The sequence below is a fragment of the Oncorhynchus gorbuscha genome, linkage group LG21 (genome assembly GCF_021184085.1).
Source record: "Oncorhynchus gorbuscha isolate QuinsamMale2020 ecotype Even-year linkage group LG21, OgorEven_v1.0, whole genome shotgun sequence".
Lineage (NCBI taxonomy): Eukaryota > Metazoa > Chordata > Actinopteri > Salmoniformes > Salmonidae > Oncorhynchus > Oncorhynchus gorbuscha.
The window spans coordinates 16,211,714-16,270,522 of NC_060193.1; the positions used below are offsets into that span (position 1 = coordinate 16,211,714).

Genomic DNA, 58,809 nt, shown 5'->3' on the forward strand with positions numbered 1-58,809 from the left:
TAAACTGTTAACCTTTGAGTTGTTTCTGTTTTAACGCTGTCAACACATGGAATTAACCCTGTAAACACATGGAATTAACCCTGTAAACACATGGAATTAACCCTGTAAACACATGGAATTAACCCTGTAACCACATGGAATTAACCCTGTAAACACATGGAATTAACCCTGTAACCACATGGAATTAACCCTGTAACCACATGGAATTAACCCTGTAACCACATGGAATTAACCCTGTAACCACATGGAATTAACCCTGTAACCACATGGAAATAACCCTGTAACCACATGGAATTAACCCTGTAACCACATGGAATTAACCCTGTAACCACATGGAAATAACCCTGTAACCACGTGGAATTAACCCTGTAACCACATGGAATTAACCCTGTAAACACATGGAATTAACCCTGTAAACACGTGGAATTAACCCTGTAAACACGTGGAATTAACCCTGTAACCACATGGAATTAACCCTGTAAACACGTGGAATTAACCCTGTAACCACATGGAATTAACCCTGTAAACACATGGAATTAACCCTGTAAACACGTGGAATTAACCCTGTAAACACGTGGAATTAACCCTGTAACCACATGGAATTAACCCTGTAAACACATGGAATTAACCCTGTAAACACATGGAATTAACCCTGTAAACACGTGGAATTAACCCTGTAAACACATGGAATTAACCCTGTAAACACATGGAATTAACCCTGTAAACACATGGAATTAACCCTGTAAACACATGGAATTAACCCTGTAAACACATGGAATTAACCCTGTAAACACATGGAATTAACCCTGTAAACACATGGAATTAACCCTGTAAACACATGGAATTAACCCTGTAACCACATGGAATTAACCCTGTAACCACATGGAATTAACCCTGTAACCACATGGAAATAACCCTGTAACCACATGGAATTAACCCTGTAACCACATGGAATTAACCCTGTAACCACATGGAAATAACCCTGTAACCACATGGAATTAACCCTGTAACCACATGGAATTAACCCTGTAACCACATGGAAATAACCCTGTAACCACATGGAAATAACCCTGTAACCACATGGAAATAACCCTGTAACCACATGGAAATAACCCTGTAACCACATGGAATTAACCCTGTAACCACATGGAATTAACCCTGTAACCACATGGAATTAACCCTGTAACCACATGGAAATAACCCTGTAACCACATGGAATTAACCCTGTAAACACGTGGAATTAACCCTGTAAACACGTGGAATTAACCCAATAAAACACATGGATTTAATGCCTCAAAAATAAATGTTAATCCATAGTACGTCGAATTTCAAGAGAACTATGAGATCTTCTTGCTATCTGTCAACTCCAGCTCACTAATTAATAACAGGGTTGCTGTGTTTGGTTCCCCAGCCGTTGTGTGTGTGTGTGTGTGTGTGTGTGAGCATCCGTGGGCGTGTCAAACATCAAGCTGGTTCTTTTTCCATTCAGTGGATATAAAGCCCAGAGTGATCTCATGGCAGTGAAGGGGAGGAGAGAAAGGGAGCGCGTCCCAATAATCTCTCCTTTCTCCTGAAGTGTGCACTTGTTCACTTCCCTACACTGACTTAAGACTGATATACAAATGATGGTGGGAACTTTTAACAGCCCATGCCTCCACCAATCCAATGCTTTTAGATTTGTGGGAAGTAGTGATTGAGAGTACACTTCAGGAGGAATGAGAGATAGTAATGAGATGCGACCCCAGGGCCTGGGTCTGTCCTATCATGGCACAAACCCAGGGAGTCTACTGTTGGACACAACATTATTTCTAACATCGGGTCTACCTGGAGGTTAATTTGTTTTGTTTTACAAAGATTAAAAAGAAACAATACAACTTCCTATCTTATCCATATGTTGTTACATGTGTACATGGCACCCTTATTGGTTTATAGAAACGTATTCAATACTCATCCACTTACAGGTAAAGGTAAGAATATCATAAAGCTGTTGAATTCACATAATGCTTTATATACTGTAGAGCAGAGGTGTTTAACTCCTACCCTACGAGGTTCGGAGCCTGCTGGTTTTCTGTTCTACCTGATAATTAATTGCACATACCTGGTGTCCTAGGTTGAAATTAGTCCCTGATTAGAGGGTAAAAATGGGAAAAAAATGCAATGGAACTGGCTTCGAGGTCCAGAGTTGAGTTTGAGGGCTGTAGAGTCTAGCCATTCCAATTACAATACCATGTGTCTTAAATGTGGCCTATGGTGACCTCCAGCGGATGGATGAGGAATGACAAGGTGTAATCTACCCATTACGCACGTCTCCAAAAGCGCAATGTGCGCAGTGCTCTAGTCTTGGTACAGTATCTGCTTCATACCTACTTCTAGTCTTTTCTCATAGGTAAAATACCGTCCTCCACCTTCTTTCCTCCGTTTGCTTTACTCTGTGACCCGGAAACCGTTAAGTGGTCGAGGAGATATCAATTCGTTAGTAGGCGAGTCCCCTCCTCGATAGCCACCTTTCATTGAGGATAGTTAGTTATGTGTATCCCACCTGAGTTCTTCCATGAAATACATTTTAATCTCCGACATCCCCTTTGAATCAGCTTTTGTTTTGGGGGAGGAGAAAAGCATGCACACGTAAAATCTAAATTATATGTAAAATGTCTTTGCCCTTTTTCAAAAGGCGGGAGAAGACGGTTAAGAGAGGACGAAGGAGTTGACCTTTCAATTGAGAAAAGGCCTCAGAGTACGACGCGACTTTTCCTTTCTCCCTGCAGTACTATGCATAATCAACTTCAGATGAGTGGACACATTTCTAAAGTAATGTATGCGTCCATAAATGAATCCAAACGCATGCATTATTTAAATGTGTATGTCCACAATTACTTGTCTTGTGTTACCTAATTTCTCAAAATCAACAACATAACAACCTAAACATGTCCATATTGCTCCAATCTGTTCTAGGAGACAAACGAGGTCCTGAAAGACATGATACTGTAATAATTGTTCTCTCTCCATTCTCTGCAACAGCCCAGGGTAGTCTACATATAGTTAGAATTCTAAGAGGAAAATAGTCATCATTTCTATCTTTACTGAAATAATGATGATATATATTGCCTCAATAGCCAACCACCTACAGTTAAACGTACAGGCATAATCATAAGTACAGGACATGGCAGATATTTTACTAGTATACTACTAAAGAGAGAGAATGAGGGGGTGACTAAATTATTTGAGCGGACCTTTGGGGGAACAGTCCGTCCGTGGGGGGAATACTGAATCACTCCAGGATGCTTTTGCAGAAGTCTTTGCGCTGTCATACCACGGCGCATTCCTGAAAAGGGAATTCACAGAATGTCACTGAAAGAGGGGCGTTCTCCCGAAGGGCATGTCACAGTTGTCTGCATCCCCAAATCCCGTGGATTTTTAACTGAACAAGAAAGGACGCACATCAAGTTAGCATCTTAAAGAAGAGGAAAAGAGGAAATAGGAAAGGGTAAGTAGACTAATTTAATTATGTGGGGGCGCTTTTGAACAGCTCGTTGGAAATCACCTGAAGTGGTAGATCTGTCATTTAGAAAGATAAATTGCGAGGAATTGGTAATTTGGCCACTCGAACTAAATCAGTCGGAGCTGCCACGCGAATCATTCGGGGGTGTAATGATATTGCTCTCTCTTTTTCTTCTTCGTGGTCAAGATCCGTTATTTTCCTTATCTTCATCCCCCGAGATTTCAAGTTGTGTTGGCGGTAATTGTTTTGGTGTAAACAGCGTTTCCGGTCACTTAGCCTACATTTCTGCCATCTAACTTTAGCTCCAGGCCACCATAATCATCTGTGAGTCATATCAAATAATTGATGTTGGTTGTTTTTTTTGCTATTGTCATCATTTGAGAAAATTCCGGAAATAACTGTCTGACAGCACACAGGTATGTAGATCCAGACCGGAGTCCCCTGAATGCTTCTTATAGATTAGGTATAAGAATATTTCAGAAGGTAGGAGTTATATTAATCAACAACTAAGTAGCTGTAAATAAATGACCAAATTAAAGCAATCTGTTGCTGGGTTGGTTACCAAATATTTTTATTTATTTTACTAGGCAAGTCAGTTAAGAACAAATTCTTATTTTCAATGACGACCTAGGAACAGTGGGTTAACTGCCTGTTCAGGGGCAGAACGACAGATTTGTACCTTGTCAGCTCGGGGATTCAAACTTGCAACCTTTCGGTTACTAGTCCAACGCTCTAACCACTAGGCTACCCTGCCGCCCCAGCAAGACAGATAGTTAAACAAAAAGATTGGTGCAAATCACTCCCAGGGTTACAAACTTTATTTCATTGAATACAAGCAATCAGTTTGGACGCTCAGTGACAGTCAGTTAGTATGGCTATTGACTGCCTTCTTATTGGCATCCTAAAGTGCACTACATTGCCATCCCAAATGGCACCATATTCCCTCTATTAGTGGACTACTTTCGACCAGAGCCCTATGGGTGGGTCCTGGTCCAAAGTAGTGCGCTATGTAGGGAATAGGGTGCCATTTCAGACTGCCTATTAGCTCTGTTCACAGAGTAGATCAGAGTGTAATCTCACATGATTGGATTGTTACATAAGTTTAGCAGAGTGCCTGCCATCCTCGTCTCCTCCAACCTGCCTGTCTGCGTGGGAGGGCCTCCTTCCACTGCTCTATCGTTGCTATACAAATCCATGGACATTTGATGTGGTTGAAAAGGTTTTACTCTGCATCATGGTGTGAAACATCACTATGTTGGCCAAAAAGTCATTTTGAAACCCATAGTTGTTGTACTATAAGTGAGCCATATTGGGCTTTTTTCAAATGGTGTATCTCACATGGAGAGTGAATGTGAATGTGACGGTTGATGTTATGTTAATTTAGGGGGAGGCATGTCATCCGCTGTGTGTGTGTGTGTGTGTGTGTGTGTGTGTGTGTGTGTGTGTGTGTGTGTGTGTGTGTGTGTGTGTGTGTGTGTGTGTGTGTGTGTGTGTGTGTGTGTGTGTGTGTGTGTGTGTGTGTGTGTGTGTGTGTGTGTGTGTGTGTGTGTGTGTAATGGTGGAGGATGGGGTTTCATCCCAGCCTGTTTAGTGGGAGTGGAGTGTGAGTGTGGTAGCAGAGTGAAAAGGCATGACGTTGATCACACACACACACACACAGACAGTAATGTGGTAATGAGCAGTCTGTTGTTTTTATACAAGTGGTGCCTCACACACAGTATGGCAACCCCACTGTCACCTACTGATGATGTCATCATAGCAATGGCTGGTGTCACACCCACCACTGTAGATGGAGAGCCAATTGCTATTGTAAGATTGTTGGATGCCTCTGCCGAGTCCCCAACAACCGGATGTTCCGGTTTTTAGGAGAAATGGAAAGAGAGCCTGTGATGCGACTTTCGCTTTTGGACGTTAACAAGGCAACACTGTCTTAACTCCTCCACATTTACTGGATTGGTTGAACAGTGCAGAAGAGAACCTCCCCTGGCAGTTTATTTTCTTCTCCTTAAGACTAGTATGTAGGGGGATCTAGTTTCAGGCCTTTTTTTTTACGCCTGCTATGTTAGGTTAGATTGTTGTTGGATGTTTTTTAAATCGAACCTTATTTAACCAGAAAGACCCACTTCCAAGGGAGACTTGCCCAAAAAGGGCAGCTCAATTAAAAATGCATTCCTCATTCAACAAGGTGGAGGTTACAAAAAGTTTGTACATTGACACTGTCTAGGGCTTTTCCATCTCGATTCCTCTGTACATTTATTTACCAAGTAACGGAATCACAACTGTTTCTGTGAGGGTTGATACCTTCTTCATAGACACTGGAAAACCAATATGATATTCCCTCTCACTCTAGTCAAAATCATCTGATATTATTTAGTAGTCCCTAAAAAAACACTTTGTTCAACGAGTGCTCTAAAGCCCAACCCTGTCCATCACAGTATTATTCATTGACTTAGTCATAAGATAGAGGCCTGAACATCCATTAACTGGAGGTTTGAGAACATTTCCACCCATCACTTTATCTCAAGAGGCCTGCTGGCTATTTTCTCCCTCTCTTACCAAAAGCGCCTGGCAGCCTGGTTGTTCTAACCGCTTAACAGTGAGAGGTGCTCAAATGTATTTGTAGAGACATTTTTACAACAGCAGTTGTCACAAAGTGCTTATACAGAAACCCAGCCTAAATCCCCAGAGAGCAAGCATGTAGAGGGATGGTGGCTAGTGTAACGGATGTGAAATAGCTAGCTAGTTAGCGCTGGTGCGCGCTAAATAGCGTTTCAATCGGTGACGTCACTTGCTCTGAGACCTTGAAGTAGTGTTTCCCCACGGCTTTTGTGGAGCGATGGGTAACGATGCTTCGTGGGTGACTGTTGTTGATGTGTGCAGAGGTTCCCTGGTTTGTGCCTGGGTATGGGCAGGGGACGGTCTAAAGTTATACTGTTACACTAGGAAGAAACCTAGAGAGGAACCAGGCTCTGAGGGGTGGCCAGCCCTCTGGATCTCTGTGTGTGTGTGTGTGGTGTGGTGGTGGGGGGGGGTCTAGTAAGGATGACTATCTGAAAAAAATATTGTCGTCTGTTCATTGACGAGCCTCATACAAACATGGTCTCTTTTTTTCTTTCTTGAGGAAGGCAGCTCCAAAATGCTGGTGTTCAAGCCGAGCTCAGTGCTTTCTGTGGTGGTGGGGCAGCCAATGGAAAATACAGAGCGTAGGGGTTGGTAATGTTCTCTAGCTGCGCCGTGATTGTCACTCATGGGGACACTACGTAACTGCAAAATCTATTGGGAGAGCTAAAAAAGTCAAGCCCCCTGGGTGCTGCCACAAATTTACATTAGAAGTGCCAATCCAAGAAGGCTCAAGGTCATTGGCCACAGATAAAATGTCGTCAAATCAGGTTATATCTACCATAGTTTTGATTGGACTGATCATGTCATGCAGGTGATAGAGGACCCAAAAGCGACTTAACAGAAACAGAGTTTATTCAAGTCCAAACAGGGAATAACAGAAATCCTCTAGTCTGTAGAGGGGAATAACAAGAGAAGCGGCCACAGACTGCAGGTCGCTTCGGGTAGGCGCAGGCCGTAGTAGACAGAGACACCTGCTCACACGCAGCATCTGATGAAGGCAAAAAACACGACAGGACAGGGCGAAACACAATCACAGCACGGTGAATACTAAACAAGGAACCGACGGGACAGGAACGGAACACAAAGGAATAAATAGGGACTCTAATCAGGGGAAAGGATCGGGAACAGGTGTGGGAAGACTAAATGATGATTAGGGGAATAGGAACAGCTGGGAGCAGGAACGGAACGATAGAGAGAAGAGAGAGCGAGAGAGTGAGAGGGGAGGGGGAGAGAGAGGGATAGAAAGAGGGAAAGAACCCAATAAGACCAGCAGAGGGAAACGAACAGAATGGGGAGCACAGGGACAAGACATGATAATAAATGACAAACATGACAGTACCCCCCACTCACCGAGCGCCTCCTGGCGCACTCGAGGAGGAATCCTGGCGGCAACGGAGGAAATCATCGATGAGTGAACGGTCCAGCACGTCCCGAGACGGAACCCAACTCCTCTCCTCAGGACCGTAACCCTCCCAATCCACTAAGTATTGGAGACCCCGTCCCCGAGAACGCATGTCCATGATCTTATGTACCTTGTAAATAGGTGCGCTCTCGACAAGGACGGGAGGGGGAGGGAAGACGAACGGGGTGCGAAGAAAGGGCTTAACACAGGAGACATGGAAGACAGGATGGACGCGACGAAGATGTCGCGGAAGAAGCAGTCGCACAGCGACAGGATTGACGACCTGGGAGACACGGAACGGACCAATGAACCGCGGAGTCAACTTACGAGAAGCTGTCGTAAGAGGAAGGTTGCGAGTGGAAAGCCACACTCTCTGGCCGCAACAATACCTTGGACTCTTATTCCTGCGTTTATTGGCGGCTCTCACAGTCTTCCCCGCAGACAAAGGCAGACCGGTAATGAAGTCTAAGGCGATGTGAGACCATGGTCGAGAAGGAATGGGGAGCGGTCTGAGACGACCGGCAGGAGGAGAGTTACCCGACTTAGTCTGCGCGCAGTCCGAACAAGCAGCCACGAAACGGCGCGTGTCACGCTCCTGAGTCGGCCACCAAAAGCGCTGGCGAATAGACGCAAGAGTGCCTCGAACACCGGGATGACCAGCTAACTTGGCAGAGTGAGCCCACTGAAGAACAGCCAGACGAGTGGAAACAGGAACGAAAAGGAGGTTACTAGGACAAGCGCGCGGCGACGCAGTGTGCGTGAGTGCTTGCTTAACCTGTCTTTCAATTCCCCAGACTGTTAACCCGACAACACGCCCATAAGGAAGAATCCCCTCGGGATCAGTAGAAGCCACAGAAGAACTAAACAGACGGGATAAGGCATCAGGCTTGGTGTTCTTGCTACCCGGACGGTAAGAAATCACAAACTCGAAACGAGCGAAAAACAACGCCCAACGAGCTTGACGGGCATTAAGTCGTTTGGCAGAACGGATGTACTCAAGGTTCTTATGGTCTGTCCAAACGACAAAAGGAACGGTCGCCCCCTCCAACCACTGTCGCCATTCGCCTAGGGCTAAGCGGATGGCGAGCAGTTCACGGTTACCCACATCATAGTTGCGCTCAGATGGCGACAGGCGATGAGAAAAATAAGCGCAAGGATGAACCTTATCGTCAGACTGGAAGCGCTGGGATAGAATGGCTCCCACGCCTACCTCTGAAGCGTCAACCTCGACAATGAATTGTCTAGTGACGTCAGGAGTAACGAGGATAGGAGCGGACGTAAAACGTTCTTTTAGAAGATCAAAAGCTCCCTGGGCGGAACCGGACCACTTAAAACACGTCTTGACAGAAGTAAGAGCTGTGAGAGGGGCAGCAACTTGACCGAAATTACGAATGAAACGCCGATAGAAATTAGCGAAACCTAAAAAGCGCTGCAACTCGACACGTGACCTTGGAACGGGCCAATCACTGACAGCTTGGACCTTAGCGGAATCCATCTGAATGCCTTCAGCGGAAATAACGGAACCGAGAAAAGTAACGGAGGAGACATGAAAAGAGCACTTCTCAGCCTTTACGTAGAGACAATTCTCTAAAAGGCGCTGTAGAACACGTCGAACGTGCTGAACATGAATCTCGAGTGACGGAGAAAAAATCAGGATATCGTCAAGATAGACAAAAACAAAGATGTTCAGCATGTCTCTCAGAACATCATTAACTAATGCCTGAAAAACAGCTGGCGCATTGGCGAGACCGAACGGCAGAACCCGGTACTCAAAATGCCCTAACGGAGTGTTAAACGCCGTTTTCCACTCGTCCCCCTCTCTGATGCGCACGAGATGGTAAGCGTTACGAAGGTCCAACTTAGTAAAGCACCTGGCTCCCTGCAGAATCTCGAAGACTGATGACATAAGGGGAAGCGGATAACGATTCTTAACCGTTATGTCATTCAGCCCTCGATAATCCACGCAGGGGCGCAGAGTACCGTCCTTCTTCTTAACAAAAAGAACCCCGCCCCGGCCGGAGAAGAAGAAGGCACTATGGTACCGGCGTCAAGAGACACAGACAAATAATCCTCGAGAGCCTTACGTTCGGGAGCCGACAGAGAGTATAGTCTACCTCGAGGAGGAGTGGTCCCCGGAAGGAGATCAATACTACAATCATACGACCGGTGAGGAGGAAGGGAGTTGGCTCGGGACCGACTGAAGACCGTGCGCAGATCATGATATTCCTCCGGCACTCCTGTCAAATCGCCAGGTTCCTCCTGAGAAGTAGGGACAGAAGAAACGGGAGGGATGGCAGACATTAAACACTTCACATGACAAGAAACGTTCCAGGATAGGATAGAATTACTAGACCAATTAATAGAAGGATTATGACATACTAGCCAGGGATGACCCAAAACAACAGGTGTAAACGGTGAACGGAAAATCAAAAAAGAAATAGTCTCACTGTGGTTACCAGATACTGTGAGAGTTAAAGGTAGTGTCTCAAATTTGATACTGGGAAGATGACTACCATCTAAGGCAAACATGGGCGTAGGCCTGTCTAACGGTCTGAAAGGAATGTTATGTTTCCGAACCCATGCTTCGTCCATGAAACAACCCTCAGCCCCAGAGTCAATCAAGGCACTGCATGTAGCACCCGAACCGGTCCAGCGTAGATGGACCGACATAGTAGTACAAGATCTAGATGAAGAGACCAGAGTAGTAGCGCTCACCAGTAGCCCTCCGCTTACTGATGGGCTCTGGCCTCTTACTGGACATGAATTAACAAAATGTCCAGCAACTCCGCAATAGAGGCACAGGCGGTTGGTGATCCTCCGTTCCCTCTCCTTAGTCGAGATGCGAATCCCTCCCAGCTGCGTGGGCTCAGTCTCAAAGCCAGAGGAGGGAGATGGTTGCGATGCGGAGCAGGGAAACACCGTTGATGCGAGCTCTCTTCCACGAGCCCGGTGACGAATATCTACCCGTCGTTCTATGCGGATGGCGAGAGCAATCAAAGAGTCCACATCTGAAGGAACCTCCCGGGAGAGAATCTCATCCTTAACCACTGCGTGGAGTCCCTCCAGAAAACGAGCGAGCAGCGCCGGCTCGTTCCACTCACTAGAGGCAGCAAGAGTGCGAAACTCAATAGAATAATCCGTTATGGACCGTTCACCTTGGCATAAGGAAGCCAGGGCCCTAGAAGCCTCCCTACCAAAAACTGAACGGTCAAAAACCCGAATCATCTCCTCTTTAAAGTTCTGGAACTTGTTAGAGCAATCAGCCCTTGCCTCCCAGATAGCTGTGCCCCATTCTCGAGCCCGGCCAGTAAGGAGTGAAATGAGGTAAGCAACCCGAGCTCTCTCTCTAGAGTATGTGTTGGGTTGGAGAGAGAACACAATCTCACACTGCGTGAGAAAGGAGCGGCACTCAGTGGGCTGCCCGGAGTAGCAAGGTGGGTTATTAACCCTAGGTTCTGGAGGCTCGGCAGGCCAGGAAGTAACAGGTGGCACGAGACGTAGACTCTGGAACTGTCCAGAGAGGTCGGAAACCTGAGCGGCCAGGTTCTCCACGGCATGGCGAGCAGCAGACAATTCCTGCTCGTGTCTGCCGAGCATGGCTCCTTGGATCTTGACGGCAGTGTAACGAGCGTCTGAAGTCGCTGGGTCCATTCCTTGGTCGGTTCCTTCTGTCATGCAGGTGATAGAGGACCCAAAAGCGACTTAACAGAAACAGAGTTTATTCAAGTCCAAACAGGGAATAACAGAAATCCTCTAGTCTGTAGAGGGGAATAACAAGAGAAGCGGCCACAGACTGCAGGTCGCTTCGGGTAGGCGCAGGCCGTAGTAGACAGAGACACCTGCTCACACGCAGCATCTGATGAAGGCAAAAAACACGACAGGACAGGGCGAAACACAATCACAGCACGGTGAATACTAAACAAGGAACCGACGGGACAGGAACGGAACACAAAGGAATAAATAGGGACTCTAATCAGGGGAAAGGATCGGGAACAGGTGTGGGAAGACTAAATGATGATTAGGGGAATAGGAACAGCTGGGAGCAGGAACGGAACGATAGAGAGAAGAGAGAGCGAGAGAGTGAGAGGGGGAAGGGGAGAGAGAGGGATAGAAAGAGGGAAAGAACCCAATAAGACCAGCAGAGGGAAACGAACAGAATGGGGAGCACAGGGACAAGACATGATAATAAATGACAAACATGACAGATCATGTCAACATCATACTTTAAAAGTCTTACAGTTGAAGTCGGAAGTTTCCATACACTTTGGTTGGAGTCATTAAAACTCCTTTTTCAACCACTCCACAAATTTCTTGTTAACAAACTATAGTTTTGGCAAGTCAGTTAGGACATCTACTTTGTGCATGACACAAGTAATTTTTACAACAATTGTTTACAGACAGATTATTTCACTTATAATTCACTGTATCACAATTCCAGTGGGTCAGAAGTTTACATACACTAAGTTGGATGTGCCTAATTGACAGAATTTGAGTCAATTGGAGGTGTACCTGTGGATGTATTTCAAGGCCTACCTTCAAACTCAGTGCCTCTTTGCTTGACATCATGGGAAATCAAAAGAAATCAGCCAAGACCTCAGAAAATAAATTGTAGACCTCCACAAGTCTGGTTCATCCTTTGGAGCAATTTCCAAACGCCTGAAGGTACCACATTAATCTGTACAAACAATAGTACCCAAGCATAAACACTATGGGACCACACAGCCATCATACTGCTCAGGAAGGACACTTGTTCTGTCTCCTAGAGATGAACGCAATTTGGTGCGAAAAATGCAGATCAATCCCAGAACAACAACAAAGGACCTTGTGAAGATGCTGGAGGAAACGTACAAAAGTATCGATATCCACAGTAAAACGAGTCCTATATCAACATAACCTGAAAGGCCACTCAGCAAGGAAGAAGCCACTGCTCCAAAGCTGTCATAAAAAAAAGCCAGACTACGGGGGTGCTTTGCTGCAGGAGGGACTGGTGCACTTCACAATATAGATGGCATCATGAGGAAAGGAAATAACGTGGATATTCTGAAGCAACATCTCAACACATCAGTTAGGAAGTTAAATATTTGTTGCAAATGGTTCTTCAGAATGAACAATGAGCTCAAGCATACTTCCAAAGTTGTGGCAAAATGGCTTTAGGTCAACAAAGTCAAGGTATTGGAGCGGTCATCACAAAGCCTTGACCTCAATCCCATAGAAAAATTGTGGGCAGAACTGAAAAAGCGTGTGTGAGCAAGAAGGCCTACAAACCTGACTCAGTTTCACCAGCTCTGTCAGGACTAATGGGCCAAAATTCACCCAACTTATTGTGGGAAGCTTGTGAAAAGCTACCCAAAACGTATGACCCAAGTTAAACAATTAAAAGACAATGCTACCAAAAAATAATTGAGTGTATATAAACTTTTGACGTACTGGGAATGTGATGAAAGAGATAAAAGCTGAAATAATCATTCTCTCTACTATTATTCTGACATTTCACATTCTTAAAATAAGTGGTGATCCTAACTGACCTAAGACGGGGAATTTTTACTAAGATTAAATGTCAGGAATTGTGAAAAGCTGAGGTGTATGTACACTTACAACTTCATCTGTAGCTAGCAAGCTAACAGTCATCATGAATCAAGTCGACAATCTACTGGCAAATCCTTTTCAGTCCTTGTCATATGAAGAGAAATTACAAAGGGAAATTATAGATAAAACATATCGGTGCTCATCGGCCATTGGACTTAAACATTACACAACAAGTTGGAAATCTCAAATTCAACAATGAGTGGTTTGGAAGAAATCAGTGGCTTAGTGCAAGTGTTGCAAAACAATCACTAGCCTGCTATTCAGTGGAGTGGTGTGTGTGGTCTGGGTTTAAGGGTCTCTTTTCCAAGCTTAAAAGGGAAGAAATTCACATGCCATGGGCCAGAAAAGGTTCAAAACAACTGGAAACTCGTAACTGGGAAATCTCAGACTTCAGAGAGTTCAAGACAACTGGGAACTAAAACAAAACGAGCTCCAACTGGGAAAATACTTTTTGAACAGTCATCCAACTCAGAATTCCAAGTCGGGAACTCTTTCTAGGGCTCCGACCTGAAGATCACTGCGTCATGATTTAACCTTGTTTTTTTCAGAGTTCTCATATGTCTTGAAAGCACCATAAATCCAGAGAATGCCAGACTTTGATGACAAAATTTGACCACGAAAGACCGCTGCGCCACCTTCCTGTTCAAGTGAGCACAGCATAACAAGGTGAGTCAAAAAATGTATTATATACTGCTGCATAAATTATGTAATATGCCAGGGAGATATACATACTGTAGCTAAGAAAGTAATTCTAAGTGTGTGTTGTGTAGTAAGCTGCTTGTGCCCCACCCTAATAATTTGTTCTCTTTCCCCTTCATAACTTAGCCTACTGTTCTGACTTGGTGGTGCACTTGTAGCCTGTTTTAGATAAATGTCATCATCAAATATTGTAAGAGCTTTCATTGTTTGCTTATATGCCCCCTTTATTTATCCTATGGTTCTGAGTTGGTGTACTGGGAGAATACTGTAAGAACTGAAAATATTCTGTCACTGTACATTCCAAAAGTGCTGAACAAATAGTTATATTGACTACGTCCATTCTAGCTCGCTCATTATCTTAATCGAAATTGCTGATTTCTCAACGTCCCCTTATGCCATAGCTTGTACATCTCAATTGTCAGTAGAAACCACATTTCTTTAAGCAAGTCACCCATATCAGCTATGCTTTTTTTAAAGGCAGTAAATTAAGCTGAATTAACTGTTTTGCTGCCAGACAAGGCTCCACTGATAGCCAGGTGTATTCACTCAATGGTGCTGAAAAGCAATCTCTGTGGTTGGGAAAGCTTTATTTAGGCCCTAACAGTTTGTGGGAACTGTTTGTCACTGTTCTAGTGCAATTAATGTATTGTTTAGTGTTGTGTAGTGGCTTTGCTGGCAGGCATCTAAATATTGCAGCCTGCAGGTAGAAAATATCCTGATAAAAATAAATATGCTATAAATCACATTGGCTGCAACGAACTTGAAACATTATTTTGGGTCCAGCCAGAAGCGTGTGCTTGTGAACTTGCAACTTTGTATAAAATATTCTTGGCCCTCAGAGTTTCCGGACAGTGAGCTCGGGACAAACACAGCTGTAGGCTATTTGCGCAAGGGATAAGAAGCAGTGCTTGACTTGGGCAGGTGCTCACCAGATCTGAGTACCTCATCTCAAATGCTCTACTGCTTGAGCTCGTGTTCCTCTTATAGAATGTTAGCTCAAAAGCATTGTGGAACTCCTGCAACTAAATATAAACCGTACCAGCACCCAAAATGAGTACCGGAACCTATTTATCAGTCAACTCAAGTCAAGCACTGATAAGAAGTGATCAGAGCATGACATTTTTCTCTTTCACACTGAGTGGTTATTGAAAGGGAGAGAGCTGTAAAGATTAATCAAATACATTGAAGAACTATTGTAATTCTCAGTGGAGGTTAAAACGGACTTTGTTTACATGCTGTTTAAGGTGGAGAAAAAATTACTTTGAGAAGCTCCACAGGTGGTGGTGTGCCAATCAGAAATACTATCAGATCCTGTCGTGGTCATTTCCTGTATTACTAAACATTGAGAGAGCAAACCACACACAAGTCAGACGTATATCATAAAGTCCATCTTTAATTATATGAGCTTCAGCATAGCCCTGTGACTCTCAGATCAATTCCGTATCTATAAATGAATTCTCTGAGACTGCTTACAAAACAGTTTAGTATCATTTATAGCCAAGACACACCCATCTCAACTCACATGACGAAACACAGATCTTAGGAATATTACTCAAAGAACCTTTTACTTGAAAGAGGTCGTTTATAACTACCTCTGCCGTTGGACAGAAAGAAAATCGGATCTTACATCAGTGCACATGAAAATGTATAGTCTACACAGCATAAACTGTTATGAGCTTCTCTTGATAAAGAACATTGACACCCAGCCACCGATGCAGGTTTAACTGTTGATCTGATGAGATAAGCTGAGATGGAGTTGGGAACTTATCATCATAGTTCCTGGCTGTTCTGAATCACTGTCTTGTCCATTGGCCATTTCAGGGCTAAAATAATGACTACTCACAGTTATGCTAACAGCTCTCCTCTCCTCGCTACTTCTCCCACAGCCTAAGTGATGGTCTGACTCATTCTGCTGCTGCCTGCCTCCTTATTGCTCTCGCTCTCTCTAGATTACAGCGAAGTCCATGTTAGAAGAAATGGCAAACAAGACAAATAAATTAAAATGGAGATACTTTAATAGCACCCCCCCCCCCATCTCTCTCTCCGTTTCCCTCCCACTCTCTATTCTCTCTCTTTCTCTCCCGTCACTCTACCCTCAAAGTCCCCAACAACAGCTCTTTTACAGCCACTCAAACAGAAACCAGTCTGAAGGACCCCTGTGCCCCCTCTCCCCCACACACACACACAAGGTAGATTCACACAGCAATTATCCACTTGCATTAGTCACATTGAATGGTTTCACTCCGCAACCTTACTTTGCAATTATTTCTATATATAGCTTTGACATAATTGTCTCTTATGTACAGGAAGTGGTGACATCCATTGATGTCTGATGATCTACAGATATCATGTAGTACGTCCCTATCCTGACGAGCCATTTGAATCTTTGCCCTCTCCGTACTACATAGATGACTTCGCCAATATCATCCCCAGACATTAGAAAGCCTGCGTTGCTATTCAGAATCCGAATCTATTCTGAGTCATCATAAAGTAACAACGTATTGTAAAATCTACTATTTATACAGTCCAAATGTCAGAGTTACAGAACAATAAGCCACTTCTACCTAGTTGACTGGTCCACTATATTGTATACACATTTTTATTTGAACCTTTATTTAACTAAGCAAGTCAGTTAAGAACAAATTCCTATTTTCAATGATGGCCAAGGAACAGTGGGTTAACTGCCTTGTTCAGGGGCAGAAGACAGATTTTGTACCTTGTCCACTCGGGGATTCGATCTTGCAACCTTTCGGTTACTAGTCCAACGCTCTAACCATAGGCTACACTGCCGCCCCTAGTCTCGCCCTCCTCTACTATCTATTAACTGTATTTCCCCTGCCTGACTCACTAATTTAAGGTTTTTGCTGCAATGTTTTCTTATTCTTATTCTATTCTCTTCCTTCTCTGACTCCTCGTTCTCTCCCCTCTCTCGCTCTCTCTTTCCTTGTTCTCTCCTCCGTCACTGTCACTGCTGGCTGCTGCCCACTTTCAAACTAAAGGTCTAGTTCTCTCTCCCTTTTCACTCTATTGCTCTACTTCTTGCCTCCCCAGGGGTCTGCCCTACCAGGCCTGCCGCTCTCTTCCATCCACTTCAGACTCTCTCATCTCCACTTCTTTGTTATCAAGCAAGCCCCTCTGCATACTGTACCAAGCTTCTCTAGTACTACTACGGTACATCACGCTGGCGTCTGTCCTCCTGTCGCCCCCTGATAAAGCTCTTTAATTGGATTCTATGGCCTTGTCACTGGTCTCTGTGGATTACAATTGATTTAGACCAATGCTGACAAGTAATAAACTCAAATGCTCTATGTTGGCCTTCACATGTAAAATGTTCCCTTGGAATTTGAACCGGGTCTTGACCTGATAGATTCATTTGTGTTAATGCAACATGACATGAGGAAGACTTCAGTGAACTAGACTACATTTTCTACTAGTTTTCAACGTGTTGTGTACTGCAACTGCTAAGTAGTCCCATTATTTCTAGCAAGTGCCCCCAGTTAGCTGTGTAATTTTAGTTTAATTATTTCTTTCAGTTTGTGCATTTATTTTGCATTCAGTCTAAAAAAAAACGCTGTGTAACGTTAATTTAAACAGAAAAGGTGCCGTTCTGAACAACCAGTTGAAAAACGGGGAGAGGTTGGGGAACGCTGTCAGCATGCCGGCTGTCCTTTAAATACGTCACTGCTTCATGCCACACCCACCAAACGGAGCAAACACCCAAAGATTGTCTATTATGTTGACAAGATAGCAGTAGCGGTCAGTGTCTTATTTCTATTACAGCATATTGGATGACTGTCATTCATATTCCATTCACTCAGTTCAATGTAACAGTGATAGGTTTAGGCTACTACATGATACTCACATTTTCCCTATACCCATCATGAGGTTGCTACAACCTAGCCTATGAATGAAAGCTTACAACGTAGGTGTACACTGGTCGAGAGACAAATTTGATGTGACAGACAGTGACACATGGACAGACAGTGACATTCAATACCGCCTTGCACACTCTTGCCTAGCTAATAGTGGGTGTAATCATTAGTCCAACAGTTGCAAACGAGAGTTTCTATTGAACAAATGCAGGTATGTTTATCCCCGTTTTGTTCTGTTTGTTTGTGTAAGAAATGAATGAATACACTCCTGATCACACGTAAACACAGTTGCTGTGTAAGTCTATGGAAGGGGGTGAGAACCATGAGCCTCCTAGGTTTTATATTGAAGTCAATGTACTCAGAGGAGGACGGAAGCTAGCTGTCCTCCGGCTACACCATGGTGGTACCCTACAGAGTTCTGTTGAGGCTACTGTAGACCTTTGCAAAATAGTGTGTTTTAATGAATGATTTGGTGACGTGATTATATTTAGTATAGTTTTATCTAAAAAGGATAACTTAATGTTTTAACATTTACATTTTTATGAAATTCACTGAGGAGGTTGGTCCTCCCCTTCTTCCTCTGAGGAGCCTCCACTGCAAGATAGTCAAGTGGCCTCTCTAACAATGGAAATATATGTCCTCAAAGATGGAAGGCAGGTGGGAGGAGGTGAGATCAGATAGGACCATTCTAGCCAATTAGAGGGCAGATACACGTGTGAACAACACATAAATAAACACAAGTTGCTTTACGAAAAAAAAAATTGCATCATTGAGTTTAATAGTAAAACAACGATGTAGCTATGTTTTACTCTCCCTAAAACGTGGCTACTTGTGGACAGGAAAGTTACCCATTTGTTTAGACTACACCTTGTTCACCAGTCATGTTACCTCATTAGGCGGCAGGTAGCCTAGTGGTTAGAGCGTTGGACTAGTAACCGAAAGGTTGCAAGATAGAATCCCCGAGCTGACAAGGTACAAATCTGTCGTTCTGCCCCGGAACAAGGCAGTTAACCCACTGTTCCTAGGCCCTCATTGAAAATAAGAATTTGTTCTTAACTGACTTGCCAAGTTAAATAAAGGTAGAATAAAAATTAGCTAGCTATAGCTAACAATCTGGGGCGCGTTCAGCAGGACGTAACGTTTTGGAACGTTCAGATATAAATGTGCTATGAAGAACAAACATGCCTTTGATATGATGAATAAGGAATAACGTTGGTTCTATTCAATATGTTTTTTTCTGCAACGTTCGAGAATGTTCTGCAACAGAACATGGCCCTGGTAACATTACCAGTAGTCTATACGCAAACATTTGGTGCCACAGAAAGAAAGGAAAGGGGATAGCAAACCATTTGTTGACTACATTCCCCGTAGGACACTATATCTGACTGGTAGTACCACAATCTCTTCTTTATTTGTTAATGTGGACCCAGTGACTCAGATTTAAACTCTGGGACTTGGATTTCAGCCATAGGGACTCGTGACTCGACTTGTGACCCAACCATTGGGACTCTATTTGGAATCTAGGTTTAGTGACTCGACTCCAGCACTCACTGGGCGAAACAGTCATTAGTTCCCGTTCTACTTTTGGACACCAATGTGGCTGAGGCGTCTGTGGAATGTTGTTAACAAAGGCAATGACGCGATCGAGTGACGGAGGTGCATCCCCATACTACTTTGCGACACCATCTGGTGATTGTGGTACTCTTTCTCTCGCGCGCTCTCTCTCTCTCTCTCTCTCTCTCTCTCTCTCTCTCTCTCTCTCTCTCTCTCTCTCTCTCTCTCTCTCTCTCTCTCTCTCTCTCTCTCTCTCTCTCCCTCGCTGCGCTTGTGTGGGCCTGTTTGTTTTATGTGTAAAGTGCAATATCTATGTAGGCTGAATTTACATGGCCAGATAATTCTTATATATTCTATATTTGGCATATGTCTGCTGTTGGGAAAAGAATAAGACATTATGTTGAAAAATATGTTGGTAGGACAATGCAATGTATGTTTGTGCACATGGAAGTCCGTGATTTATGTTTACTATACAGTGCGTTCAGAAAGTATTCAGACCCCTTGACTTTTTCCACATTTTGTTACGTTACAGCCTAATTCTAAAATAGATGAAATACAATTAAAAAGCCTCATCGATCTACACACAATACCCCAAAATGACAAATCTAAAACAGGTTTAGACATTTTTGCATATGTATGAAAAACTGAAATAGCTTATTTACCTAAGTCTTCATACCTTTTGCTATGAGACTCGAAATTGAGCTCAGGTGCATCCTGTTTCCATTGATCATCCGTGAGATGTTTCTACAACTTGATTGGAGTCCACCTGTAGTAAATTAAATTGATTGGACATTCATTTCTGCAGCATTGAAGGTCCCAAGAACACAGTGGCCTCCATTCTTCAATGGAAGAAGTTTGGAACTACCAAGACTCTTCCTAGAGCTGGCCACCCGCCCAAACTGAGCAATTGGGGAAAAGGGCCTTGGTCAGAGAGGTGACCAGAATCCAATGGTTACTCTGACAGAGCTCCAGAGTTCCTCTGTGGAGATGGGAGAACCTTCCAGAAGGACAACCATCTCTGCAGCACTCCACCAATCAGGCCAGATGGAAGCCACTCCTCAGTAAAAGTCACATGACGACCCACTTTGAGTTTGCCAAAAGGCACTTAAGGACTCTCAGACCATGATAAACAAGATTCATTGGCCTGAATGCCAAGCGTCACGTCAGGAGGAAACCTGGCACCATCCCTACGGTGAAGCATGGTGGTGGTAGCATCATGCTTTGGGGATGTTTTTCAGTAGCAGGGACTAGGAGACCAGTCAGGATGGAGGGTAAGATGAATGGAGCAAAGTGCAGAGAGATCCTTGATGAAAACCTGCTCCAGAATGCTCAGGACCTCAGACTGGGGTGAAAGTTCACCTTCCAACAGGACAACGACCTTAAGCACACAGACAAGACAACACAGGAGTGACTTCGGGACAAGTCTCAATGTCCTCGAGTGGCCCAGCCAGAGCCCAGACTTGAACCCAATGGAACATCTCTGGAGAGACCTGAAAATAGCTGTGCAGCGACGGTCCCCATCCAACCTGACAGAACTTGAGAGGATCTGCAGAGAAGAATGGGAGAAACTCCCCAAATACAGTATCGTCATACCCTAGAAGACTCAAAGCTTTAAAAGGTGCTTCAACAAAGTACTGAGTAAAGGGTTTTAATATTTATGTAAATGTGATGTTTTTTAAATTTTATACATTTGCTAAAATTTCAAAACCCCAGTTTTTTTTCTTTGACATTATGGGGTACTGTGTGTAGATTGAGGAGGAAAACAAAAAACGATTGAATCAATTTTAGATAAGGCTGTAATGTAACAAAATGTGGAAAAAGTCTAGGGGTCTGAATACTTTGAGTGCACTGTAGGTTCATGAGGCAATACAAATGTGATGTGACTAAAAAGAAAGAGCATTTAGTTGACCTAAATGGCCCACTGTTTATCATTTTGACAATAACTTGACTAAACCATTATTCAAATGACAAAAATGTGACTAAGACTTCATGATATTTTAGTCAAAATGACTAAGACTAGACTAAATCTGAAAAAAGAGCCAAAATTAACACTGGAGGACAGTAGCAGTTGACTGTGGTTTGTAAAAAATTATGATTTCCCATTGTAACCAATTCAGTTGCAGTAATTCCGTTACTGAACTTTTGGTAATGTCATTACCAATTTGGTTTTAATCTCTTAATAATACATAAACAAAATTGATATCAGTAAAATCACACATCTACAATTACTTGTTACTTCTGTGAACTTTCATTATGCTCCTCATGAGGGAGAGAAATGAGAAAATATCTTAAAGATATGTGGGAATTACAAGGCACAGGTAGGTTTGCAAAGCCATCTGTGATTTACCAAGGTTACTGTAATCTTCAGTCATTTGGGTAATTAACATAAAATCTATGGCAATTTAGCATAACATTGGTAATGTTATACTTATCATTTTTTCATATATCATCCTTTTTTATACAGTTGAAGTCGGATGTTTACATACACATAGGTTGGAGTCATTAAAACTCATTTTCAATCACTCCACAAATTTCTTGTTAACAAACTATAGTTTTGGCAAGTCAGTTAGGACATGTACTTTGTGCATGACACAAGTAATTTTTCCAACAATTGTTTACAGCCAGATTATTTCACTTATAATTCACTGTATCACAATTCCAGTGGGTCAGAAGTTTACATACACTAAGTTGGATGTGCCTTTAAACAGCTTGGAAAATTCCAGAAAATGATGTCATGGCTTTAGAAGCTTCTGATAGGCTAATTGACATCCATTGAGTCAATTGGAGGTGTACCCGTGGATGTATTTCAAGACCTACCTTCAAACTCAGTGCCTCTTTGCTTGACATCATGGGAAAATCAAAAGAAATCAGCCAAGACCTCAGAAAATAAATTGTAGACTTCCACAAGTCTAGTTCATCCTTGGGAGCAATTTCCAAACACCTGAAGGTACCACGTTCATCTGTACAAGCAATAGTATGCAAGTATAAACACCATGGGACCATGCAGCCGTCATACCGCTCAGGAAGGAGACGTGTTCTGTCTCCTAGAGATGAGTGTACTTTGGTGAGAAAAGTGCAAATCAATCTCAGAACAACAGCAAATGACCTTGTGAAGATTCTAGAGGAAACAGGTACAAAAGTATATATATCCACAGTAAAATGAGTCCTATATCGACATAACCTGAAAGGTCGCTCAGCAAGGAAGAAGCCACTGCTCCAAAACTGCCATAAAAAAGCCAGACTACGGTTTGCAACTGCACATGGGGACAAAGATCGTACATTTTGGAGAAATGTCCTCTGGTCTGATGAAACAAAAATAGAACTGTTTGGCTGTAATGACCATTGTTATGTTTGGAGGAAAAAGGGGGAGGCTTGCAAGCCAAAGAACACCATCCCAACCATGATGCACAGGGGTGGCAGCATCATGTTGTGGGGGTGCTTTGCTGCAGGAGGGACTGGTGCACTTCACAAAATAGATGGCATCATGAGGAAAGCAAAGTATGTGGATATATTGAAGCAACATCTCAAGACATCCGTCAGGAAGTTAAAGCTTGGTCGCAAGTGGGTCTTCCAAATGGACAATGACTCCAGCATACTTCCAAAGTTGTGGCAAAATGGCTTAAGGACAACAACGTCAAGGTATTGGAGTGGCCATCACTTTGTCCTGACCTCAATCCTATAGGAAATGTGTGGGCAGAACTGAAAAGGTGTGTGCGAGTAATGAGGCCTACAAACCTGACTTTTGGGTCATTGTCCTGTTGATAAACAAATGATAGTCCCACTAAGCGCAATCCAGGCGGTTGGAACCAAACATCTCAAATTTGGACTCTCATCAGAATAATGGTCAGATTTCCACCAGTCTAATGTACATTGCTAGTGTTTCTTGGCCCAAGAAGTCTTATTGGTGGCCCTTAGTAGTGGTTTCTTTGCAGCAATCCGACAATGAAGGCCTGATTCACTCAGTCTCCTCTGAACAGTTGATGTTGAGATGTGCCTGTTCATTTCTGAGGCTGGTAAATTAACTTATCCTCTGCAGCATAGGTTACTCTGGGTCTTCCTTTCCTGTGGCGGTCCTCATGAGAACCAGTTTCATCATAGCGCTTGATGGTTTTTGCAACTGCACTTGAAGAAACTTTCCAAGTTGTTGAAATATTCTGGATTGACTGACCTTCGTGTCTTAAAGTAATGATGTACCATCGTTTCTCTTTGCTTATTTGAGCTGTTCTTGCCATAATATGGATTTGGTCTTTTACCAAATAGGGCTATCTTCTGTATACCACCCCTACCTTGTCACAACACAACTGATTGGTTCATACACATATTGTCCTGACAATAGGGTACTAGGGGGTAACTATCCCCCCAGGAACAATGTCTAATTTCTGACACTAAAAAGCAACGTTTGGGGAAAAAAGTGGGTATATGTGGATGAAGTTCATGCTGAGGCGTAAAACTATAAAGGGACAAAAAAAGGCTACAGTTAACAGTTTTGTAGGTATTGTATGAAATCTTGTTTTTAGAAAAGGTTGCATTTTTTTAAAGTATGGGGGTAAATAGCTAAAAGGCTATAAAGTAACATTAACTCTAAAGCTATCAGTGACCAGTGGAAACATTTACAACTGCCATTAAGTTATCTTTTTTTAATGTATTTTACATCAGATAATCTGGTAGTAAGGTTGCTAGCTCGCACTCCTAGCAGGTTATGGTAACTAGCTAGCTGGCTAGCATGTATTGCTAGTGAAGTTGCTAGCTAGCAAGTTAGCATAAACTAGCACTAACTGACAGGTAGAAACACATTCATAACCATAAAGGGGTAACTATCCCTGGGGGGGGAGGTGCCCCCAACACACTCATCCAACATATTACTACTACTACTCCAAACTTAAGGCTTTCCTACTTGCATATATATGTGTTTTAATTACAGATCTATCTTCATTGGAATGCATCTACAACTTTTTCAAAATGTCAAAAAATGTGATCAACTTACCACAAAATCGTTTTGTTGAAATATCTCCAACAGTTGTGATGACACAGAGGACATTTGTTGTGGAGCAAGAGCAGTGGCAGCCAGGGAAAGTGTTGGGGAAATAATTTGGTGCCTGTTTCTTATGCCATTAGGGTGAATCCGGATTGCTGGATTGAGTCCATTTAACATTTTAATTTCTTTGGAGAAATTTGTTTTTGCTAATCTTTTGCTTGTTTTTGTAATGATTTGTTGCCTATTTTGCTGAATTTCTTATCTACCATAATCACAGCTACCATCACAACCATTACTTTGTGGATGAAACCGCACATTTTTCACTTTATCCTTTGCCTCCTGCCTGTCCTTAAGACCATAACACATGTTTTCCTTTACAAGTCTATGTAACTGACAAACAAGACAAACATCTATTACATTCTCTTCCTAGAGATATTGCATATCAGACTTTTTCTCTCCCTCTCTATCTTGCTCTCTCAGTCTCTCTCTCCCTTTCTGGGAATTACATAAGTGTGTGTGTGTGTGTGTGTGTGTGTGTGTGTGTGTGTGTGTGTGTGTGTGTGTGTGTGTGTGTGTGTGTGTGTGTGTGTGTGTGTGTGTGTGTGTGTGTGTGTGTGTGTGTGTGTGTGTGTGTGTGTGGGGGCTGTGTGGTGTTTTATGTAAGGGAGACCTGGAAGTGAGTATGGGTGACCCCTACACTGCCCTGCACACTCACTGGAGGTGGGAGGTTGTTTATGTTAGTTATAGAGAGCACAGGATGTGTGTGTCACGTGTGTTTTCTATTACCATGTTAAATCATTTTATAAAGACCAGGGAATCGAGTAGGTTCATGAGTTTTTCCTACTCTGCTATTGTGGTTGGAAGAAACACCTGGCTCTGAATGAATAAAGATAGTTTATGATGATAAAGTGAAACACTTTTTTTACCCCCTTTTTCGTGGTATCCAATTGGTAGTTACAGTCATGTCTCATCGCTGTAACTCCCTTACAGACTCGGGAGAGGCGAAGATCAAGAGCCGTGCGTCCTCCGAAACACAACCCAGCCAAGCCGCACTGCTTCTTGACACAACGCCCGCTTAATCCAGAAGCCAGCCGCACCAATGTGTCGGAGGAAACACCGTACACCTGGAGACCGTGTCAGCATGCATTGCTTCCGGCCAAACCCTCCCCTAACCCGGATGACGCTGGGCCAATTGTGCGCCACCCCATAAGTCTCCCGGTCGTGGCCGGCTGCGACAGAGCTGGACTCGAACCAGGATGTCTAGTGACACCGATAGCACTACGATGCAGTGCCTTAGACCACTGCGTCCCTCGGGAGGCAAAGTGACACCTTTATGAATTATACTGCTGAGACTTGGAGTTCTCATTATACCTCTGGCTAATCATGGTGTTTATTGTCATTTGAGACTTGTTTCTCACTAGAGAACATTTCTTATTTCATAGAAAGGCGTTTAGACAACATTAACATTTGAACATTTGATCATTGTGTTATCTTCCTTGTTTCTAAGTGATTTCTCCTACTTGGCTGACTCCTATTCTGACGAATGTTATCATCATCAAGTCATCAAAGAAAACAATAACAAAAGACTCGTTCCTGTTCAGAATTGCAGCTCACCTGTCTGTCTATACGAGGAAGGAGGGTGTTGTATTGTTGTTAACCAGTGGAGAGGAATTACCAGTACCGGTATAAATACACTTTGTTTGTTTTGTATGCAAGAGAGAAAGTCACGATACTTTCTAGAAATATAAAAGAAGACTTCACCTTGCCAGTAGTTTCCCTGCACTCCTGGTGTGTGTATTTGTGTGTGTGTGGTATGTATCGCCTCGTGTTGGGAGAGGGGGGCGTTCTTACTGAGTGGGAATGCCTGGTAGGATGTGTAGGCCTCTGTAACCAAGGCAACCATCTGCTGCTATGCTCGCAACGCTCTCCGGCAGCCCACACAATGTCACCACTGTGACATCCAGCCTGCAGTTCTGAGAGAGAGGAAGAGAGAGGGGGGAAAACAAGAGAGACGAGAGAGATTGTGTGTCTGTGTCTGTGTGTTATACATTGACCCCTTCCTGTGTTCTATCTAGATGCAGGGGGATCTAGGGTCCCAGCGGAGTTTCAGTGTGTTGGACCGACTCCTCCACACACACCCCGTCTGGCTGCAGCTGTCCATCAATGCTGACTCCGCCCTCTATATCCTGCTCAGAGAACCTGTCGGGGTGAGGAGGGGAAAGCCAATCAGATCATTCCATCAATTAATCAATTAACTAAACCTGACTGCCAGGTGAACTGTATCTGTATAGTATAGCTTTCCAATAGAGTAGTATACAAGACAGTCAGGAACTTACTGTATAGTTCCTCACCCCAAGTGTTCACAAAGAACCCTAATAAAACCCAACCTTAGCATACTCTTACTTACTTGTTATTGACAGTTCTTATTGAACAGTTCCATAAGTACTTGTTTAACAATGTTTGTCAATATTTATGGCTGGCCCCTGTGTGTAGACATTCCTGGTGCGTAAGTGCAGCTCCAGCCAGAGGAAGTTGTTGTGTGTCAGAGTGACCGCAGACCGAGCAGCATCCTCCATTAAGGAGTGTCTCATATGTGAGGAAGACTCCAGTGAGTACACATACATGTAGGCTACACCAACATTCTAAACTAACAATGAAACAGTTTCTCAACTCCAGTCCTCATGTTTCCTCAATAGCGCACATTTTTGTTGAACTAGGCAAGTCAGGTAAGAACAAATTCTTATTTACGATGACGCTCTACCGGAGAACAGTGGGTTTACTTCCTTGTTCAGAGGCAGAACGACAGATTTTTTGCCTTGTCAGCTCAGGGATTCGATTCAGCAACCTTTAGGTTACTGGCCCAACGCTCTAACCGCTAGGCTACCTGAAGCTCTGGACAAACACACCCGATTCAACTCATTGAGGGATTGATAAATAATTGACAAGTTGAATCAGGTGTGCTTGTCCAGGGCTAAAATTAAAATGTGTTCTGTTGGGGGTACTGGAGGACTGGAGTTGAGAAACACTGCTCTAAACTAACAATAAAACACTTGAACAGTTTCAGTCACACACAGTACTGCATGTGATCAACATCCACTGTGAATCAATGAAAGATCAGGCGCGGCTCCACGAGGGGACAAAAGGGGACTTAGCCCCCTCAATTGAAGCTTGTGCCACCTCAGTTGTAGTTTTATGCCCCTAAATAAACGATTGAGTGACAGGTTGGTGCAAAATCTGTATCAGCGCTGTATCAGGGCTATGAAAGGCCACTGGGTGGTTAGGTATTTCTCCTTTGGGTTTTCATAAAAAGTGGGGGGGGGGGAACGCTGCTCATCTGTGGTAGGCTATGTGGAAAATGAGATACGCCTCCATCTGTAATATTTTATCCGGATTTAGAAGAACCCGGTCAAATTTACAATTGAAGCTCCTTCACTCAACTCTGCCTCACCACTACAGAGTTAAGTTAGCTTCTTCGCTAGCTTTAAAAGGCATTTGTGTTATTACCCTAGAGCTCTAACCAGTTAATCTGCCACCGCCACCATGGATATCGGAAATCAAACCACCAAGGCCGCCGCCAAACCAAGCAGGGATGATGCTGCCGGGCACCAGCTATTTCACGTGAAGAGCCCACGACCCCTTCCCCGACTGTTCCTGACTATCTTGGGACAGAGGAGCCAGCCCAGGTTAGCCTAGAATCCTACCCTAGCCGCAGGTTTTCTGCCCAAAAACGTTTATTTAATAGCAACTGGTTCATAGGAAGAGAGTGACTGGAGTCCTCGGTTACTGCAGATGCGTCATTTCGGTTTCCATGTCAAAAGGTCTGTGTTGGGTCCAATGCTAACGCAGACAAGGCCTTTTCCCAAGGTGGATATTCTAACTGGAAGAACGCTATTGATGGTACCAAAGGATTCGCTAGGAATCCTCCAGCAAGGAGCATTTCAAATGCATTGCACTGTGGTAAGGAACTAGTATTCGGATGCATTCACGTAGGATAATTCACCTATTTCAAACAGCCTATCTATCTTGTAGCCTATATTCATTGCCTAACAGGCCTTTCTTCAGTGTGTAGGTCGCTGTCCATTGTGCTGATACAGCACAGCGGAGATGGGTTACAGATTTCACGCCAACCTGTCACTTCAAAAGCACTCACTGGTCTAGGAGTCTCAGCATTTTAGCTTTATGTTTATTATGGTATAGCGTGATATAAGCAGAATTCAATATAATTCCAATGCAGGAACTCCCAAAAACTGTGCCCCCTCACCGATTTCAACTGCCCTCTTATTCACTTGATCCTTTCCCTGGATCTGTGAAGGGTGCTGCCAAATGTTACAAAGCTGTGATTGGTGTCAAATGCTCTCTGTCCTATCCCCAGCCTTCGCCTTGGAGAGCTCCGCCCTTAGCTTCCCAGACCTCTGCCGATTGGTGGCCTTCTACTGCATTAGCAGGTGATTACCACTACCTTTACCCCATCTACCTGTCAATAACACTGCCACTGCTTTGGTCTATTTTGTCCACAGACTGTAAATACGCTGTAATGGCACTCCCATTACAGAACAGGGCACCTCCATGCTGTTCTAGCCCACTACGGCACACTGTGTTATTTGATCATAAATAACCTCAATATGTGTGCGTTGTCTCCAGGGATGTGCTGCCTTTTCCACTGGAGCTCCCAGAAGCCATTGCTCAGGCCTCCACCCACAGGAGGCTGGAGGCCATCTCCCATATGGGATTAGGTAGGGGTTCATTCAACGGATCTATAGCATACAGATGTAGGATCTTAATTTGATCACTGTTTTGTTGCTGAGTATGTTCCTGCACAGCAGGAAATGCAAACTTGTTGTGTATTTGAGGTTTAATAAAGGCTTTAAAATGTCAGAATTGATTTTCCCTATGGAAATATATATCAACCCCTACAGAAAATGTCCATTAATTAAAATCCACATAATAATTCACATTTTCTGTTGCTTCAGGATTATTTTCCTGCTGTAGCAAACTGGCTCAAATTAAGATCCAACATCAACATTACATTAGACTGTGGGATGGGGGGATGGGGCGACCTACACACAAGAAAGCGAAGGTGACTTGCCTAAATGACAACCGCCCCGTAGCAATCATGTCGGTAGCCATGAAGTTCTTTTGAAAAGCTGGTCATGGCTCACATCAACACCATCATCCCGGAAACCCTAGACCCACTCCAATTCGCATTGACTCGGTACTGGTACCCCCTGTGTATAGCCTCGTTTTTGGTATTTTATTTTTTACTTTAGTTTATTTTGTCAATATTTTCTTAACTCTATTTCTTGAACTGCATTGTTGTTTAAGGGCTTGTAAGTAAGCATTTCACGGTAAGGTTGTACGAATACAATTTGGTTTGATTTGAAAAGGAACATAATGTGTCTAGGGGTTGTTTCTGGACTGGGCCTAAATGTTTAGCACAGTAGGATATGGTCTTCAAAGCACTTCAATATCACTCACTTTATGGCGTGAATCAATTACTTATCCTCTGAACACGACAGTATGAAAATGTTACGTACCAGAATCTGGACCGGGAAACATTGTCTTTCTTCTTATTTTCCCCACAACCCGACAGAGTTCTGGAGTTCACTCTCTGACACCCAGAATGGACCTGGGGATCTACAGGCTCCACCCACCATCAAGGCTTCACCCATTACCACCAAGACTCCGCCCACCAGTGCCATGCAGGTCAAGGCGGGTCTGTCCCAGGACCTGTGTTACCTGCTGTCCCGCAGCAGACAGGAATCTCTCTGCTTCATTAACCCTCTCTTTCTCCAGCTTGAGGTAGTCACCCTTAAGCACAGATCTAGGAACAGATTAGCCCACCACAATTCCTCACCATAACCATTTGGGGAATAAAAATAATGTCTTACCCTGATTCAGTTTACTTGGCTTCCTTCAGCTGGAGGTAGAGACTTATAAACACATCAACATAGCTGTAAGTGGGAAGTCATCCCAGTTTTTAAAGATGTCACCTTTTAACCACATCTGGGATCAGTTTTCCCTACCAAAATTACTAACCATAACCAGTAGGGAGAGTGAAAACATATCTATCTGACCCTGAATCAGTCGGTATAGGGACAACTACCTACCTCCTACCTCCTTTCTCCCTCCAGCAGCAACAGCAGCCGCAACAGTCGATCCCGGGGGCGTCCCACAAACGCCACCGCTTCAAACGCAGCATGAGGGTCCGTGTCTCCACAGAGAGCTCCATGACTCTGTCTGGTTGTGGAGGTGGTGGAGGGGGGGCTGGGTCATTCCCCTTGCCCCCACCGGAGAACCCCAAGGACCAGGAGAGGCTCCAGCCCACACCCCTCCAGCCCAGTCCCAAACCGCACAGAAAGGTCCATCCTGGGGCTGGCATCCTGAGGAAAACCCCTGCACTGTCCCTCATGTCGGCCGAGGATGAGGACCTCGTGCCTGTACCGCCAGCGGTAAGGGTCCCTTTATGATATTCACTACCGTTCAAAAGTTTGCGGTCACTTAGAAATGACCTTGTTTTTTAAAGAAAAGCACATTTCCATTCAAATAACATACAATTGATCAGAAATACAGTGTAGACATTGTTAATGTTGTAAATGGCTATTGTGGCTGATTTTTTAAATGTAATATCTACATAGGTCCATTATCAGCAACCATCACTCCTGTGTTCCAATGGCACATTGTGTTAGCTAATCCAACTTTATCATTTTAAAAGGCTAATTGATCATTAGAAAACCCTTTTGCAATTATGTTAACACAGCTGAAAACTTTTGTTCTGGTTAAAGAAGCAATAAAACGGGCCTTGATAAGACTAGTTGAGTATCTGGAGCATCAGCATTTATGGGTTCGATTACAGGCTCAAAATCACCAGAAACAAAGTCCTTCCTTCTGAAACTCGTCCGTTTATTCTTGTTCTGAGAAATTAAGGCTATTCCATGCGAGAAATTGCCAAGAAACTGAAGATCTCGTACAACGTTGTGTACTACTCCTTTCACAGAACAGCGCAAAGCCTAAAATAGTCATTTACAACACTAACAATGTCTACACTGTATTTCTGATCAATTTGATGTTATTTTAATCGACCATTTTCTTTCAATAGCAAGGACATTTCTAAGTGACCCCAAACTTTTGAACGGTAGTGTATGTCTCCACCCTCTGTCTTATTTTCTCTCTTTTCCTAACTCCCTTTCTTTCTCTCCTGAAAGCACACATCCAGTCAACACACTGACCAGCTGATGCATCGTATGAAGATATGACCTTGACTCCGTCTCTCCCCAGGCTCCAACAGATCCTCCAGTGGGGGAGGTGGAGGAGGACCCATCTGCTCCAGAGGAGCCCAGCATCGAAGAGGCGTGCTTGGCCTTGGAGGGCCACCCAGCCCCCTCTCTGGCCCAACTGGACAGCAGCAGCTCTTTCAGCAGTCTGGAGGAAGAGGATCCAGGAGCAGAAGCAGAGGACCAGTTCTTCAAACAACCAAACCCCAACCCTCAGCACCGCCCGCCCTTGGTGCGCTCGCGGGGGGGTCACGGAGGCCTGCAGAGGATGAGCGCGGCATTTGTGTGTTTCTTTGCTCCAGAGAAGAGGCTCGCCAGGCTGGTGGAGGAGCTATCCAGGGAACGGAGGTCAGCAAAACCACTTGTAAATATAGAGAGAGACTTTGGGAAAACTTGATGCCATGTCTGTGCATTTGAACATTAAATTTGTCTGTTCATGGCGATTTTGGGGGGGGGGAATATTGTTCTAATCCTACACATTAATTGACGTGGCAGTGTTTAAAATTCCTAAATAAAATGCTATTGGTTGATATTGCCCATAGGGAGCTAACATGGCTTCCGTGGAATTGTGTAGTGTCATGTAAATTCATCATGTTTTTGGTGTGAAAACCTCAAAACTCCAAACTCTCTGTCTCTGGAGGTCTGCGTTTGGATCCTTGGTCCAGGAGTTCCTCCAGAAGCAGAAAGAGGAGCTGAGAGGGGTCTTGACCCAGGCTGCCTCTTCATCGTCGTCTTCCTCGCCAAAGTCCTCCTTGGCGGTGCTCCAGGGGCTGCGGTGCTTCTTGTCCCAGGCCAAGAGCTTCCTGCTGGACAGCGGAGAACTGTCGCCCCCCCTAGAGACCCTGGTGCCCGACAACGAGAAAGGTACCACCATTCTCACCTCCTAAGGATGCAAGGAGGAAAAAAGAGGATAGAGGAAGAGAGAGAGGAATATATCATAAGAATGGGAGAGATACTGAGGAGAGGCAGGAATTTGGAAGGGGCAGGATCTTCAGTAACTTCAGGTGTTCAGCATCAAACACACAAAACAGATTGATACGATACACAGGACATTACAAATACTTTTAAATGCTGCAAAGCAAGCCCATATAATATTCACTAAAGACTATAACACAGATATTATTCGATATTATCAGCATGTCAATTGGGGAAAGCATTACCACCACTGTCTATTGGTTTGACAGGATGTATAATAACACACAGTAAACCCATAGAGAGAGACATAGATCTATGGAAACAACAGGCTAGCTTTAGATGAGACTCAGACAGACTGTCCAGAGGCTTTTAGTGAAAAGGTATTATCACTGCGTAGGGGGTAGCTTTTCATCCATGAGTCCATATTGTCTCTAGGATTTATAAAGCTTTGCTAGCCAAGCCAGAGAACTACATCTATCACATTTAGCCTGCCAAATATCTCTGTACGTTGCTGGATGGGAGATATAAGACGTTCATTCATTGATATTTCTTATTTCGGGGGGGACGGGACTACAGGGGATGGTTGGTGTGTGTGTGTGCTGAGGCTTTTGGATAGAGTAGAGTGGACCCCACACTCACATTTGCGTCGGTGGAGGCATGTTCATTTTTTTTCTCCCTCATCGTTTATCATTCAAAGATATCACAGTCCCACGCGCACTTGAAGAGCAGCACGATTCTCAGGCTGGAGGGAGAGAGAGAGAGAGCGGGAGGAAAGGGGGGGGGAGATGGAGGGAGGGGGAGAGAGAGATGGCAGGAGAGAGAGGAAGGGAGCGAGGGATGGAAGGGGAGAGAGATATGGAGAGAGGGATGGAAGGGGTGAGAGAGAAATAGAGGAAGAAAGCAAGGCTGGACGAGGACTGGGTATTGATGTAGAGCTGACATTAGCTTTATGTGTGTTGGACAATGTCAGCCTAGTCAGGGAATCCTGTGACCCTCCACTTCCCCCAGTCCCTCAGTAATGATTAATCATTACCTGAATGAACAAGTGGGTGGTATGTGTTGTGTGTGTATAGGTCTGTGTTGTGTTATGGGTATGTGTTGTGTGTGATATGAGTGTATAGAACTGGTACGTTGTTATTTTAGATAAATGTTTGTAATCTGAAATAAAGTAAATCTTTCATACAAAATGTTTCCTTATAATCTTCAACTACTACTGTGTGTGTGTGTGTGTGTGTGTGTGTGTGTGTGTGTGTGTGTGTGTGTGTGTGTGTGTGTGTGTGTGTGTGTGTGTGTGTGTGTGTGTGTGTGTGTGTGTGTGTGTGTGTGTGTGTGTGTGTGTGTGTGTGTGTGTGTGTGTGTGTGTGTGTGTGTTTTATACATGTTTGTTTGTGTGTGTGCATGCTCATGCGTGTGTGTGTGCGTGTGTGCGTACCTATGTATGTGTTCCCCCATGCAGACATAGCCCTGGAGAAGGCCATGTTTGGCTGTGTGCTGAAACCTTTGAGGGTTCTGCTAGACCAGGCCCTCCTCTCCCTCCACAGACAGGACGGCTCCACCCAGCACCTGGCCTCTAGTCTCCTGGCCTGCCAAGAGGGGGCGATGGAACGCCTCGGAGTGCTGGTGGGCGTGCCCGACACACGCGGAGTGGAGAGGGTGAGGCAAAAGCTGGGCCTCATGCAGCGCACCCATTCACCCATAGACAAGGTGCTGCTGCTGCTGCAGGTCTGCAAGTCGGTCCAGAAGGCCATGGGGGCCCTCCACGACGGTGGTGAGTCGGCCTTCAATTTGCCTAATCTTAAACATCAAATAAAGTAACCACAGCCAGTGATTATCTATTATAAATAGAAACATTTTAAGAACACCATTTATTTACCTGTTATAATCTAGAAGCTGTTATCAACTGTCATAATCAATCAATCAACTGTTATTAATCAATCAATCTGTTAAAGCTGTCTTGTGCCATCCTCTTCCTGCTCCCAGGACAGGAAGTGAGCTCTGAGGACTTCCTGCCGGCGCTGTCCTATGTGATAGTGATGTGTAACACGCCTCAGATCCTACTGGAGGTGGAGTACATGATGGAACTACTAGAGCCCTCCTGGCTCACTGGGGAGGGTATGCACTATACCCAAACTACACCCCTTATAGCCTACACCCCTTACAGCCTACATCCCTTCCACCTTAATAAGATAGAGGATAGGGAGAGTTGTGTTGATGCTGAGAACGGAATGTATGTTTTGAAATAACATTCTTAGAATGTTCCTCTGAAAGTTACTAAAGTTTTCTTCTAGTTTTTATGGAAAAAAAATGTATGTTTTCAGAACAATTTGAGAACATGACATTAAATAGAACCAGGAGGGAACCTGTAGGAAATGTTATGCGGATGCACTGAAATTCCCACAGAAGAACTTTGTTTCTTAACGTTCTTGGAAAAATTTGAGAACATTCCCAACGTCAAACCAGTTGGAGAATATTCCTAGAATATTACCAAAATGGAAATTAAATGTAACAATGTTTTAACTTTTAGGAAAAGTTCTGTTAACCATAATTACTCCTGTAAATTGCTCTGGATTAGAGCGTCTGCCAAATGACTGGCCCAGCGTTGTCCAGGTTGGGGGGAGGGTTTGGCCGGGGGAGCTTTACTTGGCTCATCGCGCTTTAGCGACTCCTTGTGGCGGGCCGGGCACCTGCAGGCTGACCTCGGTTGTCAATTGAACTGTGTTTCCTCTGACACATTGGTGCTGCTGGCTTCCAGGTTAAGCGGGTGGGTGTTAAGAAGCAGCATGGTTTGACGGGTTTCGGAGGACGCATGACTCGACCTTTGCCCTTTACACTTGTGGGAATTGGCCTATGTGGATAGGGCTAAATTGAAATGTTTCTTATGGAAGAAATATGAAAGCATATGCAGTGTAATGGTCGCAATTGAAAGGGAACAGTTTGGAGATAATGGGAAAATAATTAGACCAACGGTGAGTACACAGTTCACCCGACACAAGACATTACACTGTTGATGTGTATTTTACATTTACTGTACTTTTTGCTGCATTTGTTAACAATGAAATCTGAAAATCCTGTGGATACATTCAGTAAAATGAGAAGATTATTCGTGGAAAATGTGGGGTAAGCGCAACATGAGACAAAAACATGACATGGGTTTGAGTGAGAGGAGTAACTGTTGTCTCAAAGTGGCCACACACCTCTCCCAAAGTGTGCACGGTTCCTAAGCAATTTCAATGTACTTGTATGACTCAAAGAAGAGTCTTCAACTACAAGCTGCTATTTTGAGCTCTCCAAGCTGTGCTGTTGAGGAACTAGAGCAATCACACTTTTAGTTGTTTTCTTTGGAACGCAGCCCTACATCCCTGCCATCACACAATTACTGTTGTTGTTGGCGCAATCCAAAAATGGTCTGGGTCAGCTGGGCATCATTTCAAAGCTTGTTCTATTGCCAACATGACTACCTAAGCTATAAAATGTGATTTTAAAGTGTTAGGCTGGGGTTACACAACGTTGTGTAATGGCAGCCTACGGCTTTCACAAGGCCATTCAGAGAAATGGATCGTACTGTTGGTGCGCATAGATAGGAGTCGCGCGGCAAAATGGAGTCATAATAAACCAATCAGAGACTCATTGTGTTCAGAACAACCCAGGGTGTGACGCCATGTCATCTTGTAGCCACATCAAACATATTCATCAGAAACATTGACACTGCATATGACATGAGTTTTATGATTTGGAAACTAGAAGCACATTTGGACTCACGGGTGTTTTGGCTTGCTTGGATCACATCAGTGGTATTTATTATAATCCTCAACGTCTCGCCTTTCGAAATACATAGTCCTCTCAATTTGCAGCATTACCCTCCCTCAGACAACAAAGAATGTGTAAAAGTAGCCCAATTGGCGGAAGGGATGGGGACAACTTGTTCGCGCGCCGAGCTCAATTTCAGAACATCCGTCAGTCTAAACCCATGTATAGCATGTTATTGTACACCCACAACGTTCCAATTTAGGAGCTTGTCAGTGCTCAAATCTGCCGTTTTCAACCCGTATTCGGGTATGAGTGTAAAGGGCTACATGTGCTGCGAATGTTCCAAAGCCAAGCAACTAACCTGCACCGTTCCCAGAACGTTGTGGGAAGGTTGTATGCAAAATGACCCTCGGACAACCACACTCACCAAGCTCTAAGAGACATATGGTTCTCAGTACGTTATGTGGTAGCTGGTTAACCCTCTCCACCCCAAAGGAGAGGGCACCACTACGAACTACACCCTTTTCCTTTATACACTCTACCTCGAAAACAACTTGGATAATGAAGACAACATAACTGTGGTCACTGTATTGACATTTAGCTGTGCCCCCACCTACTCTCCCAGGTGGCTACTACCTGACCAGTGTCTATGCCAGCCTCTGTCTGATCCAGAGCCCTGAAGCGAAGGGCGACCAAGTCCCCCCAGGAGGTCTGACCCGCGAGGCCCTGGACGGGCTGAGGGAGTGGGGCCGCAGACGCAGCCTGGAAGCCAAGAGCAACCGTGAGAGACAACAGAAGCAGGTGAAACACTAGCTCCTGGGTAACGTTTTCCCCTTTGTAACCATAACCATTAGTGGGGAAACTGCCAAACTGACCCAAGATCAGTGTCTAGGGGCAGCTTCACCCTATTCTGAGACGCCACTCGACACCAGACCTGGATTTAAATAGCCTGGATTTAAATGTGTTTTCTTTCAAATACTTCAGCTGCACAGGATTGAGATGACAAAGGAATAGTCCCAAAAGAGCAAACCCCGCCCATCTATAACTCCAGACAGACGCACCCTCCTTGTGCTTGTTATTCGCCAGAATCATGACCACCATTCACCAGCAAACATAGTATGGTGGATAAGCTGGTTAGTGACGTGGGGAATACTGACTCCCTTCAAATAGCAGCTTGCTAAAAACCCACTCCTTTGTCCTAGTATTTGATTCGTCCCCAAATGATGACCATTCACTAGATGAAATGGTACAAACACTGTAGTTAGCTAGTCAGTCACGTGGGCTACTCACTCTCTTCAAATAGCAGCTAGCTAAAACACACGTACACACCACACACCCGCCAGCAGATTTTCTGTACCGCCACTGAGGGAGATCAGTGAGCTAGCTAAGTGTTATGAAGAAGTGGGCGGTCAGATAGCATGAAATTTACTGAGCAGCAGCAACCCACTGAAGAGAGGAGAGCAAACACAATATGCACACGGACAGTGAGGAGCTCAGTGACTCTGTAAGTTGCAGCTTTTGAATGTTGTTTAATGATGTGGTTCATGGGGAACTTGCTGATTTGACTGTGTCCGGTATGTGAGAGTGTTAATAAAGGGTGTTTGGGAATGGGCAGGTTGTGTTATATGGAGGCAGGTGGTACTGTAGGTGGTTCTCCTATTATGTAATATAGTATATACCCAACGTTTCGACTGGTTGTGGCACACTGTATTTACATGTAGTATATATGTATATTATTGTACTTTGGTGTAGGCTATTTCTGTGTAAGTGTATGGATTCATTTTGTTAGGATGAAGGGACAGTGTGGTTTAATGGAACTGTGTACGTGTGTTTTAAAGTGTGTGTTTAAAGTAGAAAAGTAAAAGTGTTGAATTTGTTTGAATATTAAGGCAATGCATGAAGACTGTTGGACTGTATTCATTGTAGAATATTTTGAAACTGATTGTATTGATTTATTATGAGGAATGTGCATTTGTGGTGTATTGCCTACAGTATGTAATGCTGTGTAACAAACAGTAGCCCATTGAGGCTCTGTATACTACTAGCTCTCACAGTCTCACGTCAGAATTAGACTTTCATCTGTGTTTCTCAAATGTCAAATTTCAAAGTTGTTCCAAACCTCACATTTCAAAGTGTTTAAGGTTAAGTTTTGGCATTAACTCCAGATTTTTAGCATTAGGGTTAAAATTAGACATTAACTCAGAATTCTTAAGGTTAGGCATTAACTCTGAACTTTCTATCGCTGGATTCGAACATGCAACCTTTGGAATCAGAGGCAGATGCTTACGCCCATCCGCCACCCCTGTCCACAACCCGAAACAGTGCTCACTGTTGCCCCTAGTGACCGGTTTCCACCTCATCTCCCAACATCCTCAGACATCGAATGCTGACTTGTATCCCGGGTGACGTCCTGGTGTTTTATGTACTGTTTACAGTATTGAGTTAGTTTGGTTTAAATGAATGGAAGACAGTATATTATTTTGAAGCACTCTAATCTTCATGAGTCTTCTGACGGCTATGTTATAAAGGCTGTTTATGTGAGTTAACAAGATTATACATTTTGTAACTCATTTTGAATGTGTGTTTCTGTTTGTGTGTGTGTGTGTGCCTGTGTGTGCCTATGTGTGTGTGTGTGTGTGCCTATGTGTGTGTGTGTGTGTGTGCGTGCGTGCGTGTGTGTGCCTGTGTGCGTATCTTTGCTTGTATGTGTTTCTCTCTGTACAGAGGTGTGTTCGGGTACTGTTCCAGGACGGCGAGCGCAGCGCTGTGCGGACGCTGCAGTGGAGAGCCGGGGAGAGCAGCGAGGCCCTAGCCCAGCTCTGTGCCTCCACCTTCGGCGTCTCCGAGCCCCAGGACTACACCCTCTACTGGAGGTCCGGGGGGGAGATGAGGACCCTTCCCACCCAGACACAGCCTCAGGACCTGGCCAGCCACAGTGAGGGAGGCCCCTCTCTCTCCTACCTTCGCACGGACCACGACTTCAGCAAGATGCGGCGCCTGACCAGAGGGGGAGCTGTGGACCTGGGGGAGTCCGTGTGTGAGGAGTGAAGGCGATGGAAGGAAGGAGGGAGGAAGAGGAGGTGGAAGAGTTCTTCTCGGATCTCAGCGTTTTTCGATTTATTGATTGATTAAAAAAGCTGTGTTGTGTCTTGGACGTGTTGTCATAACTACAGCTCTCACTAAAGACTAAGGGGCAAGTCTCAATTGGCACCCTATTCCATAGTGGAGGTTTAAAAGTTGTGCACTGCACTGTATGGGCTCTGGTAAATAGGGTGTCACTTGAGACTCAGCCTTAGAGGAAGGGCAGATGGTTGTCTATTATTCACATCACTTCTGTCAATCTGCTGCTCCTTGGTTGGAACCATAGAATTAGAATGAATTCTATAAATTATATTTCTATGTTCAGAACCCTGTTGTTAAGGGTTGGGTGGGGGGGGGGGTGGCCTAAAACACTAGCTACCGGTATGTCCTTGCTACTGTAACGTAAGAGCGACGGAAATATTTTTTGTAAGACCGAACCTCAATACCAAAGTTAAGAAAGTAAAGTCATACACATAGGAATGTGTGCAGCTCAGAGGACAAGCTTTGCTTTAAGGTAAGATGGACCTGGTTCTCTTGACTTATTTACAGTGTTACAGATAAAGAATGAGTGAATAAGAGCCAATACAGGCAAACGCCATGAAGCCATTTGGATTGTGAGTCTGAGGTACTGTTGATGTTGGCTCTGCCACCTCTAGTCACTTACTGTTGACAGGATTGTGGGAAAACCATTTTTTAACTTTACAAATAGAAAACCGGTTTGAGGAATTTTGTTGAAAGGCACAATATTTCCTTGTTTTAAGATTTTTGCCAACTGAATGTCTCTTTATGCTAAAAACGGACACATTTGTCAAAATAATTACTTTTTTCTGTTTCACTTTCTATTACTGTTTCCATTGAACTGCTTTAATATTCCATGATAAAAGTAGCTTCTGAGAGAAAAGACCATCTACGTGACAATGGCCAATAAAACTGGGACCATGTTATGCCTCATGGCGATTAGCTGAATGTAAAGTCACCTAAGTGGCCATGGCAACGACTCCTGCTGCAGATCATCTTTGCCAACTGACTGTTCAACTTAATGTTAACACTTATAATGTATTATTACAATAATGAATTGTTTCAACAACAAAAAAAGGTTGAATAGTTATATTGAGTATGAATCAAAGATTTCTAAAAAGGAAAGTGAGATATTTACCTTTATGGAAGCTTTTACTGGAGAAGGGGTTCTTTAAAGAAGAACAAGGACACATTGAGGACTATTGCATGTGCTTTTCATTGAATGTAAAGACTTTGCTGGTTTCGTATGTGATGCATGTGTTGACTGTGTTGAAAAAGGCAACATAATGGCATTCACTATTTCATTGGCTGTATAACACATTGCTGTATTTTGTCCAGTAATACAAAATCGCAATAAAATTGCATTATCGGTTCATAGTGCTACTACATGATGTGTTCTTTGCTTATCAGTGTTTGCTGCGTACAATCTGTATTAATATCATGTTGAAGTTACAGTATATTGCTAAGGGAATATTACAAGTCACCACTGGGAGGCAGCAAATTACTTTACTTATACACCGAGTATACAAAACACAAGGAACACCTTCCTAATATTGTTGCACCCCACCCCTTCCTCCTTACCTCCCAGTACCTACTGCCATACCCCATTCAAAGGTACAATATTTTGTCTTGCACATTCACCCTCTGAATGGCACACACACACAATCCATGTCTCAATTGTCTCAAGGCTTAAAAATCCTTTAACCTGTCTCCTCCCCTTCATCTACACTGATTTGAAGGGGATTTAACAAGTGACATCAATAAGGGATCATAGCTTAATTCGACATCTTAGTCATTTAGCAGACGCTCTTATCCAGAGTGACTTACAGTCCATGGAAATCAAAACTACGACCCTGGCTTTGCTAGCGCCACGCTCTACCAACTGAGCCACACGGGACCACAGCCTTCACCTGGATTCACCTGGTCAGTCTATGGAAAGAACCAGGTGTTCTTAATGTTTTCTTAATGTTTTGTATACATTGTAGATGTTTTGTACATTGTTTTGCTATTCTTGAATTGGAATTTCAAGGAATCTCCTGAATTGAAATGGAAAATGACCCAAACCCTTCCCAGTACATCAAAGCACAACTGTCACAAAATCTTTGAATAATCATATTCTCTCCACTGTCAGAATGAACAAATATGTATTTACATAAATTATTTATGACAGTGAATACGTAATCAAAACATTTTTTGAAGACACAAATTATCGTCCAATAGAAATGGCTATTCGCCAGTGGTGGAAAAAGTACCCAATTGTCATACTTGAGTAAAAGTAAAGATACCTTAGTAGAAAATAACTCCAGTAAAAGTGAAAGTCATCCAGTAAAATACTACTTGAGTAAAAGTCTAAAAGTATTTGGTTTTAAATGTACTTAAGTATCAAAAGGAAATGTAATTGCCAAAATATACTTAAGTATCAAAAGTAAAAGTATAAATCACTTCACATTCCTTAAATTAAGCAAACAAGACGGCACAATATTCTTGTTTTATTCGGACATAATTTACAAACTAAGGATTTGTGTTTAGAAAATCTGCCAGATCAGAGGTAAAAGGGATGACCAGGGATATTCTCGTGTGTGAATTTGACTATTTTCTTGTCTTACTAAGTTATCGAAATGTAACGAGTACTTCTGGGTTTCAGGGAAAATGTATGGAGTAAAAAGTACAATATTTTATTTAGGAATGTAATGGAGAAAAAGTAAAAGTAGTCAAACATATAAATAGTAAAGTACAGATACCCAAAAAACTACAGAAGTAGTAATTTAAAGTATTTTTTATTTAAGAACTTTCCACCACTGCTAGTCAGTCATCAAAAACAATGACATTCACTTTATTCAATTTGTATTTAGGCTAACGTTTAGGCTAACGTTTAGGCTAACGTTTAGGCTAACGTTTAGGCTAACGTCAGTTATATTTATTTGCATATGCATTTGAAACAATGGCTACTTCAAAATGATTCCATTAGACACAGTGAGAATTCAAATGGTAAAAATATGAAACCTTACAAGTGTATTGTACTGTATAATTGTTGTATTGTATGCAATACAATATGTTAACTTGACAGTACGAAACAACTTGGAAAGTTGACAGTGACGAATATGAAAATGTTATTCTCTTACAACAGACTTAACATACTGTAATGAACTGTAATGAACAGTAATGACATTTAATCTCATGGGTGACCGATAAGATCTTGCTGAAAGACACACCCCTAATAAGTCACGCCTCCTGTTAAAAAAGATCCAGCTGCTAGGTCAACCCAGCGTGAGAGTAAAAATACCCAGCTGATGGCTAAATGAACCCATGTTTGGGTAATCCCAACAACCCAACTTGTTGGTCAAAATAACCCTAGGTGTTCTGTCCACTATTTAACCAGCGCTGAGTTACCAAATAACCCAAATAGGGTTGTTTTTAGCACATCGTTTCTTGGAGCCTAGTGAATATAACCCAGGACTCCCAGACTTCTGTCTACTGCTGCACCCCAGATTGTCCAGCACCCCCAGACCTTATCTCTGTCTGTGTCTGTGTCTGTGTCTGTGTATGTGTCTGTGTGTGACCCTAGCTAACCACCTCTATTTCACCTCTACTTCACACCACACCCCAGTTTGTCCAGAACCCTCAGGCCTTATCTCTGTCTGTGTCTGTGTCTGTGTGTGACCCTAGCTAACCACCTCTATTTCACCTCTACTTCACACCACACCCCAGTTTGTCCAGAACCCTCAGGCCTTTCTCCAGGTAGTCAGCACGGCTCAGCCAGAAGGACTCCTTGTCCTTCATGATGTTGGCCAGCACCGCTCCACCCATAAACACCATATGTTTACGGCTTGGGGGGTCCTCAATGCGGATCTTAAACTTCTGCAGAGAGGAAGGGAGGGGGGACAGGTAGGGGAGAGTGTAGAAAAATACACAGTAAACTAAGATAAAGGAACATATAACACCATCTATATCATTACACAGGTTTACGTATTGTACTATGGGTGTGTGTGTGTGTACTGTGTGTGTAATGTGTGTTTGTATGTGTGTGTGTGTCCATACATGTGTGTGCATGTGTGCGTTTCCTTGCATGTGTGTGTGTGTGCTTACAGAAAGTTTCTCAGTGTCCCCCTGCAGCACCTTCTCCAGGTACAGCTGTTTGATCTCCCTCTCCAGTCTGGAGGGAAGGCCGGGGTACATAGTGGTGCCTCCTGACAGAACAATGTGCTTGTACAAGTCAGACCTTAAGGAGAGAGAAACAATATGGTAGAAGACAAAAGGTATGTATGTACAGTTGAAGTCGGAAGTTTACATACTCCTTAGCCAAATACATTTAAACTCCGTTTTTCCCAATTCCTGACATTTAATCCCAGTAAAAATATTCTGTTTTAGGTCAGTTAGGATCACCACTTATTTTAAGAATGTGAAATGTCAGAATAATAGTAGAGAGAATAATTATTTCGCTTTTTCTTTTTTCATCATATTCCCAGTGGGTCAAAAGTTTACATACACTCAATTCGTATTTGGTAGCATTGCCTTTAAATTGTTTAACTTGGGTCAAACATTTTGAATAGCCTTCCACAAGCTTCCCACAATAAGTTGGGTGAATTTTGGTTCATTCCTCTTGACATAGCTGGTGTAACTGAGTCAGGTTTGTCGGCCTCCTTGCTCGCACACGCTTTTTCAGTTCTGCTCACATATTTTCTATAGGATTGAGGTCAGAGCTTTGTGATGGCCACTCCAATTCCTTGACTTTGTTGTCCTTAAGCCATTTTGCCACAACTTTGGAAGTATGCTCGGGGTCATTGTCCATTTGGAAGACCCATTTGCGACCAAGCTTTAACTTCATGACTGATGTCTTGAGATGTTGCTTCAATATATCCACATACTTTGCTTTCCTCATGATGCCATCTATTTTGTGAAGTGCACCAGTCCCTCCTGCAGCAAAGCACCCCCACAACATGATTCTGCCACCCCCGTTCTTCATGGTTGGGATGGTGTTTTTCGGCTTGCAAGCCTCCCCCTTTTCCCTCCAAACATAACGATGGTCATTATGGCCAAACTGTTATATTTTTGTTTCATCAGATCAGAGGATATTTCTCCAAAAAGTACGATCTTTGTCCTCATGTGCAGTTGCAAACCATAGTCTGGCTTTTTTATGTATGTTTTGGAGCAGTGGCTTCTTCCTTGCTGAGCGGCCTTTCAGGTTATGTCGATATAGGACTCGTTTTACTGTGGATATCGATACTTTTGTAAGTTTCCTCCAGCATCTTCACAAGGTCCTTTGCTGTTGTTCTGAGATTGATTTGCACTTTTTGCACCAAAGTACACTCATCTCTAGGAGACAGAACGTATCTCCTTCCTGAGCAGTATGACGGCTGCGTGGTCCCATGGTGTTTATACTGGTGTACTATTGTTTGTACAGATGAAAGTGGTACCTTCAGGCATTTGGAAATTGCTCCCATGGATGACCCAAACTTCTGGAGGTCTACAATTTATTTTCTGAGGTCTTGACTGATTTCTTTTGATTTTCCCATGATGCCAAGCAAAGAGGCACTGAGTTTAAAGGTAGACCTTGAAATACATCCACAGGTACACCTCCAATTGACTTAAATGATGTCAATTAGCCTATCGGAAGCTTCTAAAGCCATGACATTATTTTCTGGAATTTTCCAAGATGTTTAAAGGCACATCCAACTTAGTGTATGTAAACTTCTGACCCACTGGAATTGTGATACAGTGAATTATAAGTGAAATAATCTGTCTGTAAACAATTGTTGGAAAAATTACTTGTGTCATGCACAAAGCAGATGTCCTAAACGACTTGTCAAAACTATAGTTTGTTAACAAGAAATTTGTGTAGTGGTTGAAAAACGAGTTTTAATGACTCCAACCTAAGTGTATGTAAACTTCCAACTTCAACTGTATGTTTGCATACAGTTTTAATTGTAATTTAATAAGTCAACTATAGGTTTATAATACCATTGCTTCATACATTTAGTACAGCTACCAAACAAAATAGCTTGGGCTCTATTGGTAATATCCACATATATAGAACAACTATGTAACACTTGCACAGATCTCTAACTCTAGCACAGCCCACAATGTAATGTACTGTAGGACCTGACGCTATAGGCTGGCCTCCTCCACTTGTATGGCATTAAAAACAAACAATAGAGAAGTTGGCTACAGCACCACACAGTACAGGATGAGGCTACAGTATCAGTTAAACCATGTGGAGACCAACAGCAGGAGGGTGTATATCTGACCTGAGATCTATGTCAGCAGCCTGGATGGTGTTGAACAGCAGCTCAGCCACGCCTGCACCCTCTACGTTGATGAGGTGGGGCTGGAAGAGGGCCTCCGGGGCTCCGAACCGCTCCCCTCCCACCATCACCTGACGACCGTCAGGCAGCTGTAGCATAGAGCGAGTTAAATAAATAAATTATGTGGTTCTCGGTAGCTCAGTTGGTAGAGCATGGTGCTTGCAACGTCAGTATACTGGGTTCAATTCCCGGGACCACTAATACATTGAAAATGTGCATGACTGTTTGGATAAAGTGTCTGCTTAATGATCTATTATTATATTACTTACAAATTCACACCTCTATTCTCTGATGGGTTTCGTTTTATGTCATGATTGATATACAGTGCAGAAGCTATAGGTAGGAGATTCATATAGGTTAGCCTGGGAGTTTTGCAACATTGCTACATTGCTATAAACAGACTGCCACCCAGGCTAAGAGACCATTCATAAATAATAATGAACATTCTCTCTGATTGACATGAGAGAAGAGGCGTTTTCTACAGTACCATGTATGACTCCACCAGCACGGTGGTCTCTGTAGCCAGTCTCTGCTCCTGCTCGATGTTGTATCCCACGTAGCACAGCTTCTCCTTCAGCATGCGGACCGTCTCAAAGTCAGCCGAGTGGTTAAAGGCATAGCCACGCATCAACAGCAACTGAGAGGGATCATAGGTGAAGAAACAGCTTCTCTCGGGCCATAAATAACTAAAAACGAATTCAACTGTCAATTTCTAAGAAGTTTGCATTGATTATGATTGACACAAGGGATATAAAGGCATAGTTTGGTTCATAATGTGACGAGGTGGTAATATATGTAGAAACACACCTTGATGAGGTAGCGCGTGATGTCACGTCCAGCAATGTCCAGCCTGCGTGTGAGGTGGGGTAGAGAGTAGCCCTCGTACACAGGACATATATGGGTCACCCCGTCCCCCGAATCCACAACTACGCCTGTCAACAAACCTAGAGACAGGACAAGGCAGGACACACAGGGTCACATAACAGACCGTATGAAAGCGAATGTGGGTTTGAATCAGCTCCTTACAAGAGTCTGTCAGCCCGCTGAGGTAAGTCTGGGCATTTATACTACAGTATATCATTAGATATTACAGGGAGAACCATGTCTGTGGGTCTAGTCTCCCCTTACCCTGGGCATAGAGAGTGAGCACGGCCTGGATTGCGACGTAGATGCCGTGGAACTGGTAGGTCTCAAACATGACCTCAGCGATCTTCTCACGGTTCTTAGTGGGGTTCATGGGCGGTTCCGTCAGAAGCACCTTGAATCAAATGAAACTTCATTGATCCGTAACATTACAACAAGAAGGCAGGTGGACTGTAAAAAGTGTTTTCTAAACAAACCATCTTCCTAATAGTCCACTAAAACACTGGAAGTTTAACAGACTAAATGGATTTCATACCCATGTCTCTCCTTCAGAAATGTGATTTTATCTCAATCCCAGTAACCTGCCTAAAAAGCTTATTAAAGGAAAAAGGACAAATAAAAGAATGGTGACCTTGCAGTCTGGGGGGCTGATGTCCAGGCGCTCTGGGCCGAAGGTGTAGTCCCACAGGTGAAGCATGTCTTCCCAGGAGCGCACCATGCCGTTGTCCATGGGGTAGGACACCTCCAGCATGGAGCGACACTCACTGGCCTCGTCACCCACCATCAGGTCCTATAGGTTAGGGGTTAGAGGTTGGAGGTCAGGCCCAGGGTTCGGGGGTCAAAAAGGGAGATGGTTTGGATGCATTTGATCATACAGAAATATGCATACAGAGTACAGACATGGCAATTTTAAGATATTAGGCTAGCTCTCAAACATGATTGTCAGAGAGGGGATTGACAGTGTTTGGAGATGGCTAATATTCAACTGATGCTTTCACAATCATACACAGCACAGCAAAGAGCAGAGGACTCTTCTGTGGCTCTGTCAGTGTTTAGGCTAGAGATCAACTTGCTCCGTTGACCTCACCTTAATCTCGATGTTTCCAACTTTGTTGTTTGATCGGATGATGGGCCGACCCACCAAGGCAGGGAAGATATGCTCTGGGAAGTTGGAGCCAGCGAAGCCACACTTGACAAACTGCATGGGAACCAATATGAAAGAAACATGATGCTGTTGCATACTTTCAACAGTCTTTCAATAGTATTTCAATACACTTTCTGTAGTCCTTAAATACACATTCAACACACTTTCAATATGAGGGGTGAGGGACAGTTCGAGCTACTGAAAAAGTCCTTGCTTTTGTGCATTGAGCGGAAACCAAAATTGAACCACAGATAATGTCACTTCTCTTGTGATGAACTTCTGCAAAATATTTTCAGTTCAACATTAAAAGTGGATGTGTCAAACTGTATCAAGTCAGCAACAACACTGTAAAAACGCATCTTGAAATAGTACATTATACATTTTATCGGGACATTTCTGTCTGTTTACCTGTGTGCTTACAACACCATTTATTAAAATGCCCTAACTTGTCTATGTAGCCAAGACACATTCCATAGCCTGGAGGTGTACAATACATTCCAAGCACCAGCCACAAGTGGAGGTGGGGTAAGCTAGCCTACAGTCATCAGTTAACATGTAGCTCATGATTCTAGTGCGCTTTTGCGGGACAGGAAGTTTAAAGGGGCTTCCAATAGCCATTGATATGGTGCGAGTGAACTCAAGAAGCATGGGGAATGGAGAATCGTTTCAATTCTTAGCTTGTGTTCCTTCTTCCCGTTCAATAACAGCTCACTCCACGACATCAACACCATGTATGGCAGTGTGTGTAGATAAGAGGAGTCTGTGACAAGTCCAGACAGACGCGCACCCATATTAGACCCACACCCTTACCTAGCGCGCAGAGAGAGCAGCTTGCTTCATAGGCTTCTACGACACCATACCGTTTACTGTGACAGACACTGTTATCTCCTTTATGAATAAAACGTTGCAGCTTTGTAGCAGGGTGCTTAGAAAACAACTTAATTTGTGCTGTTGTTATCAACACAAATACACGTGATTAAGATATTGTCTATGATTTATTGGAAATTGTTAAATTCCAATACATATTACTACTCTCATAATTTATTCCCAAATCCTAAATAAACATTCAGTGTTATCATTTTTTTTAAACTCCATGGGGTAGTGATAAAAAACTTTTTTTAAATAACGTTAAATCGACACTCACTCACCCCTGTGCCATTGTCACAGACGACAACCTTTCTGCCCTCACTGTCCATGGTCCACTGATGCTGCTGGAGAGGAGAGGATCTCAATCTGTTCCCTCCAGCCGGGGCTCTCAGGTGGGCTAATCCAATTAAGCAACACGTTTTGATTGCTTTGAAAACATGCGGAAAATATTCATGCAAAATGCATATAGGAGCTACAGCAGCTGTATTCTTCTTCCTTCCGTAATTTGAAATGTGGGCGGGGTCAAAATAACGGAGAGGGGGGCGACGCCGACCTTGCGTACAGGAAGGCTAGTGTTGTCAAAATAACTCTTATTAGTTCAATTATACACTGTCTGATTCACACAACCAGCACATTTTTAGTATTTAGTATTTTATTAGGATCCCCAATTAGCAGCAGCAGCTACACTTCCTGGAGTCCAACCAGAGTTATAACAATACATCATAATAAAACAATACATCATACAAGACACTGTGCTTTATACAAATGTATATTGCTCCAATATTACACATTTACAATTTAAAATGTACAATATCACAATGTGTGTCTGATTGTAGAGTATGTGTGTGTGTGTGTGTGTGTGTGTGTGTGTGTGTGTGTGTGTGTGTGTGTGTGTGTGTGTGTGTGTGTGTGTGTGTGTGTGTGTGTGTGTGTGTGTGTGTGTGTGTGTGTGTGTGTGTGTGTGTGTGTGTGTGTGTGTGTGTGTGTGTGTGTGTGCATGTCTGTGTGTGTGTCTGTGTGTGTGTGTCTTCACAGTCCATGCTGTTCCATGAGGTGTATTTTTTTTTATATCTGCTTTTAAGTAACATTTTACTGGTCACTTGAGTTACTTGATGTGGAAGAGAGTTCCATGTAGTCATGGCTCTATATAGTACTGTGCGTCTCCTAGCCTGTGTTCTGGACTTGGGGGCTGTGAAGAAGTCTTGTGGGGTATGAGCTGTGTGCTAGTCTTTTGGACAGACAGCTCAGTGCTGACAACACATCAATACCTCTCACAAAGACATGTAGTGATGCAGTCAACCTCTCCTCTACAGTACTTTGAGTCAGGAGAGATTGGCATGCATGTTGTTGATATTAGCCCTCTGTGTACATTGAAGGGCCAGCTGGGCTGCTCTGTTCTGGGCCAACTGTAATTTCTCTATGTCCTTCTTTGCAGTACTTGATCAAATAACTGGGCTGTAGTCCAGGTGTGATAAAACTAGGACTTGATTGGTTGATTGTGATGTCAAGAAAGCAGAGTTGTGCTTGGTCAGGGACAGACCTCTCCCCATCTTGGCAACCGTTGCATCAATATGTTTTCACCATGTCAGTCTACAATCTAGGGTTACACCAAGCAGTTTAGTCTCCTCATTTGCCACATTATTCATTCTAAGATTTAGATAAGGTTTAGAGTTCAGCAAATTATTTGTCAGAAAACACAATGCATATGAGCCCCCCTCCCGAACAAACAAACAATATGGTTCCATCCTGGAAACGCTTGTGGACTCGTTGTTCACAGACTTCAGCAGGTTTGGATAAAAATACTTTCATTTATTCCAAATGCATACATCAGACACATTTTTACAAAATACTTATTTTTCTATGAATGAATCCCATGACAATGTATTGTATGGTGATATTTATATGGGTAGGCCCATATGGGGTGGCAGGTAGCCTAGTGGTTAGACCAGGGGTGGGCAACTCCAGTCCTCGAGGGCTTGATTGGTGTCACACTTGTTCTCCATCCCTAGTAAACACAGCTGATGAATCAAATTGCGTTCTAAACTGAAGATCATGATTAAGTGATTATTTGAGTCAGGTGTGTTAGCTGGGGCTGGTGCAAAACTGTGACACCAATCAAGTCCTCGGGGACTGGAATTTCCCACTCCTGGGTTAGAGCGTTGGACTAGTAACCGAGTGGTTGCTGGATCGAATCCCTGAGCGGACAAGGTAAAAATCTGTTGTTCTGCCCCTGAACAAGGCAGTTAACCTACTGTTCCCCGGTAGGCCGTCATTGTAAATAAGAATTCGTTCTTAGCTGATTTTCCTGGTTAAATTAAAAATATATAAAGATGAAACGGTCATGTTAAACAGGTCATTCAGCCCTCAAACGTTTATAGGCACATCAATGAGTTAAGACCAAGTTGTGCTTCACTTTATCAATCTTGCTTTCATTTCATTTTTATCCCACTTATTTTGTTTTGCTCTGACAGGCAATTCCTGCAAGGACATCTCTAGTGAAATCTGCACAGAGGATTCCACACTGAATGATGCCTCCAACCACAGTCTAAAAGGATATAACAGGTTTGAACTGGATAATGTTAGAATGAGGATGTTTTGGATACACATCAACATTGTTATACAGTAGTCACATGATCATAATACAGGAAAACATTTAAACCACCATGTATAGTGATGTGTAATGTCTATATCCATGCATTACAAGATTGTCTAGAGACCATTTTTTTAGGCTGTGTTAGCTTTAGGGACAGTTATGGTCTGCAACGGTGCCTAATGTTAGCCAGACTAGAAGATTGAGGCTGTGATGCCAATATACTTCCTTCTTAAGGCAGTGACGTGTATGAAGAGAAATGCAGATCTGTCCAATCCAATCAAGCAGTTTTGCGTCCACCAACGACTGATCATGTAGGAAACCAACAGCCTACAGAAGGCAGTGGTTATTGTAAGGGGCTAATTAATAAATGGGATTAAAGCTAGCGCTCAATGATCGACTACTCAAAAATAGACCCCCGATGAGTTGAAACCATTAAGTATCAAAGCATATAATATTATAATTCAAGCTCAGTAATTACTCTACGACTTTGTATGTTTATATTCTTTCTATAAATAACGTGCCTGAGAATTGCTGTCCTAGAATATGTTATCGCTGCTGACTGACTGCTTTCTACCCACGTTGTAGTCCAAATCTACAGAACAGAGAATTGTAGTGGGTTTTTATAGCAGTCATTTGCACAGTCATATGGTACTTAGTAACAGTTTACCTTACAGTCATGTGCGATGGTGCATTTTAAGTGCATGTGTTTGTAGATGGTCTAATCACCAAATCCCCACCCCTCCCCATTCGTCCACTAGCAACCACATCAAGTGTCCATATCAAGTCTCTCATAGAGAACTTCCTGTCCAAGTGTCCAATCTCAAGCTACAGACATAGTAGTTCTACAGTGTCTATTGTCTCTATATATCTGTGGGGTCGGTCCTTCCTGGCTGATGACTGCCTCTCTCTTCAGGATTTAATTAACCAATGAGAGCCTCTCGCCTGCTGTGGTCAGTGACCCGACCCTCAGGATTCGAACTCGCTGTCGCTGCTAACGTAGTGGTCTGGGGTGGAGGTGCCAGTGCCCCGGGGGTCGGTGCTCGTGCTGCAGTCGCTGGCCTCTGGGCTGCCCGGGTGACGCGGAGAGGCGGCCAGCAGGCGGGGGTGGTGGGCGTGATGCTCCTGGGCAGAACCCTCAGGGGAGCTTCCGGAAGGCAGGTGGGTGGGGTCCTGCTGCAGTCTGAGAGAAGAGAGAAGAAAGAGAGAGGAGTATGTTTTAGTTTTTAGAGATACATGGTTGGTTTAAGTGGTACCTAACTGGTACTCTCTCTCAACGAGAGCATTCAGCCTGGTCTCATGGGCTAGACGTAACATAGTAATTGTAAATCCGGGACACTAAAATGAACATGTTATGTTACATTTGGTATGGTTACATAAGATAGAAGGCTATTTAAGGCAACAAAAAAAGTATGGTGGTTGGTCGGGCGTATAACGCAAACATCTAGCAACCCAAAACCTGCGTGATTGAATATCATGACGGATAACTTTAGCATTTTAGCTAATTAGCAACTATTCAACTACTTACTACTTTTTAGCGACTACTTTTTAGCTACTCGACATGTAACTAACCCTTCCCCTAACCCTAACCTTAACCCTTTAACCTAACTCCTAACCCTTAACCACCTGGTCAACAGTAGCCACAACAAATTGGAATTTGTAACATATCACGTTTGGCAAATTCGTAACATATCCTAAGAATTGTAATTCGTAACATATCATACAAAATGTATGATAGACATCCACAAAATAATACATAGCATACGAAACATAAGGTATGATACTAATTGGAGTGTCCTGGATATCTGTTTACTATGCTACGTGTACCCCCGAGTCCAGGGTGCAGCATTGGTTATGTATTTGATGTAAAACAAAATTAAGATGTCCACAGTCCTATATTATTATTTTTAAATGACTTATATATATTATTTTTTTTCTTCATTTAATTTAATTTCTAAAATGTTCAACAAGACACAAAAAGTTAAAAGGTTTCGGCTGAGTAGAGTTCCTGTCTGTCTTAACGTACATGTTCTTTGCCGATGCAGCCCTGTCTCTCTGGCGTCGGTTCTTGAACCAGTTGCCGACCTGTGTGGGCGTGAGTCCCGTGGCCTGGGCCAGGTGCCGTTTCCTGGACGGGTTTGGGTACGGGTCCTGGAGGTACCACTCTCTGAGCAGGCTGCGAGTTCTCTCCTGTGATACATAAAGGACACAATAATGGTCAGTTTCCTGCTTCATGTAACCAACAGTGTTGGTTCTATCTATCACAATGAGATTTGACACACACTACCAGTCCAAAGTTTTAGAACACCTCCTCATTCAACAGTTTTTCTTTATTTTCACTATTTTCTACTTTGTAGACTAATAGTCTAGACATCAAAACTATGAAATAACACATATGGAATCATGTAGTAACCAAAATGTGTTTTAAATTTGAGATTCTTCAAAGTAGCCACCCTTTGCCTTGATGACAGCTTTGCACACTCTTGGCATTTTCTCAACCAGCTTCATGAATGCAGGTGTGCGTTCTTAAAAGTGAATTTGTGGAATCTCTTTCCTTAATGCGTTTGAGCCAATCAGTTGTGTTGTGACAAGGTGTGTGTGTGTGGGGGGGGGGATACAGAAGATAGCCCTATTTGGTAAAACACCAAATCCATATTATGACATGAACATCTCAAATAAGCAAAGAAAAATTACAGTCCATCATTACTTTAAGACATGAAGGTCAATCAATACGGAAAATTTCAAGAACTTTGGAAGTTTCTTCAAGAGCAGTCGTAAAAACCATCAAGCGCTATGACGAAGCTGGCTTTCATGAGGATCGCCACAGGAATGGAAGACCCAGAGTTACCTCCGCTGCAGAGGATAAGTTCATTAGAGTTACCAGCCTAAGAAATTGCAGCCCAAATAAATGCTTCACAGAGTTCAAGTAAAGGACACATCTCAACATCAACTGTTCAGAGGAGACTGTGTGAATCAGGCCTTCATGGTCGAATTGCTGCAAGGAAACCACTACTAAAGGACACTAATAAGAAGAAGAGACTTGCTTGGGCCAAGAAACATGAGCAATGGACATTAGACCAGTGGAAGTTTGTCCTTTGGTCTGGAGGCCAAATTGGAAATTTTTGCTTCCAACCACCGTATCTTTGTGAGACGCGATGTGGGTGAACAGATGATTTCCACATGAGTATTTCCCACCTTAAAGCATGGAGGAGGAGGTATTATGGTGTGGGGGGGCTTTGCTGGTGACACTGTCTGTAATTTATTTAGAATTCAAGGCACACTTAACCAGCATGGCTACCACAGCATTCTGCAGTGATGTGCCACCCCATCTGGTTTGGGCTTAGTGGGACTATCATTTGTTTTTCAACAGGACAATGACCCAACACACCTCCAGGCTATGTAAGGGCTATTTTACCAAGAAGGAGAGTGATGGAGTGCTGCATCAGTTGACCTGGCCTCCACAATCCCCCGACCTTAACCAAATTGAGATGGTTATGTGGGAACACCTTCAAGACTGTTGGAAAAGCATTCCAGGTGAAGATGGTTGAGAGAATTCCAAGAGTGTGCAAAGCTGTCATCAAGGAAAAGGGTCGCTATTTGAAGAATCTCAAATATAATATGTATTTTGATTTGTTTAACACTTTTATGGTTACTACATGATTCCATATGTATTACTACATAGTTTTGATGTCTTCACTATTATTCTACAATGTATAAAATAGTACAAATAAAGAAAAATCCTTGAAAGAGTAGGTGTTCTAAAACTTTTGACCAGTAGTGTATACAGTATGTTGGTGTAGTGTCTTTACTAGGCTACCTCCATTGATATCAGTTAGAGAAGATCTCCTAGTCCTAAGACATTACAACCAAATAATCGTATAATTGGATGAAATAATTGGATTTAAGGGATAATAATTATAATCCACATTATCAACATGAATATGTTGCACTGTATATTGGCTCAGGATGAAAAGCTTAGTACTGATGTAACCTGGGGAGTGGGGATATCCCCTAAGCCCCCCTGACCTATATACTGTCTATAGCAACAGTGAGCGCTCAGCCTCTGCCCTTTCACCTAATGCTCAGGCACAGACGTTATCCCTTCAATCTTGTAGACAACAACCTGGGCCAGAGACTGACACACGGGGCTTATATTGTTTAACGTCCATGGACCGTCTGTGGAAATGTGACCTGCTCAAAGTGTGTATCTGTCCAGGGTTAAGTATCGGGCTACTAGGTCAGTCATGGATCTTTACGCTGTATGTTCTGAAATGCCTATTCCCTGCCCTGAAGCAAGTGCTTTCATATGCATTTCATTGGGTTTAGTTGGTTGAAGTGCTGTCTGCTCCCCTATCATTACCAGGGATGTTCCCTATTGACGCTGACCAAAAGTAGTGCACTATAGAAAGAATAGGGTGCCATTTTGGAACACAGCCTAGGTGATTGCTCACTGCTGTGAGGGATGGAAACCCCAGAGTAAAATAGTGCCACAGGTGGTCTCTGACACACACGGCTTAAGCAGACTGACTCTCTCCATGGCTTTGTCCCAAATGGAACCCCGTTGACCAGGGTCCATAGAGTTTGGGTAAGAAGCAGTGCACTCTATAGGGAATATGGTGCCATTTGAGACACAGGCCATGAACTACAGCCCTAGCATACGGCAGCACAGTCCCTGTTTAACAGGCTTGTCTGGTGCTCTTTAACCCCTGGATTACTACCTGCAAGTTGAAGTAGCCTGACATCCAGACCTGTTTTGTGCTAAAATTCCACTCCTTTTACTCTGTGTCATATGAGGAGTGGATTGTTAGCACAAACAAACTGGTACCCAGGCTGAGGTTGAAAAGCAGAGGCATGACTTCCCGCCCATGTCCTTTACATGTTGAGATTTAGAACAAAATCAAGTTTGAGAATACTTTTCAATGAAATATATATTATTTTATGTAGCCTATTCAGGTTCACTTTCATCACATTGGTTTTGTGATTCCACACATAGTTGCTGATGCATATTGATCAGTGGCAAAGCGAGAGATGGTTGAGCAATCAGATTGTAGAGACAGTCATCTATTGCTTCCCTGCACTGTAAAAAGTCATTACTTCTGATAACTCCATTTTTGTGTGGAAACCCGTAGCCTAGAACCATTGAAGTAACCCAACTCAAAGTATTGCAGTGTTCAAAACTGAATTAATAAAGTGACATCACCACCCATATGGTTATTTAAAAAAAAGTTGTAAATACTTTTGTTTTATGAACTTTTTGACACTAAATTGCATTATATATTCTGAACTATAACGATTGTAGTTACTTGAATGGAATATTTGTTGTACTGAACATAAAAATGTGGGATCCCTTCTACTTAAATGATTAACCTTCCTTACAAATTGTTTTCAAGTGTAATTGGTAAGTAGTTCTGATTAGTAATTTCCAGTGGTTGTGTCTTAATGTTTAATATTGTTTAATGTATTTGATATTTGATGACTTGTCATTTTAACCTGCCTTTAGCAGGCATTTGTCGATCACAGTGCTCATTCCTCTAGCAGTAAACGGGAAGAGCTGTAAGCATTACAAGATGCTGCATTAGCCTCTGTCATCAAGAGTGGTGCACATTAACTTGTTGGTGGTGGAAATGGCATCTGTCATTATTGAACGTCAATTTGTCTGACTGTTTTGATATCCGTTCATCATGATCAATTACACCTCAGAACAACAAACTGCTTCATACAATTTTAGAAAGAAATCTACTTTTTTTTCTTTAAACATTTATACAACATTGTGTAAAAGTCCACAATATTTGAATTACCCACAATCCTGTAAAAACAGAGCCATGTTAAATATTGAGTATTCATAACTTGCAAAAACAAAATCATTCTATATCAGCAGAACACACATAAATGAAGTGTTTTTTTATGCAAATATCAACTACACCGTTGTTATTTTAAGTAAAGACGTAAAACATAATAAAACAAATTCGTTTCTATTTATAAATAGCCTACGTGATGTATAATCTTTCGTGAACAGACTACCTAAAGATAACAGCTGACCAAATTACGCCCCATTTTAGTTCTAGGTTAACCGAGATTAAGTGATTTACTATTTCTAACCTTGCAGGGTGGCATTGACCCTAGAGTTTGCGTTAAGAGCGATCAGGGCTGGAGAAACGTCCATGTCATTTAGACTTAATATGCCAACGTGCCATAATGGGACCTTCTGAATTCATTTCAAATGGTTCATTGTAAGAATGTTTAAAAAAAAAGTTTTACAAATTAGCATTCAGTGAGTCAGCTCAGTATACCCAAGTATTGAAATGCATGGTTACAGATATGAGTTCGATATAAGTAGCTACATATATATATTATTATCTAATATATAGCCAGGTGGTGCGTAAAATGGATCATGGAAAGGTGCGTCACTATAGTTATGGAAGGTAAAGTGCCTAACTACTATTGGTGCGAAAGAATATTACTTACAGCTTGGTGTCTCACCTTAAAGCAGTGCGTCTTCTGCTCGCCGTCCCAAATGGTGCGAGGCAGTGGGAACTTCTTGCGGATGCGGTACTTCTCCACGGGTCCCAGGGCACGGCCTCGGAGCCGCTCCGCCTCGCGGTAGTGCGCATCTAGCCACAGATCTTGGAGCTTGGCGTGAGACTCTCGCGTAAAGCGGTGGCTCTGGAGGATCTGGTAAAGCGCCTCGAAGTTTCCTCCGTGGAAGGCAACCAGCGCCCTGGCGCGCATCACTGACTCGTGGCGGTTGAGAGCCTCCCCCGCGGAGCCAGGGACAGCGGCAGGCAGGGACCATAAGAACCGCCCAAGGCGCTCGATGTCGCCGGTCTCCTCGAGGTTCTCGCACACCCGAGCCACTTGCTCCGGGGTGAACATAGGCAGAGGAAACATATTTCGTTGTTCTCAGACTTTGTCAACAAACAAAATAGTCTAAATTTGCTAAATTGACATGGCCAATGGTCATATCATTCCAGCTGCCTGGTGCGTGTTCAAATAAAGAGACCGTAGCCCGCGATGAAGCAAAACCCGCTGGAAGTGGCCTTTTACGCACCACGGTCACCGTGCGCCTACAGAGTGATGTGAAAGTTCAGTTGAGTCAAATATAGGCCTAGTTTTGCAGTGGAAAAAGACACCAAACAAAATCTGATTGGTAGCGAGTTGCTTATATAAGTTGTGTCTTCTCTTTTCCCGGTATTGGCGAGCTATGCTATATGTGAGAAGATTCGTGGCGGGGTCATGCGCTTCCAGGAGTTCAGGCCGTTCTAGTAGGCTAAAGAATGAACGCCAAGAGTCAACCGGTATTTATAGCTAGATGCAATTAGCATCGTTGTAGTTGTTTTGAGACGGATTATGCGCCTCGGAGGTCATTAGCCACTTAGGGGGTGGTGTGTGTGTGGGGGGGGGGGGGGGGGCAGCCTGATCAGATTGTTTGGCTTAGTCGAGGGATACACTGACTGTCAGGCTGATTGGTAAGCTAACAACAAGGATATTTAATTGGTCTGATCTGCATAACCTGCAGGCCGGGCGAAATCCATTTCAGGCCAGGGGACAGGGAGGGAGGAAGAGGGGAAGAGAAGAGAGCAGGAAAATGTGGGTAAACAAGATTTACCCATTAGGCCGGGTTTAATCGCCCACTGGAAATAATTTAATCACCCAGATGTAATGAAGTGATGAATAATCAATAACATTTCTGTGACCAATAACATACTTTATATTGGAATAGTAAATGTGTCATAACGTTTGTGCTTAAAATCGTTTGAAAAAATCAGGATAGGACGAATGTATAGTTTAAGTGTTGGGTGAA

At 43.3% G+C, this 58,809-nt stretch overlaps 3 protein-coding genes and 1 long non-coding RNA gene across 8 annotated transcripts; 2 read left to right on the forward strand and 2 right to left on the reverse strand.

Moving 5' to 3' along the window:
* Positions 1–13,719: 13,719 nt before the first annotated feature.
* Positions 13,720–40,632, forward strand: rin1b (Ras and Rab interactor 1b). Of its 4 annotated transcripts, none has more exons than XM_046318269.1 (13): positions 13,720–13,775; positions 26,285–26,416; positions 26,703–26,817; positions 28,582–28,654; positions 28,851–28,942; positions 29,800–30,008; positions 30,341–30,658; positions 31,485–31,828; positions 32,121–32,344; positions 33,852–34,163; positions 34,376–34,507; positions 36,768–36,943; positions 38,867–40,632. In XM_046318269.1, the coding sequence occupies exons 2-13, from the start codon at positions 26,285–26,287 to the stop codon at positions 39,188–39,190; spliced, it is 2,451 nt and encodes an 816-aa protein (XP_046174225.1). In that variant the 5' UTR covers positions 13,720–13,775; the 3' UTR covers positions 39,191–40,632. The 4 variants fall into 4 exon arrangements, with proteins under 4 accessions (XP_046174225.1, XP_046174226.1, XP_046174224.1 ...); XM_046318270.1 differs by lacking the exon at positions 13,720–13,775 and adding an exon at positions 19,231–19,336; XM_046318268.1 differs by lacking the exon at positions 13,720–13,775 and adding an exon at positions 19,235–19,378.
* Positions 40,633–41,999: 1,367 nt separating this feature from the next.
* On the reverse strand, positions 42,000–48,944 carry LOC124008230 (actin-related protein 2-like). Its single transcript, XM_046319362.1, has 9 exons — positions 48,700–48,944; positions 47,495–47,605; positions 47,039–47,197; positions 46,672–46,801; positions 46,351–46,487; positions 46,031–46,180; positions 45,487–45,632; positions 43,328–43,460; positions 42,000–43,099 (listed from the first exon to the last, which is right to left on the reverse strand). Exons 1-9 carry the CDS (start codon positions 48,745–48,747, stop codon positions 42,929–42,931), a joined length of 1,185 nt encoding a protein of 394 aa, XP_046175318.1. The 5' UTR covers positions 48,748–48,944; the 3' UTR covers positions 42,000–42,928.
* Positions 48,945–50,206: 1,262 nt separating this feature from the next.
* LOC124007712 (homeobox protein SIX6-like) lies at positions 50,207–58,287 on the reverse strand. 2 transcript variants are annotated; one of them, XM_046318427.1, is made up of 3 exons: positions 57,474–58,287; positions 53,035–53,198; positions 50,207–52,191 (listed from the first exon to the last, which is right to left on the reverse strand). In XM_046318427.1, exons 1-3 carry the CDS (start codon positions 57,894–57,896, stop codon positions 51,978–51,980), a joined length of 801 nt encoding a protein of 266 aa, XP_046174383.1. In that variant the 5' UTR covers positions 57,897–58,287; the 3' UTR covers positions 50,207–51,977. The 2 variants fall into 2 exon arrangements, with proteins under 2 accessions (XP_046174383.1, XP_046174384.1); XM_046318428.1 differs by having other exon boundaries at positions 57,489–58,286.
* On the forward strand, positions 50,883–53,342 carry LOC124007713. Its single transcript, XR_006833996.1, has 3 exons — positions 50,883–50,980; positions 51,925–52,169; positions 53,054–53,342. It is a non-coding gene; the product is annotated as an uncharacterized LOC124007713 (long non-coding RNA).
* Positions 58,288–58,809: the final 522 nt, after the last annotated feature.

Bases quoted from the DNA above. Each gene is read 5' to 3' on its own strand.
- rin1b (XM_046318269.1), top strand. From the start codon at position 26,285: ATGCAGGGGGATCTAGGGTCCCAGCGGAGTTTCAGTGTGTTGGACCGA. The intron at 26,417-26,702 runs GTGAGGAGGGGA...CCCTGTGTGTAG, and splicing joins TGCTCAGAGAACCTGTCGGG to ACATTCCTGGTGCGTAAGTG. The intron at 31,829-32,120 runs GTCAGCAAAACC...CTGTCTCTGGAG, and splicing joins GAGCTATCCAGGGAACGGAG to GTCTGCGTTTGGATCCTTGG.
- LOC124008230 (XM_046319362.1), bottom strand. From the start codon at position 48,747: ATGGACAGTGAGGGCAGAAAGGTTGTCGTCTGTGACAATGGCACAGGG. The intron at 46,802-47,038 runs GTCACCATTCTT...ATTTGATTCAAG, and splicing joins TCAGCCCCCCAGACTGCAAG to GTGCTTCTGACGGAACCGCC. The intron at 43,461-45,486 runs GTCAGATATACA...TCTCTCCTTAAG, and splicing joins GCTGCTGACATAGATCTCAG to GTCTGACTTGTACAAGCACA.
- LOC124007712 (XM_046318427.1), bottom strand. From the start codon at position 57,896: ATGTTTCCTCTGCCTATGTTCACCCCGGAGCAAGTGGCTCGGGTGTGC. The intron at 53,199-57,473 runs GTAAGTAATATT...TATGTATCACAG, and splicing joins TTAAGGTGAGACACCAAGCT to GAGAGAACTCGCAGCCTGCT. The intron at 52,192-53,034 runs GTACGTTAAGAC...CTCTTCTCTCAG, and splicing joins GCTGCATCGGCAAAGAACAT to ACTGCAGCAGGACCCCACCC.